This window comes from Panicum virgatum, chromosome 3K, assembly GCF_016808335.1.
Source record: "Panicum virgatum strain AP13 chromosome 3K, P.virgatum_v5, whole genome shotgun sequence".
In the NCBI taxonomy this organism is placed as follows: domain Eukaryota; kingdom Viridiplantae; phylum Streptophyta; class Magnoliopsida; order Poales; family Poaceae; genus Panicum; species Panicum virgatum.
In genome coordinates this window covers 22168767-22237603 of record NC_053138.1, presented here as the reverse complement: position 1 = coordinate 22237603, position 68837 = coordinate 22168767, and the positions used below count along the sequence as shown (strand labels likewise).

General features: G+C 54.5%; 5 protein-coding genes across 5 annotated transcripts; 4 read left to right on the top strand and 1 right to left on the bottom strand.

The window, feature by feature from the left end:
- Positions 1-1462: 1462 nt before the first annotated feature.
- LOC120701328 (zinc transporter 9-like) lies at positions 1463-3037 on the top strand. Its single transcript, XM_039985430.1, has 3 exons — positions 1463-2086; positions 2218-2367; positions 2631-3037. Exons 1-3 carry the CDS (start codon positions 1466-1468, stop codon positions 2934-2936), a joined length of 1077 nt encoding a protein of 358 aa, XP_039841364.1. The 5' UTR covers positions 1463-1465; the 3' UTR covers positions 2937-3037.
- A 1332-nt stretch (positions 3038-4369) lies between these two features.
- On the top strand, positions 4370-10555 carry LOC120698383 (zinc transporter 5-like). The gene is made up of 4 exons (XM_039981948.1): positions 4370-5405; positions 5530-5679; positions 9702-10086; positions 10434-10555. Exons 1-3 carry the CDS (start codon positions 4779-4781, stop codon positions 10005-10007), a joined length of 1083 nt encoding a protein of 360 aa, XP_039837882.1. The 5' UTR covers positions 4370-4778; the 3' UTR covers positions 10008-10086; positions 10434-10555.
- Positions 10556-31950: 21395 nt separating this feature from the next.
- Positions 31951-32598, top strand: LOC120700726 (uncharacterized PE-PGRS family protein PE_PGRS20-like). Its single transcript, XM_039984964.1, has one exon. The coding sequence runs from the start codon at positions 31951-31953 to the stop codon at positions 32596-32598; it is 648 nt and encodes a 215-aa protein (XP_039840898.1).
- Positions 32599-36564: 3966 nt separating this feature from the next.
- LOC120698381 (abscisic acid receptor PYL4-like) lies at positions 36565-38233 on the bottom strand. The gene is made up of 2 exons (XM_039981947.1): positions 37048-38233; positions 36565-36745 (listed from the first exon to the last, which is right to left on the bottom strand). The coding sequence occupies exon 1, from the start codon at positions 37871-37873 to the stop codon at positions 37265-37267; it is 609 nt and encodes a 202-aa protein (XP_039837881.1). The 5' UTR covers positions 37874-38233; the 3' UTR covers positions 36565-36745; positions 37048-37264.
- Positions 38234-62673: 24440 nt separating this feature from the next.
- LOC120701327 (dehydration-responsive element-binding protein 2D-like) lies at positions 62674-63508 on the top strand. Its single transcript, XM_039985429.1, has one exon. The coding sequence runs from the start codon at positions 62805-62807 to the stop codon at positions 63357-63359; it is 555 nt and encodes a 184-aa protein (XP_039841363.1). The 5' UTR covers positions 62674-62804; the 3' UTR covers positions 63360-63508.
- Positions 63509-68837: the final 5329 nt, after the last annotated feature.

Here is a 68837-nt window from a genome sequence, read left to right as displayed (position 1 = left end):
AAGAAAACACAAAAGTAATTTATTGATGAGATGAATTGTATATAAAAACAACAGCAGCTAGCGGCAAGCTCGCATCCAGCTGATCTCTCTCTCGTCTCGTCTTCTAGTATTTTCTCTCCCTCCTTGTCTCTCTCTCACACTCCGGCAAGCAGCCACTGACGCCAAGCTAGCTTGGGCAGGAGAGACTGGGGCGGAGCCCCTGCAGAGGCGCAAGCAGCTGCTGGGGGCAGGAGGAAGCGCTTGTCCGCCTGGGGAGCAACGACGCGGGTGCTGTTGTTGCTGGGCTCTGTGGAATATTGTCGGCAACGCAGTGGCTGCCTCGATTGGGAGGTTTTCGATCCATGGCGCGAGTAGCAGCAGTTGGTGGCGCGGCCGGATGAGAGCTCGAGTAGGAGCTCCTACATCTAGGAGTTCGGGTGGGTGAATGAGAGTTCAGATAAGAGTCGGGGTTTGGATGAGGAATTGGTTGGAGATAGTTTTTGATGTTTGGACTCTCAAAAATAGGATAGGGGTGTGAATAAGGGGTTGGTTGGAGTTGCCCTAGCTGCTGAATCCCGGCGCGTGCTGCCCAAATTGTGTCGACATCCTGACATGCATCTCGACGATCGTTCGTTTGACCCCGAAAATTTTAAACGGCGTCTCATCTCGGGGAGGCGTACATGATGGAGCTCCAATCCGTATCACGGACCGGGCGGCGGCGCATGATTGGTGGCGGCCGGCGGTGGGGCGTTGACCCCATGGATGGAGAAGCCGCATGCAGAGAGAGCGCTGGAGTGACAGTGCTGCAAGAGTTATCATACTCCTACGAGATAGTTGCAGGTTCCGTGATCTTTGAACACGCTTGTCTGCGTTGGTCTCTGATCTTCACGTGAACGGCGTGTGTCAGGTCAGTCTCAATGAGAGTTTTATGAACACAGATATTTAAATTGAAAACTAGATAACCGTGTCAGATGAGTTTCATGGTGATAAAATTCTTCTCACATTCTATGAAACTTCATCATTATCCCTTCTTACCATGTCAGCAAAATTGATAGTATTTAATGTCATGAAATCCTTCATAAAACCCCCCACTGACACTGGCCTCGTTACCAAGGCCTCGTTACCAAAGGGAGGGATCGATCAGCGATGCCAGAGAGCATGGTGAATTGAGACTGGCGCCTCGGGGATCTCGGAAAAGATGATTGACAAGGACGAAGTGTGTGAAACAGTGAAAGATTGTAGGGACCCAATGAATCCTTGACCATATATCTTTGCTAATTAAATTTTTGCCATGTTGACATGACCTAATGAATCACTGCCGTGTTCTTAGTTGTCCAGAAAATTTCCACATGATTGTGTTAACCTTCATCTCAGTTCATTTTCTTAGTATATCCACGATCAAGTTCCAACGATGACTGCTTCTTCATATACACACCTGCATATACGGCCATACTGTTCGTCACCGTTATTCCTTGCTCAACTCGACATGGCTGCCGGTATGAAGCTTGCCGCCTTCTGCCTCCTCGCCGTCGCCTCGCTCCCGCTTCTCGCGGTCGCCGACTGCGAATGCGAGGTCTCCACCGACGAAGGCAACGACAAGGGAAGGGCGCGCACGCTCAAGATCGTCGCCATCTTCTGCATCCTCGTCGCGAGCTCCGCCGGCTGCGCGATCCCCTCGCTCGGCCGGAGGTTCCCGGTGCTCCGCCCGGACACCGACCTCTTCGTCGCCGTCAAGGCCTTCGCGGCGGGGGTCATCCTCGCCACGGCGTTCGTGCACATCCTCCCGGACGCCTTCGACAAGCTCGGCTCGCCGTGCCTCGTCGACGGGCCGTGGCAAAAGTTCCCGTTCACGGGCCTCATCGCCATGCTCGCCGCCATCGCCACGCTCGTCGTCGACACGATCGCCACGGGCTACTTCCAGCGCGCGCACGGCGCCAAGCCCGCCGCAGCCGCCATCGGGGACGTCGAGACCTCAGATCACCATGCGCTGCACGGTGGCCACGGGCCGCACGGCCACGCGCACGGTGTCGCGTCCATGATGGTGTCGACGTCCAACGCCGCCGACGGCGGCGGCACGCAGCTCATCCGCCACCGCGTCATCGCGCAGGTTCTGATCGATCCGTCATCCCTGCCCATGAATGGAGAAAGAACGTATAACTCGTATACTTGATGATCATACTGCACGGGCGTTTGCTCACATGCTCTTGCCTTGCATTGCATGAATATAATGTCCTCAAGGTGCTCGAGCTGGGGATCATAGTGCACTCGGTGATCATTGGGATGTCTGTGGGCGCATCTGAGAGTCCCAGCACGATCAGACCGCTTGTGGCAGCGCTGACGTTTCATCAGTTCTTCGAAGGAATAGGGCTTGGAGGATGCATTGTGCAGGTACACGCTTTGATTTGATTTATTACTGTCTGCACTTGAACTACCAAAGTTTACATTTTACAACAGCGGTACCTAAGACGCTGTAAATACTACGGTTTAACTAGGTGCTCAATAAAACCATTGCGAAATGGAAATGGGATAATGCCTCAATTCAAAAAAAAAAGTTTCAAAAAGGGTTTATGAAGGGACCCGATTAAGGTTTATCAAATCAAAAGTATGTAATATTGATCATTGGGGTGATGTGAATTTCTTGATTTGAACAGGCCAAGTTCCGTCTAAAGTCGGTGCTGACAATGGCCCTCTTCTTCTCACTCACCATGCCTGTCGGCGTTGTGATTGGCATCGGGATCTCCTCCGCCTACGACGAGAACAGCCCCAGGGCCCTCATCATCGAAGGGGTCCTCAACGCTGCGGCGGCTGGTATCCTGAACTACATGGCCCTCGTCGGCCTTCTCGCCGAGGACTTCATGAACCCTAGGGTGCAGAACAACGGGAGGCTGCAGGTCATCGTCAACGTGTCGCTGCTGGCCGGGACGGGGCTGATGTCCATGCTTGCTATATGGGCGTGAACACTCGTGAGTACAGTACGTACTGATCCAATTTTTTTTCTTCTTCCTTTCGGATTTTTCACCTCCTCCCGTTTGAATTGATCTTGTTAGTGCGTATGCGACCATCATCGTCTGACAGTTTATTATTTGTGTCTGTAAAAAGAAGTACATACCAAATAAAACTCATGTAATGAAAGCGCCGATTATGTCGCTAAACGGCAAAATTATGAACCGGATTTTTTGTGAATGTGTACGTTAAGGATTCCAAAAGCAGAGAGGGAAAGGCGAGCAGGCAAGCCGCTGCATCAAAGCCACTTGAAGCAAAAAGCTGGCGCGCTTTCCATTCGTACCAATCGTGAAAGCGCACCTGCTGCAGTGCCGCTTCTCCCGCGATAGTACACGGATAGAAGGAGAAAGAAAATGAGCTATAGGAAACGGCCGGTGCAGGTTGACTATGGCAATAAGCCGCCACCCTAGATACGTGTGCGTAGCAGATGCCGCTACATCACATGCAAGAGCAGGTCCACCGACCTCATGGAGATGACACTGGATGTCGACATGGTGGCGACATGTTAAAAGTCTCCGATCTGTTCCACGTTCCCAAGACTTGTTCGTCACCGATATCAAGTGTCCGGGTGGTTGTACTCGCCTTGTCCAAGCTACTGTACTAGTTTTTTTTAGCAGATCTCAAGCTTTATTAAATCACAGCAGGATTACAATCGGGCTCAATCGCCTCCAAGAGATGCAGAGGTAATCTATCTAGCCACACTAGCTCAGGTTCTAGCAACGATGGCAAACTTGCACACACATGTGCTGCCCCGTTACCTTCCCTGTGTACAAAGGAAAATTCTATAGAAATAAAAGCATTGCTGAGCTCTTGGATCTCTTGCCAGAGACCATAGACTGCGCTTCGACCACCGGTGCTTTCTCGCATCATGTTGAACAAAGATAGGTTGTCACATTCCAAGATAACTCTATCCAAGCTTTGTTGTGCCGCCAGTTTAAGGCCATCCCTCGCTGCCAGGCACTCTCCAGTTAGTGGGTCCGCTATATGGAAGTATCGTTTTGCCGAATCTGCGATCAAATTCCCATCTGCATCACGGATGATAGCACCAGAAGCTCCAATCGCCGAGGAGGCCTGGAATGCTGCATCGGTATTCACCTTAGTCCGCCCATGCGGGGGTCTCTTCCACGAGCTCCGGCGAGGTTGCCCCGCTGGCCTCACCGAGTTCTCGGCCTGCAGGACTACAACCATATGCCACATGGTGTACTGCTGCCCTTGGATTCTACCTGGTCTTGCCGTGTTTTAGCTACTGTACTAGTTTAATAGTTAGGTTGACAGTTGGGGACGTCGAGTTCACATGCCACCAAACCAGCCAATGCGGCTATATATGTTGTAGTACCCCCGATTACTGCACGATTACCACTGTCTATAGCTTGGATCGTTCTATCAGCAGCGTAAAGGGATCGCTTGCCGGCCTGCTGCTGCGAGTAACTCGGCACCTGCAGAGTGCCAGGGTCAACGGAAAAAACGCCGTCCTGTGGTGGCAGCATTCAGTCTACTAACTTCGACACTTCGTTGCCCCGCTGCTTTCACCAGCCGTCCACCCATCAATTCGGCCACGCGCGGGCGGTCGAGGTGCGTAGCAAAAACGCCCGCACGATCAATGTCGCCGCGTAGGCACGGTGAGGCAGGTGAGCCCATCGCGTCTCGTAACCCCCCGGGAAGCGAGCGAGACACGGCCTCGCGGGTACAAAAATGCTGCGACGAAACAGGATCGGTAACGCATACGCAGGCGCCAGCAGTGCCAGCCGCGGCACTGTGCCGACCGACCGAGCCGATCGAGCCGGCAGCGCTAGGCGATGGCCACCCTCCCGGCCGCGCTCCGGTGCCTCCTCCTGGCGCTGGCGGTCTCCCTGCTGCCGTGCCTCGCCGCCGCGGGGTGCGACTGCTCGGAGGACGCGACGGGGCGGGACAAGGCGCGGGCGCTGCGGCTCAAGGTTGTGGCCATCTTCTGCATCCTCGCGGGAGGCGCCGCCGGGGCCGCGGCGCCCGCGCTGGGCCGCCGGGTCCCCGCGCTGCGACCGGGCACGGGCCTGTTCCGCGCCGTCAAGGCCTTCGCGGGCGGCGTCATCCTCGCCACGGGGCTCGTCCACATCCTGCCCGCGGCCTTCGACGCGCTGGGCTCGCCGTGTCTCGCGACGACCGGCCCGTGGGGGAGGTTCCCGTTCGCCGGGATGGTCGCCATGCTCGCCGCGATCGCCACGCTCGTCGTGGACACCGTCGCCACGGGGTACTTCCGCCGGACGGTCGCCAGGAAAGCCGCGGCCGTCGTCGACGAGCCCCCCGCGGAGCCCGGGCGCTGCGGGGACGGGGACCTGGAGCAAGCCGCCGACGGGCACCACGGGCACGCGCACGGGATGTCCGTGCTGGCACCCGCGCCTGCCACCGCCGGTGACGACCTCGTGCGCCACCGCGTCATCTCTCAGGTACGTACGGGCCGGGCACACCTTGCGCGCGCGCGCTCTTCTAGAAACAGAGCGGCGGCGGCGCGTCGCGGTGATGATTTCCGACGGATTTGATCGAGATCCTGTCGCGGATCCATCCATCCAGGTGCTGGAGCTGGGCGTGGTGGTGCACTCGCTGATCATCGGGATGTCGCTGGGTGCCTCGGATTTCCCCAGCACGGTGCGGCCGCTCGTCCCGGCGCTGACGTTCCACCAGCTCTTCGAGGGGATCGGCCTCGGCGGGTGCATTGTCCAGGTGAGGACGCTGCTGCTTCCCCTTCGGGCTGGTTTAGGAGCAGTCAATTGGCTAGCTTCCTTGTCCGTGAAACCGCGACGTCAATTGCGAACGTTGCGGGCGTTGGGGCATAGCACTCAGCAGAATTTACCAATCTTTTGAAACTTTAAAACTTTTTTTAGATAACGGATGAAACATCCGACCTCTATGACCGAGGACGTACACAGCTTGTTTATTACAGAGTTTAGGAAAAACAAAGATTACAACAAGTTCCACTGAAAAGAACAAAAGAACTATAATAAACGAAGATTATGGTTTCACCCTCCTTTGACTTTCTCCAAGGCTACAATTTCAATCTTCAATCTTCTTGCTCACCATGGAGAGTGTGTTCTTCACTTGGTTGTTACACTACAACTGCGCCCAGAAGCATAACCAGTATGCCCCACTGAAAATAACCTGCAGAATCGAATTAATCTTGATTTTATCAAAAACAATATTATTTCGACACCGCCAAATGGCCCAGCAAAAAACAGCCACCCCCACCCAAATCAAATTCCTAATCTCTTTTGATTGATTAGAAAGCCAATTACCAAACATATTACTAATTGATCTAGGAGGGGATAATCCGGTAGCAATGTGAATGATCCTCCAAACTATTCTAGCATAATGGCACTCCAGAAAGATGTGTATGTTGGTTTCATCCAAATTACAACCACAACACTTCTTGCTCCCTTTCCAGTTTTTTTTTGCGAGGTTATCTTTGGTCAAAACGACACCCCTTTGTAAACACCAAAGAAAAATTTTAATTTTCAGAGGAATCTTCAGTTTCCAAATCATCTTATATCGAAAAGGTGGATGTTCGGATAACGAATTAAGATAAAAAGATCGGACAGTAAAAGAGCCCGATTTAGTTAAGTTCCAAATAAACACATCCGAACCTTCCACTAATTCGACATTAGCAATTCGGGCTACCAGGTCATGCCATTCCACAAATTTGTTATCCACCAAGGCCCTTCTAAAAAAACATTAAGAGGCCTAGTAGCCAAAATTTTGGCTACTGTAGCATGCGGATCCCGCACAATGTTATAAAGTGATGGATATCTAACCTTGAAGGGCAATACACCTACCCAAGTGTCATCCCAAAAACGAGTTTGGCTCCCATCTTTAATAACAAAAGAGCTATTAGAAAAAACCTTATCTTTGATTTTCATCAGTCCTCTCCAAAAATGAGAGTCATAAGGCTTTGCAGAAACCTGAGTCAGGGATTTGGTTCTTAGATATTTATTCGTTAGTAAAGTTTGCCATAGCCCTTCGGTATTGAGCAACTTAACCAACCATTTAACCAAAAGACTCTTATTTTGCAACTGTAGATCTAGGATACCAAGCCCCCCTTGCTCCTTAGGACGACATAGTATATCCCATTTGGCAAGGCGATATTTATGTTTATCAGAAGAACCTTGCCAGAAGAATCTTGATCTAAAATGATCCAGATTCTTAAGTACCCCTTTAGGTATTTCAAAAAAGGTCATCATAAATATGGGTAGGCTACTAAGAACCGAATTTAGTAGGACAAGACGTCCTCCATAAGAAAGGTACTTAGCTTTCCAATAAGAGAGTTTTTTCCCAAAACGCTCTTCTACCTTGTGACACTCAGAGTTAAGAAGTTGCTTATGGTGCATTGGAATTCCCAAATAGCGAAAAGGGTATTCCCTCGCATTGCTGCCAAAGAGGTCAGTATAAAACTCTTCTGCCTCGTTTGCCGCCCCATAGCAAAAAATCTCACTCTTATGGAAATTGATCTTAAGCCTAGATAACTGCTCAAATGCAACAAGCAAAAGTTTTAGATTTTTTGCCTGTTCCAGGTCATGATCAAAAGAAGATAATGGTGTCGTCTGCATATTAAAGAATAGACAATCCGTCATCTAGCAAGTGAGGAATTACACCTCTTATTTGGCCATCGGCTTTCGCACGATTTATAATAAGTGCTAGCATGTCCGCCACTATGTTAAATAATATAGGGGACGTGAGATCTTCTTGATGGAGGCCTCTCTTGGTTTGGAAGTAAGGACCAATTTCATCATTAATCTTGATCCCCACACTTCCTCCTGTAACCATTCCTTCAATCCAACGACACCACTTAGGTGAAAATACTTTCATGCGTAGTGTCTGTTGAAGAAACGACCACTTAATTTTATCATATGTCTTTTCGAAGTCAATTTTTAAAATGACCCGTTCTTCTTTTTGGTATGCAATTCATGGACAGTTCGTGGAGAATTACTACTCCTTCCATGGTATTCCTGCCAGGCATAAAGGCAGTCTGAGTAGGACTTACCACAGTCTGTGCTACTTTATTTAATCTATTCCTGCCAACTTTAGTAAAAATCTTAAAGCTGACATTAAGAACCACTCTGCACTGGTCCGTAGACCACAAATAGCGCAAATTTGAAACCATCATTTTTAATTCGAAGAGTAAATTTAACAAAAAAAAAATCCCCCTCCGCGATAGCTCCAACATAAAAAAAAACTCAAATCTACCTCTAGCAAAATACCCCCAGATTTCCCGTTTGGAGCCATACTATGCCAAAAAAAGTCCTGGCCAGCACACAGATTTTTGAAAATATGATCCGGAAAGTCGTCCCTACCTGTTTCAGAAAGAGTAATAAAATTAATTTGCTCTTCTTAACAAGATTAGACAAAAATGTGTGCTTAGCAAGTCTCCAATACGGAAGACGTGGCCGCATCTTCTTTAGCACTCGTGTTTCATCGGTCCACACCAAAGTGTCTTGTCACAACATCACTATCGTCTTTTTTTCTTGCCAAATACAAAGAATCACTATTGCTAACGTCTCGTAATCTGCGCTCTTTCCTTTGCTATCTTTTGGCCCGACGAGCAAACGTTATAAAAAATTTTGTGAACAAGAACACTACTAGTAACTGGGCCGGTACTGCTTCAATGGCCACATGTCTGATACTACTGGGCCTAGGCTGAGGTACAAGTCAGCCCATGTAAAGATTCTAGTCGTGTTTCCTTTTTTATTTTAATTTTGAATGCGAAAGGGAAACTGTATTAAGCGAGCATACAGTACATCCCTGCTTTTTTGCAGGAAACACCCCGGTACAAAGAGTATTGACGCACACATCCGGCAATGTCTCCGTCGTCGTCTCCGGCAACTTCCGCACACGGAAGTCCGGCAAGATCTTCCTTCCGCCGTTGTTGAGGACCCCAAGAGCTCAGTAAGAGCTGCCAGAATCTTGGATCATCCCCGGCACCATAACGAACAGAAGAGGAAAGGAAGTCCTGCTTCCGCCATGCTTGAGGACTCCAAGAGCTTGGTAGTAGCCGACAGCACGTTGGAGCATTCCCTGCGCGAGCACGGACAGAAGAGGAAGAAAGTCCGCCCCGGCGACCAACGAGCCACCGGTCGGAAGAAGCAGTCGCCGTCGCCGGCCACGCCAGCAACCCGGCACAAACTTGCAAAGCAGGGGAAGAACGGATTCGTTCCCCTTTCGCAGCAAAAGAGAAGGTCGCTGACCTCCCAAACCGAAGCAGATCCATCCCGCACCCGCCGCCGGCACCGGAGTACGCACCGGTGAAGTGAAGAACGGGACAGGAAAACTTATTCCATAAAAGCAGCAGTAGCTTCACCACGCACATGCCGCCAGGAAAGACTGCCTCTACGCCGTCGCCGGGGACGAAGCAGAGCAGACACAACTCCAGCAGCGACATGGCCACCGGATACCCAAACCTAAACTACCCTAGCTAAACCTATACTAGGTAGTATCTACAAATCAGCCGTAGCTGACCACGGATCAGCCGCCGCCGAACCTTTTCCTCCACACCCAACGCCAGAGACGACGCCGGGGAGGAGGAATCGGCCGGGCGGCACTGAAAACTCTACTTTTCCGCCTGTTCTACTGTAGATGAGGGGAAGAGTCGAGAAAGAGGAAGTCCCCCCGCATGTAGGGAGGAGTTACCAACTCCTTGTTAACTAAGTTTATCTTACTACTAGTGTGATGACAGAGGTTTTCATCATTCATCACAGGCCAAGTTTCGCCTCAAATCGGTGGTAGCGATGGCGCTCTTCTTCTCGGTGACGACCCCGGTCGGCGTGGCCTTCGGCATCGCGATATCGTCCGTGTACGACGAGACCAGCCCGACGGCGCTGGTGGTGCAGGGGCTCCTCGAGGCCGCGGCGGCCGGGATCCTGGTGTACATGGCGCTGGTGGACATCCTCGCCGAGGAGTTCATGAGCGCCAGGGTGCAGAGCAGGGCGCGGCTGCAGCTCGCGCTGAACGCCTCGCTGCTGCTCGGGGCCGGCTTGATGTCGATGCTAGCCATCTGGGCCTGATCGACCGCCATGAAATGAGCACACGAAGCCGCAGGCGTATTTGTTGTTCCATGAAATGAGTACGAAGGGAGAGTAGTAGGGCCCCGTTTAGTTCCCAAAAATTTTCACCCAAAAATTTTCACCTCCCTTTTAAACACATATATGAAGCACTAAATGTAATTAAATAACAAAACTAATTACACAGTTTGGATGTACACGACGAGACGAATCTTTTAAGCCTAATTAGTGCATGATTAGCCATAAGTGCTACAGTAACCCACATGTGCTAATGTCGCGGTCAAAGGCCTTAAAAGATTCGTCTCGCGGTTTCCAAGTGAGTTCTGAAATTAGTTTTTTAATTAGTGTCCGAAAAACCCTCCCAACATCTGGTCAAACGTTGACGAGACATCCAAATTTTTTTTCTTTTGGGAACTAAACGCACCCTAGATAGCGTTTGTTAGGCTGATGAGGTTGCAACGATGTAAGGTTGAACTGAATTTGTGAACGGAGATGTATGAAAGGGGACGTCAGGACGTGATGCACAGGTTAAGAGTTAGGAGTCAGCCTCATGATCAAGCTGCCTGGTTTGCTTAGCACCTGCGTGGTGTTGTTGGCAAGTGCAGGACAGAACTCACTGGCCAGGCCACGTTTTACGAACCTCCATATCAAAATCACGTGACAACTTGCAAGCAACCGATGCAGATTGTCTCAAATTATTAGTTATTTTGATTTTTCTAGATACATTAATTTTACTATATCTAGATGCATAGTAAAGATTATGCATGTAAAAAAGTCAAAATGATTAATAATGGGATGGAGGTAGTGAGTACTTTTTTTATAGAAAGATAAATTGGTAGTACTGGCACTGGATACATGAAGTCACTACTTGGAGAAGGATTGGAGGGGTTCAGGGAGAGGAGAAGCGGGAGAGGCTGGGGAAGGAAGATCAGCAGAGAACAGGGGAGAGAGGAGCCCGGAGGAAGAAGAATAGAAGATGATGCCGTGCCTGTGCCTGTGCCTTGCCTATTTTGTTTGATCCCCTTTTCTGGGCTGTGTCACTTGACGGCCCAAGCAAATCATCAAGTCTCCACACCTAGTCCAGCCGCAGACAGATGCCGGCTGGTACTAGTTGCGATTGTAGGCCCCAATAATTAAGAAAATTACGCAAAAGTTCTTTTTTCTGAAAGAAATGCAAAAGTTCTTAAGAAAATACAAAAAAAGATCACGAATTAAAACCTATCCGCAGAAAGAACATCCGAAGAAATGTTAATTTTCATTTCTGTTAACGACGGGAGCCAAGTCGCCTCCTCAAGGACGCCAAGATATGGCGCCCAGTAGGTGACTATCTTAGATAACTAGATGTGGTAACCACAAACTTCAGTATCTGAAGTCCAGCCACGGAGAACGATGATCGGCTCCGAATCCAGAATCGCTCTGTTGGATTAGGGGGTTGTTTGTCAGGGCTCCGGTTTCTTTAAAAACAGCTCCGGCTCCGGTTTCTTTGGTGGAGCGGCTTCTCTAGTAGAGCTGGAGCCGTTTTGGAAAACGTTTGGCAAAACAGTTTCACCTGTTAGATTGATGTGGATAAATATCTAAATTACCCTTCCCTATATTTTCTTTTTATCTTTTTATCTTTTTTCCTTCTTATTTTCTCCTCTTATTTTTTTTTCTCACCCCCTTTTCTTTTCCCCCTCCTCTCCTCCTTATCCATCCACCTCCGCCGGGCCCCTTTCCTCCTCCCACGCCGGCCTCCCTCCTCCCCGCGAGCTCCATCCTCCCCGCCGGCATCCCTCGTCCCCGCAAGCTCCCTCCTCCCCACGGGCCGTTCCTCCGGCGCCGCCGCTCTGCATCGCCGCCTCCACGTCGCGGGCCGCTCCCCAGCACGCGCCGCCGGTCGTGCCCCTGCCAGCCGCCTCGGCTCCGCCGCCGTCGAAGCTCCCTCCAGTGCCGCGAGCTCCCTCCTTTCCGCGGGCCGTGCCTCCAGCGCCGCCGCTCTACATCGCCGCTCTGCACTGCTCCCCAGCCAGCGCGGCCAGCCCGTGTCCCCGCCGGCCGCCGTCGTCGTCGCGAGCTCCCTCCGGTGGCCGCCGACCGCCTGCCCACCCGGGGGGCAGGGCAGGCAAAAGCCTGTTGAAGCCGCATGGAACCGGGCGGAGCCATGAATTTCTAGCTCCGCGAAGGCCAAAGTGCTCCAGTGACCATGATTTGCGGGGCTCCGGAGCTGGAGACGAGGGTGAAGCGCCCGTTTGGCAGGGCTCCGGCCGGAGCTGGTGTTGGAGCCGCTCGCGGAGCCCTGCCAAACAGGGCCTAGACAGGGGCGGAGCCAGGAAGTTGATTTTTTCATTATTAGGGGGGCCAACCATATAAATTTATATAAAAATGTAATCAAAATTTAAATTTCTAATGTAAATTTGGGGACAGGGGGGCCAGGGCCCTGTCCGCCCCTGTCTCCGCCCCTGGGCCTAGATATGCCACCACCGCTATCAAATTGGCGATGCCAAAGGCAGAGGAAAGGTGGAGCTTAGTGGGTGTTGCTGCTCCGAGGAGGTTGAGCGCCTCACTTCTAGTGGCAGATCTAGAAAAAAAATATTAGGAAGGGCTTATTCACTTCATCTTCTACTTATAGCTATTTTTTTCAAGTTTCAATGGCTACAAATTTATAGAAGAGGCTTAGGAGGGGCTCCATGTATTTAGCACAGGTAAGAGGGGCTAGCCCCGGCTGACGCGCGGTGCTAGATCCGCCCCTGCTGACTTCGCTGCTCGTGCCTAGTGATGAAGTGAATTTCTTTTTTTTTGGAAAGGTGGACGTTTTCCTTTTGAAGGGGGATTTTTTTATACTGGGGAAAATGGATGTTTGTGCTGCTCGTTCGACTCGAAGGGGAGAGAGGACAGACAGACAGAAAATATAAAATGGTGTTTTTGTCCCTACACACGCTGAAGAGGAGCCGGTGCGGGAAACGACGGTGAGCGACGTCGGGAGAACAGAGCAGAGAGGAGAGAGAGAGCGCTTCGCATGCTGAGGATGTGGTAGCAAGTACTCCCTCCGTTCCATAATAAATTTAATTCTAAAATCGAACACGCAAACTAACACTATGTGTAAATTATCAAAATATTTTTTATCTTTTATGATGAGTGTATAAGGTGTTAGTTGTCTTTTGTAAGAATGTTTTGAAAATTGGCTTTTTTTTGTGATAGGTTGATCAAAATTAGTATTTTTTGTGGGACAAATTTTAAACTATATAATTGCATTTATTTTGGAAAGAGTGTAAGCAAGTAGGCGACCAGATTATTGTCTGTACAAAATCGCGGTGGAGATACGATCCGGCCGGCCCGCTGTCCTGCACAGGCGACCTTCCATGTTTGGAGCGACGTACGTTTGCACACCACCGAGGAGAGAATCGGCGCCCGCCGCCGTACGAGATTTCCTCTGCGAAACTTTTCAAAAAAAAAAAATCCTCTGCGGCCGCTCGTGGCGCGCAGGCCCGGCCGGGCAAGTGGGCACGGGAGATTCCCCTCGGATTTAGGGCTGTTCGGAAGCTCCAGCAGCTTCCAGTCCAACAGTATTTTTCTTTCACCTAGCTCTAGCACTGTGATAGAACCGTCTAAATTAAACCGGCTTAAGTGCGCTAAATATCATTTTAAGTATTAATCAAGCCACCGCGCACTTAAAACGGTGTAATCCGGCAGCCTGCTGGGTTAAGGATCGAAAACACCGGAAGTCTCGCATGAAAACGAGCACAAATGATTACAAGCAGATAAAAGTTCTCAAATTTAATTTACTATGTGGAGTTTTACAAACAAGTTTACGTAAAATATCAGAGTGCAAAAATGCAGCGGAAAAATAAACAGAAGTTTAGTTTTAAAACCACGATAACTACGATGACATGAGGACGTCACATCGAGCCCACCAATGTGCATCCTGGTTAGCTCCAACCAGCAGTAGTTACCTGAAAATAGGGTGACAACAAACCCTGAGTATACTAATACTCAGCAAGACTTATCCGACACGGGTATACTTAGCCCACTATCTAGACATGCAAAGCTTTTTGGCTCTGGAGTTTGTTTTGCTGAAAGGCTACTAATACTGGATCCTTACTTTCAATATTTTAGCTCAAATTAAGTTTATCAAGTACCAACTAGATTTGCCTGACATCTAAAGCAAGCATGGTTGATCACATTGAACCTCTATTAAAACCATTCAAACGTCTTCAACTCATTCTCATTTCATCATTTACTACGATGTGACAAAGTGACCAAGGTTCTCTTAACCGAGAGAGACGGAGAATCGATCCGATTTAACCTTGCAAGGTGGACCTAACTCACACGACACGTGCAGCCACGCCGGACCACATATGTCAACCGTTCCCATCATTACCCCGACGTCTGAATTACGCCTGCCAAAACCCGGGTGAAGGGTCCCTCACAGCGAACTCCCAGAGAACTAGGAGGCGACATACACTCCAACACCCGCCATCATTCCACTCCCAGAGTAGCAGGTCATAATTCAAAGTATCGTTGCAAATCAGGTATTTGGCTTACCGGTTTCGACTACCTCCTACTTCTGGCATGTGGTTAGTACTGTTCAAACTCGGTCAGCACTGCCAACAACGGTACGGTCCTCAATCGACACAGGCGGAGGCTTACTTTCCTTCCATTTCATATCCAAAACCAATATCATCTCCGCCTGGTCTCCATTTCTCTTTCCTCATTGATTCATTCTCAAGCCACGTTGCCATAAGTAACAGAAACCTATAGCTTGCGAGTGACAGGAATCACTCGACTTCTACCGAGTCCTAATTAAGCATGGCAGTACTAACGACCTGCACACTAGTAGAGTAACTGAGGAAACCTAGGGATCATGCATCTACGGTTTCAATCAACTCCTAGAAACGTAAATGCGCAATAATTATATAATAAACATTGAATACTAAAATTATGGGTTATGCTCCGGGGGTTGCCTGGGATCAACACTGAATTAGTTAGTGTTGGTTAGATGATATTCGCTTGGCGGACATTTTCCTTTGGGTAATGCACATCGGGTCCATCCATCCATCTTCTGGGTGCGTCCACCATTACACCACCTTCTGGCTCGGCTGCTGCTTCGGCTTGCGGTTCCCCTGCTTGCGGCTCCGAGATCGTATCAGCAACCAACTCGTAGACGGCTTCGCTCGCAGTGTCTACACGTATGAAAGATGCCATGCTAGAGTCAGAACCACAGCAATGCATGGATGCTCATGATGCGACGCATTTCAATACAAAGCAATTGAAAGAAACGACAGAACTGACATGCATCGACTGAGTAACCACTACAAGGAAAGTAACAACTAACGATTTGAGTGCTTAGGTGCGGTTCCGAAGTTCAACTCATTTTAGCCTGAAGTGTTTCCTTCAAAACAATACTATTAAACTTGCTTAGGGTAGCATGGATTTAGACAGATGCTTGCTCTGTTGAGGTTGCACATGCATGAAACAAACAACTAACAACATTTATAAAGAAAAGAGTAGCTAGGGGCAAATTATAAGTAAAAACCTAACTTGCACATAGACCATACACCTGAAACTTTTTCAGTGAACTACACATGCAAGAATTAAGCCACTGCAAATTTTTCATAATTTTTAGAGCAACAGAATAAGTGGTAATAATTAAACTAGATCAAGCACAAACAAAATATTAACAGGGGTAACAGTGACATAATTCATGCTCGAGTATTTTTCCTTTGAAGATCTCGATTTTAGAAACCTAACAAAATTGGGTTTGCATTTTTAGGATTTTCCTGTGAATTTCTATGGATTTTCAAAGTCTGCAACCCAAAATAAGTAAAGGGAAAACATTAAGGGGGCTGACAGCCGGGCCCCACCCGCCAGGACCCAGCCCGCCCCGTTCCCCTTTCCCCCTCCCCTGTTTCGCTGCCGCCCCGGCCGCGCACGCCTAATGCGTGCATGGCCGCGCGTGCGGCGGCTGTGGGCCGGCCTGCTGGCGCCACGCAGGCGGGCTCGCGCACGGGGGCCCGCGCGCAGGGCCCAAGGTGGAGCGAGCGGCGGCAGCGCGCAAGGCAGAGCGGCGGCGGCTTGCGGCGGCAGGGCTGTTCCGGCCGCGGCGGAGCGAGGCGACGGCGGGATGGGGCGGCGCGAGTTTCAGCACGGCCGGGCGGCCTTGGGGCACGCGACGGCTGCGCGCGGGCTGGAGCAGGGCTGCCCCGCGGCGGGCGCGCACGGCGCACAGCGCGTTCGCGGCGGCGCGGCGGCGCTGCGGCTGCGGTGGCCGCGGATTCGGGTGGGGGAAGGGTCGGAGAGGAAGAAGGGTTGCGGGGGAGCTCACCAAGGTCCGATTTTTGGGCGGAGGGTGGCCGGAAGAGGGAGCTCGACGGCGGTGGCGAAGCTCGGCGGGAACGGCGATGGCGAGCGGCGGTCTGAGCGCCGATTTGGCTGGGGAGTAGGGCACGGCCGCGTTCGGGAAGGTGTGGAGTGGGTTCGGGGCGAAGTTGTGCGGCTCTTGGTGCGCGGAATCGAAGCGAGGTGGTGAGGGTTGGCCGGAATCGGCCGGCATGGCGATGGCTCTGCTCGAGCTCCACTGCGTGCTCTGCACGGGCGAGGAAAGGGGAACGATAAGGCGAAAACGGGGACGGCACCGTGGGGATAAGGACACGCAGCGCGGAGGGCGAGGATCGCCGGCGCGGCGACACGTGGGCACAAACGTCGAGAATGAACGGCGGCGGGCGGTGCCGTCACGGCGTGAGACAGAGAAGGAAGAGACGAGATGGTGTGTGGCAGTTTCGTAATTATACTGAAGTTCAAAATTTTACTTTGTAAACTCAATTTTTCTCCTATTTCATGGTCTCAAATGAAAAACTTTTGAACACGAAAGTTGTTCAAAATTTTGAGATCTTCAACTTTTGTTTCAGGTACTTTTTCATTTGAACAAAGGTTTGAAAGATAAAATTTCAAAACTTGGGTGCATTTGAAAATGTCCTATTCAAAGCAAAATTAAAGATTTTCTTTAAATTTTGTGCTGAAACTTGAATTTTGGCCAAAATAAAAGTTGTAGAGAAAAAGAAGGTCTACAACTTTTGTTTTGGGCGAAAATTGATTTGAGGCTCGGATCAAGAAGAAAAACATAGACGAACACTGCTAAACAATGTTTAACGCGCGAACTCGGTTAACGCTAATGACGGTGATTAGCCTCGATTAGCGATTAAGCACAATGTTAGCGTCAAAATTAACACCGGGGTGTTACAAGCACTAATATCTAACCACTAATATTTTTCTCTCACACCACTCCAGTCACCAGCTCCAGCTCCAGTCCAGCGAACAGAGTGAAGGAAAGCCCCCGGCCGCTCGTGGAGCGCGCGGCGGGTGGGTTGCTCGTCGGCGCTGCTCGCTCGCTCGCTGGCGCCTGGCTGGCTTGGGACTGGAGGCCGCGGACCGGGGAGACAAGGAGCCCAGAGGTTGGCGCGGCAGTCGACGACGGGTGATTTTTCTACTGGTCAGGCCTGCCGACCGCAGCGAGCGCCGGTACACGCCGCACGCCGGAGATGGCCCTGTTTGATTCTCTAGCACATGTTGTGCTAGAGAATTACTGGAATTAAATGAAGACAGTTTGTAAAACTAACTCGACAACTCATGCGCTACTTCGCGAGACAAATCTAATGAGATATTTGAACGCACGATTAGAGGATAGTACTGTAGCATTATTGTAGCCAATCATGGATTAATTAACATCATTAGATTTGTCGCGAAAATTTACACCCATCAATGAAAAAATTTTACAAATAAATTTTATTTAGTGACTCATGCATGCAAGATTCCTTTCGTAGCACAAAATGTGCCAGCCAACCAAACAAGCCCGATGTCAGGGCTTACAACGATGGAGCCAAACCGGTGACTTACGCGCCGGCGAGGAGGGTGCGGGCCCCACGTGTGCCCGTACAGATAAGACATATAGTACGGCGTATCGTACCGTACCGTAAGGAGCCAAGGTTGTGTTTACATCCGTGAAAGCGGGTGAAAAAGGTCACATTGAATACTGTAGTGTACTGTATCACTTTTTGTTTGTTTGTAGTAAATATTGTCCTATCATAGGCTAATTAGGCTCAAAAGATTCGTCTCGCAACGTACATCAAAACAATGCAATTAGTTTTTTTATTTACATACATTTAGTACTCCATGCATGAATCATTTGCTATATTTAATGTTTTGATGTGATTTTGATGTGATGAAAATTTGAAAAGTTAGTGGGAAATGAACACAGCCCAAGTTGGCAAGTTGCGCCTGCGGGGGATGATAAGACGTGCGTCCGAAAGCAGGAGGACCGAGGGCACCGGGGCAGCTTGATCTGCGTTCGGCGTCGGGTCGTCACGTGAGACCAAAGTCTACAGTGAGTTAAATTCGTGACCGAGCTAGCTTACCATCTACGGAGAATACGCGCTCGAGCGATCGAGTCGATCTGGCCCCTCCCGAGACCAACGCCCAAACTGACCAGCGTCGCCGGAGCGGTCGCAACTGGCCGGAGGCCAACAACCCGGAAGCCTTGGCTGCAGCTGGTTGCGCCCCGAAGCTTTTTTTTTTGGTTGAAAGTTTGGCCCCGAAGCTTTTGGTTCCTCGGGTCGGCGCACTCCTTCCCCCCAACCACAACTTGCAGGCCGAGTTGCGGACGCGATGGCGCAAGCAAGCGGCTTGGAAACGATAAGGAAAGGAAAGGAACGGATCGAATCGGGGTTGGGGGGGGGGGGGGGGGGGGGGGGGGGAGCCGCGCGCAGCTCTCCTTGACCGATCGGGGAGCCCGAAGCAAGTGCGGCAACTTGGCCAACTAGCCGCTTACATCTATTCGCGCCATGTCCCGGCGCTCTCGGTTTGTTCACGCCAAGTGCCCCAAGTGTGCGTGCTGTCTCCTTTGTTTTGGAGGGGAAAAAAAGAAGAGAAGAGCGCGGATCAGACCCGCATGGCATTATACAATCATTGCCATTACCCCAGAATATCTTTTCTCCCTAAAAGAGGAGAATATATCTTCTTTTCAAACGTCCAATGCCAGCTGCAATTCTTACACCGGTAAAGGCTATCCACACTCATTCTTCTCTATTTCCCTCCTCTAAAAAAATATTTCTAGTCTGGTCATCGAGATTCTCTCCTCTACACTCAGTTTCTCTGCACTCATCCATCCTCTATATCTTTCCTCAATACCAACTAACTGGAACGGGCCCACTTGACGAAATTATTTTAATTTTTTTCTCCTCCTTTCTCTCCTATCCCCTCCGCCCTCCCCTATCCCCTCCGCCCTCCCCGTCGCTCTCCCTCTCTCCCTCTGCTCCTCATCACGGCCGCCCCTGGAGCTCACTACTGCCCCCTGCATCCTTGCCGCTCGCCGTAGAGCTCGCGACCGCCGCGCTCACCACCGCCCTCTGGAGCTCGGGGGCGCCGCCCCCTGGAGCTCGCGGCCTCCGCTGCTAGCGCCCCTGGAGCTCGGCTGTGGTGAGGTGCACGAGGCGAGGGGGCGGCCCGGCGAGGGGCGGGGCACGAAGCAGGGCGGGCGGCGGGCCTCGTCGCGGCGGTGGTGCGGACCGCGGGCCTCGTCGCGGTGGCCATGTGAGGGAGGAGCAGGGGCGGCGGCGGCCACGGGAGTGAGGAGCAGAGGCTCCTTGCGGCAGCCGCGGGAGGGAGGAGCAGGGGCGGCGGTGGCCGAGGACGCGGCGGCATCCTGCACTTAGGCTGCGCCGGCCGGATCCGCACTTGCTGCGGCACGCCGGCTGTGGCGGTGGGTCCCGCGCGGCCATGGCCATGGCGGGGCGGCGGAGGACACCGGCCGTGCCAGCATGTCTCGGCTCGGCTCCGGCGGCGCGCGCCTCTCGTCCCTCCCCCTCGAGCTCGGCCACGCGCGCCCCTCGTCCCCCCCTCCTCCAGATCCCGGCGACGGCGGCAAAGGCGGGCCATGGCGGGCTGCGTTGACCTCAGCCCCGTGCGCGGCGACCACCTCCCCCCTGCCTCCCTCTCTTTGCTTCGGCCGCCCCGAGGACATGTTGTTGCGGCTGCCTGGCGCCACCGCGAGAGCCATCCGCCCTGCCCCACTCGCTCGCCCAGCGGTGGTGGAGGAGAGAGGTGGGAAGTACGCTAGGTGGAATGGGGCCCGCCGATAGAGAAGCTCCTCTATTTCTCTACGAATGGAGGACTCGAGCTGGTGCTGGATGATTGAGGACCTTTTACAGGAGACCGCTGCAGGAGATTTTCCTCTATAGGCGTCCTCCAGTATCCTTTAGGGAACCCTAGTGCGAACAGCCTAAGAGATCATACAGTAAGGCCATTTCCAACCCATAGTGTATATAGGTGGTGTCTAAAGAAAAAACATGAGTAAGAAACTACTCATATATACTACCTCCCCAATGCATAGTTTCTATGATAAATAAAGAAAATAAATCACATCCAATTCTCTCTTTTCTCTCTCCTTGCCTCATCCCATTACTCTTCTCTCTTTTTTGGTTTCTGTGTAGACATGGTTGGTTTCTGCGTAGACATGGTGTTTTGCATGAAAAACCATGTCTATATTTTTTTTCTCATTAACTCACTTATCATGTCACAAAATTGATTACGTAGCATCTTCATTAATGCTATGAAAACCATCCTAGTAGGAGGGTTGGAACAGATCTAAGTACCAATCTGTGCAGTAAAAATAGGCAAATAAACTGGTCGACCGTCGGTTGGCAGTGGACCGGGGAAGCTAGGACGAAGAATTTCAATGCAATGCGAGTACGCAACCGAGTAGCTAGGTTTGTGAATGTGAGGCCCCTTTTGGTTCTCAAAAAATTTTCTCCAGTACCATCACATCGAATCTTCGGACACACGCATGGAGCATTAAATGCAGTTAAAAAAATAATTAATTACACAGTCTAACTGATAAGCACAAGATGAATCTTTTAAGCCTAATTAGTTCATGATTGGATATTATTTGTCAAATAACAACGAAATGTGCTACAGTAACTTTTCGTGAACTAAACGGGGCCTTAGCCTATTGGCCAACTACTCCCTCCGTCCCATAATGTAAGCACTTGTAGCACTCAAAAATTTTCCCACAATATAAGCATTTGTGCTGTCTTATGGGTCCCACACACATTGGATTCCCCAGCTCGCAATACCCATCGTGAGCTGAGAAAAGAAAGGGAAAAAATCCCCAATCTCTCGTAATCTCCTTCCCCACAACCGCAAGCGCCCCACCCTGCTCCCTCCGCCGGCGAGCCGCTCCGCCTCCTCGCTGCTCCCTCCACTGGCAGATCGAGCGCCCCTCCGCCCCCTCCCTGCTCCCTGCACCGGCGGATCTAGCGACAGTGGCGGCGGCGGTGTAGGGGCTCGTGTCAGACCCGGGGCAGCGGGACTGCTTATAGACATAGAATGTTCTAGAATAAGGGATAGCTCATGGATGTACCTTACCTCTTTTGTAACTACCCGTATAAGCGTAAAACTAGCTACAGTACAAGGAAACTACCCGATCGTGTTTGTCGGTGCCCTGACCCGGCGGTCCGGACCCAACCAGTGATGATGCTGCGTGTTCCTCGTCCCAGATGTTGATGCAAGAGGCAACACAGTAACGCATGGGTTTATCCTGGTTCCGGCTGTGGGGCCATACGTCCAGCAAAGGGGTGTGCGAGAGCACTGTACTGTCCTGTACCGGGGGTGCATGTAGTAGGGGGTACAAGCGAGGCGAGAGAGGGAGGGAAGCTCCCAAGTCTCTGCTAGAGGGGGAGTTGATTGAGGTGAGTGCCAATATCGGGGTTCAAGGAGCGTATGTGCTCTGCTAGTAGTGCTGAGCGTTGTGTTCTACCGAATGGGCCGACCCCCTTAAGGGAACGCCCGCCTCCTCCTTTTATAGACACAAGGAGGGACGGTGTACATGCACAGGGGATCATGGAAGTCGTCGTCTTCCCCAGAATCGCGGGGGTGCAGTGGTCGAGCACTGTGGGGTATGGCGACGGGCGTGGCAGTCGTCCTTGGTCTCGCGGGGATCGCGCCGGCGTCCTGGCGGCTCCAGTGGGCGGCGTGGTCGTTGCTGTGGTGTAACACCCTAATTTAAATTTCAGTATTTAATAAACAATTTAATTGACTTTATTTAATTTTCTAAGGTTTATATGCTTAGTCTTGCGTTTAAATTAATTTTCTTTCATAAGTAATTAAAATTTGTCTAAGTTTAAAATTTTGTTGTTGCATTCATGCTGGTGCATTGTTCTTTTGTTTGAGTGCTAGGGTTAAATTCAAATTTGAATTTGAATTCAAATAGTTTTAGTTTGAGTTAGTTTGAAAGAGGAAAGGAAAAAGAAATAGAAAAGGATGGAAACCAATCCAACCCAGGAGGCCCAGCACCCAGTCCGACCCCCTCTCTTTCCCGTGGCCCATCCCGCTCACCCGACCCAGCGCGGCCCAGCTACTTCCCCTCTCCCCGTCTCCCGCTCGGCCCGTCACCGCGCACGCCCTCTCCCCCAGCGACCCCGGGCCCGCTTGCCAGCCTCCCTCGCTCACGCTCCGCAGACCTCGCACGCCGTTAGCCACTCCGTTCCACTAACGCTGTGACCCCACCTGTCGGCCCCGTCACCTTCCTCCCATTTTCCACGCTTGCGCAACAGAATCCGGCCGGATTTCTCGCCGGCCTTCCTTCCGGGGCACGCCCGCCCAAGATGCCCGGGCCTCCTTTAATTGGCCCCGCGGACACCCCTGCGCCCTCATTATCCTACGCCCGCGCCGCCAGCCCGAGATCCAGCACCCTCCACCTTGCCCCACCGCACAGAGAGCCGTGCGCCGCCATGGCCACGCTGCACCGCCGCATCCTAGCCCAGGCCAAACCCCGCCGTAGCTCTGCCTCGGCACCAGAAAGCCTTCCCAGGCCTGCACCCGCGACCCCGGCCCGTGAAGCCATCGGATTTGCACCGGACGCCGCCGGAGGTGAGCCGGTCCGCCGCCGCAATTCCACGCCTCTGGTTCCGCTCCGTGCCTGCTGACCCCCGTGGCTCCCTCGCAGGACCTTCACAAACCGATCCGTGGAGTCCAGGAGCTGGGAGATGCCCTGCAACGCCCGGAAACAGGTCCTGCACAATAATATGTTGAACTACTTCAACAAGTCTACGTGTAAGATAGCCAGCATCTGTTGTTCGTACAACAGTATCGACAACCCCTTTTCGGGCTCCGTAGCAGGAAATTCTATATTCTGTCAAAGAAAGTCCCTCGTGTAAATTGCTTTGAATAGGTAAATCAATCATTTGTCCTTGAGGATCCGCCATTAACCCTCTCATACCTACTAATTAGTGTACCTGAGATGCATTTCCTCTGGCTCCAGAAAAAGACATTAGATAGACTGGATTAGAAGGATCCGTTATTCGAAAATTCGAATTCATTTCTTGTTTCAAATATTCACTTGTAGCATACCATATCTCAACGGATTGGAGTAATTTTTCTACCACGTGTACAGCCCCATAATAATAGTGTTTCTTCAAAAGAAAACTCTGTTGTTCCGCATCTTGGACTAACCATCCTTTAGAGGGTATTGTTAAAAGATCCTCGATTCCTTAAGAAAGCGATGTAGTAGTGGCTTGATGGAAGCCCAGAGTCTTTATTTGATCTATTAATCTGCTAATAAGTCGTTTCATAGCAGTTCCGTCTATCTCTTTATTATGAAAGACCAAGTTGGCCCGTTCTGCCATACATAAGTACCCCCTAATTTGGCTGAGTAGGATTAGACAATGGGCTTGAGTTAGTGATTCGAAAACTTAATTTACTCCCTTTCCTCAATCTCAATCTGGATTTGCGCGGCAAAAAAGATGGGACTAACAAAATCGGAATGCCCCCCGAAAGGGGCATCGCCGAATCTAACTTCCTTATTTAGATAGTGTATGAATAGGCCCGACTAAATCCTTGTATGGCTTCCTCTATTTATCTATAAAAAGAAATATGACCAAGAGTGGTTCGAATGTATATAGAACGGATTTCTTTTTTTCTATTTCCCACTACCAGATAGTCGGCATAAATCTCGTGATAAGTCCCAAAAGATTCAAATTGAACTTCAATCGGAACTTCTCTTGACCCAACGATGTGTTGATCTAGTTTCCATCGGAGCCACAAGGGACTGTTTAAACCGATTCGTTTCTGTCGATAAGCTCCCAGTGCATCATAGGAACTAGAAAAATGGGGTTCTTTATCTTTCGTATACTTATAATAATTGTTATCATTGTATTCTACTTTTTTATTTGGAGATTTTCTACAACTATTATATCTATTTGCACAAATACCTCGACGATTTCCAATCGTTAATGCATAAAGTCCGATAAGCATGTCTTGGGTTGGCACGCAAATGGGATCTCCAATAGCGGGAGACAGGAGATTCATATGAGAAAACATAAGTAAACGGGCTTCCGCCTGAGCTTCCAAGGATAAAGGTAGATGAACAGCCATTTGATCCCCATCAAAGTCCGCATTGAAACCCTTACACACTAATGGATGTAAACAAATAGTACGGCCCTCTACTAAAGTGGGTTGGAAGGCCTGTATGCCTAATCTATGCAAGGTAGGTGCTCTGTTCAACAGTACAGGATGTCCCCGCATAACTTCTTGAAGTATTTCCCATACAATGGGTTCCTTTTCCCAAATTTTCCTTTTAGCGATCCTGACATTAGAAGTAGCACGTTTCGTGATTAAATCACGAATTACAAATAGCTGAAAAAGCTTTATTGCTATCTCTAGAGGTAATCCACATTGATGTAATGAAAGCGAAGGACCCACAACAATGACAGAACGCCCCGAGTAATCGACCCGTTTCCCAAGCAGAGTCTCGCGAAACCTCCCCTCTTTACCCTCAATTACATCTGAAAGTGATGCATCTTCAGATTGAGGTAGGTGTAGTTGGGGATGGCCATGAGCTTGGTGTAGCAGGGACGGCCAAGGATGGCATGGTAGGCTGTCGAAAGCGTGGGGGGAAAAGGAGCGGTATGAATCTCCCGGCTGAACACACGGGTGCCCGGAGGCTCCGGTGACTCGCCCCTGTCGTGCTCGGGGTCGAAGCGTCCACCCAACCGAGGGGTGTACTTCTTGCTGTTGATGATGTAGCGGGCATCGCCGTCGCCGGCATGTCCGCGCATGTCGTGGAGTCGCTCCCTTGCAGGAGTCTTTCCGATGCGGTCGTGCACCGAGGGTGCCTTCGCGTCATGCACTGCGGCTGCCTTTCCCTTCCCTCTTGGTGGAGTGTGCACCAAAACCTCGTGGTCCTACCGTTCAGTTCCACTGGGATGCTTCGGGACTATCGAGCGCATGCGAGACGCAGAGCTCTCGGCCTGCTGCACAGCGGCTTGCTCGATGAGAGCCTGCACCTCGCGGCGCAGGTTGCGATTTGAAGACATCGACGGCTCGGGCATCGCTTGGAGTAGGTAGGCCGCAGCAACGTGTTTTTCGCCGGCCGTTTTTAGTTCAGGAGGTTTGTCGACGTTGTCATCGGCTAGGATCCGCTCCCGGGCAATGCGCGCCGCCGCCTGGGCATGTGCACCACGTGTGGTGCGCTGCTGCTCAAGTGCGGTGCGCAGCTCCTGTGTCTGCCGACGCTGCTCGTCGAGCTTAGCTTGAAGCTCCTTGAGCTACGCCAGCTGCGCCTGCCGCGCCGCCGAGCTTGACGAAGAAGAAGGGGTCACGACCGGCACCACTAGTTGGTTTGCCTGCGCGTCTGCCCCGCCGTTCCTGTCATTGCCCGGAGCATTGTCCTCTTGCCCGTCCGTGAGCTGGACCATGAAGCACTCCTGAGTGGGATCGTAATCCCCCTAGTTGGAGTCCTCGGAGCAGGTGAGGCAGTAAGCCGCCGCGAGCTGGAACGAACGGAAAGCGTCGGGGTCGCGAACCCCGGAGTAGTCCTCGGCCGTGAAGTTGTTCATGAAGAAGCTGATGTCATAGGTGATCGAGCTCGCCGTCTCGGGGTAGGAGTCGCCAGGATATGATGCGACGAGGTTGCGGATCGACAGGAGGTGATGACCTGACAGATCCTCATACTCGGCGAAGTTGGTGCTAGTCGAAGAGGCGTAGGTGGAAGCGTTGCGCATCCCGAAGGGAAAGGGAGACGACGCAGTCGCGCCCCCCTGGGAGGCACTGGGGCTGCTGTCGATGATGGTTCCGGCGTAGCCGACGCCGAGGCACGTGATGACAAAGTGGTGGCCTCGTCGGTCGCGACGCTGAGCTGCGACACGGCAACCTCAACCCACGTGGGGGAGCTAAGGCGTGCCGCCCGGCACCGCTCCACGTGCGCTTGTTGCGAGTGCTGGCCCGAGCGCCTGTTGCGCCGTGCTGGTGAAGTCGGAGTGTCAGGGTTGCGTCTAGGCGAGAGGAGCTCCATGAGATAAACGTTGCCGGTTGCTCTGAACTCAATACTCCCGAACCAGATCACGTATCCCGCTGGGAGCGAATCCGAGACGCCCATGGGGAATGGGTTGGATCTTCTCGCCATCCCTTGAGATCAAATGGGAACAAAAGAGAAAATGTCACGCAGTGCTTCCCCTACCTGGCGCGCCAACTGTCGGTGCCCTCACCCGGCGGTCTGGACCCAACCAGTGATGATGCTGCGTGTTCCTCGTCCCAGATGTTAATGCAAGAGGCAACACAGTAACACACGAGTTTATCCTGGTTCCGGTCGTAGGGTCGTACGTCCAGCAAAAGGGTGTGCGAGAGCACTGTACTGTCCTGCACCGGGGGTGCCTGTAGTATGGGGTACAAGCGAGGCGAGAGAGGGAGGGAAGCTCTCAAGTCTCTACTAGAGGGGAGTTGATTGAGGCGAGTGCCAATATCGGGGTTCAAGGAGCGTATGTGCTCTGCTTGTAGTGCTGAGCGTTGTGTTCTACAGAATGGGCTGACCCCCTTAAGGGAACGCCCGCCTCCTCCTTTTATAGACACAAGGAGGGACGGTGTACATGCACAGGGGATCATGGAAGTTGTCGTCTTCCCCCGAATTGCGGGGTGCAGTGGTCGAGCACTGTGGGAAGTACACTGTGGGGTATGGCGCCAGGCGTGGCAGTCGTCCTTGGTCTTACGGGGATCGCGCCGGCGTCCTGGCGGCTCCAGCGGGCGGCATGGTCGTTGATGTGGGTGGTACCGTCCTCCAGGCGTGGCGTGGCGGCGTTCCGAAGGTCCTGCAGGCCAGGGTCTTGTCCTGGTCAAGGCCGGAGCCACTTCCGAGTGCCATGCCCATGCTGTTCGAGGGCTCCGCGGAAGGGAAAGTACGAAGAAGGTACGGGGAGTTGGCAGTATAGTAGCTGGAGCAGTACCGAGCACGTTTTGCACGGCATCGCAGGTTCCCACAGTGTTGCCACAGCGCCGGGGAGCAGTGACCGGAGTTGGCGGACGGGACTCCGGGTGTTGTGGCTGTGCGGAGAGATGGCCTGACGCCGTCTGACCCGGATGCTGCAGAGGAGTGGTTGAAATTCAATGCCTCCGTACGGCGGGCGGTGGGCGGAAGAACTGTTTGTCCTTTCTGTCGAGGGGTGGCCTTGCCCAGCGGCAAGAGCATGCCTCAACCACTCGCACTTAATACGGGTGGGTGAGGGAGCTTCCAGTGGAAGGCTTGTTCCCGCGCCCACGTCCGCGTGACACGTGGCGATTCTGGGCCCTCCCGAGCAGCTAGCTGAGCCGAGAGCTCACGGGGGTCCAGATAGTCACGTGGAGGTCCCGGGCCCATCTGCGGGAGTTCGGATGGTATGTGGAGGTCCCGGACCCATCTGCGGGGGTCCGGGTCTGTGGCCATAGGTGCTGAGCATTTCCACCTCTAAGACTCGTGGTGACACCGGACCCGTCCCCGAGCGGGAAGCGGGTCCGGGACCGTTGGTCCGGTGAGATGGAGTCGGACCCCAGGGGGCCGGCTGCTCAGCTCCTTAGGGCGTAGACGATCCGCTTTCTCGTGGGCAGGCTCGCTACCCTAGAGTGAGGCAGAGGCGCAGGGCGCGGTCGAGGGCTTCGGCGGGGAGCCCTCGAGCGAGGCGGAGATCACCCCGCGGGTTCGAGGGGGTGCGGACGGGCCACACTGAGTACGTGGGCCGCGTGTTGGGCTTCTTTGAGTCCTTTCCTTTCTTCCAGCTTGGAAGGAGGCTGTAGGGCTTCGTGGGCCTGGTTACCCAGCATGTGTTTGTGTTTTTAAGGCGATTTTAATCCCCTGATTAGTGTGCCCCTAATCATGGTATCCGACAGTGTTGTAGAAGGACTCCAACTGTACTCAGTTAGGACTTTCCATGTAACCCTGTCCCCCCGGATATATAAGGGCGGGCAGGGGCCCCCTCGAAACACATCTACACCTAAGGCAATACAAACCACCACACAGGACGTAGGGTATTACGCAACTCGCGGCCCGAACCTGTCTAAATCTTTGTGTTCGTTGCACCATCGAGTTCCAGAGCCGTCGATCCCTACCTACAAACCCTACTTCTAAGGGTATCCCTGAGCAGGTTTGGCGGTAAACACCGACAGCTCGCGGTGGTCGCGTGGGTGGGTCGCGGCGGAGGCGATGCCGTGGAGCAGGGCAAGGGGAGGCAGCGAGCTGTGCTGTGAGCGGCAGGGGGAGGTTGAATCAGCGTTGGCCTCGAGCGGTGGCGGCGGGCCTCGAGCGAGTGGCGGCTGTGGCGGGCCTCGAGCGGCGGCCTGCCGTCCTTCCCACTCCCCTGCGCGTGCGGCTGGCCGTCCTTCCCCATCCCCTGCGTGCGCCGCCGCCCTCCTTCTCCCTTCCCTGCGCGCGCTTGATGAGCAGGGACGAGAGCCCTTCCCCCATCCGACGCTTCGTCATTGGCCTCCTTCCTCCCCCATGGAAGGGACGACTGAGGCAAGGTCATGAGGGGGCGATGCGTCATGCTATGGCGGCGTTGGCGTGGCTCCCTGACGAGGACGCTGGTGCTGGAGAAGAGGTGTCAGCGGGACCAGCAAATGCGGGGTGCGCAGGAGCAGCGGTAACGGCGGCGGGAGGCACAGCGGCTATGTTCGAGGCACGCGCAGTGGCGGCGTTGGCAGGCCATGCTGCGGCCACTCCGTGGCCGGCTGCCGCGGCACCTACGGGTGGCGCATCCCCGGTGTTCGCAGGGCGTGTTGGTCCCCTTCCGTCTGCGTCCTTGGATTGTGCCGGGGTCATTCCTGATGAGGACATCCTCACTATGCACGATGCCATGGAGTTCCATCTTGGAGGCCGCCATTGGCTCGACCTTGTGCCTAGGAAGAGGACTTCCACTGACTTGGTGTGCAACCGGCCGAGCTGCAATGACGGTTCTGCCTATGCGCCTGCATCAAATGGGTAATCGACTACATCTCTCCTTCATGGCCATAGCTTGCAAAGTATTGTGACATCTTTTGTGTGATGGTACATGTACAATTGATGCTTCTAGTACCAATAGAAAGGATAGTTGAATGGGTAGTCGATAGGATGATGCTTTTGTGCCTTATGTTGACATGCTTTTATGACTGTGTTCTTAAATTATGTGTATTTCAATGCAGACTTATGTGTATTTCAATGCCACATACGAGTACATTCACAACTGTCTCAGAACATGTATAACAGGTCACACATAATTCATGGTAATTGCCTTCACAGTTTAGTCATTTACAAAACATGATGCCATATATACATGCAAAAGAGTTGTGCAGCCACTTTCAAACGCCTAGGCTGCAATATGTACAGTAAAAGACATATCTTCCCCGGGTCCCCTCTATGAACCAGCAATATCTACAGCACATCTTCCCCCGGTTCCCTGTATGAACCAGAAATATTTACAGCAAAAGACATATCCTGCCCTCCTCCCTCATCCTGCAGCAGCCAGTTGTTGTAGGACAACATCATACAGCTCATGATTCACGCTAAGGCTATTGGGAAGCATTCCTACAGCCTCTAGCGCTTCCTTGTCCATATGGGGGATCTTATAACCATTTCCTCCTCTTTTTTTCATGACTTCTATCATGCACCCTTGTAGAGTCAAGAAGACATTTCTAATTTTGGATTCATCATAAGTACTTAACTCTCTTTGTACATTCTGAATTAACTCATCCATATTCTTAGAACTTGTAAGAAATGTCTTGGATTGTAAGGATGCGAAGAAACCCAGGTCTAGAATATTCAAATCCGGGGAGTTAGGTGGCTGGTTAAAGATGCGAATGTCTAGCCCTGTTTGGCGAACTGCGAGACAAAATGCTTCATCATTTGGTTCTATGTGTGTGCATGTGTTATCTTGTTGGATCCAGATTGTCTCTCCTCTAGCTTCCCGGGGCCACTTTGCAACAATAGCTGGAAGAACCTTTGTGATAAGGTAGCTTCTACTAACATCCCTTGTCACATTGATTGGTTTTGTGACTGGAGTACCCTTGTCTCTATATTTGCTGCCTCTTTGTGTTGGTTCCTGAAACATGGGACAACATAATTAAAGCGGCTACCTTGGTCAAACGCAAACAAAAAAAAACATCTGCATTAGTGATTAGAAGAACACTTGTCTCACAAAGGGCCATATGCCTAGTTTGTCATCGAAGTAGTATTTTCCTTCAGCATCATATCGTGGCTCAGTTACAGCACTTAAGATCATACATTTAGGAATAGAATTCTTTTTATGAATTGTTCTCAACGGATCCTCTTTCCTCGGGCAACATGTAGAACTTCTTTACATTTTTGTGGTGTTGAACCATTTCTCGTCTGTGTGAATAATGTTTTTCATATCAATAAACTGCAATGTACCAGCATCTAGCATAGATACACAGTATTGCAGCCGTGCCATCTTGTTGTCATGTCACAAATATGGCTTGAGAGTGTTAGAGTATCGACGTATCTTGCCTTGTTTGAACCAGCGGTGCAGCGTGGATCTTTTCACACCTAGTTCATGAGCTAGAGCCCTAAGTGTGGTCCTTTTATGCAAAGGTATTGTTGCAATTCTAGACATATCAATGGTAACCTTCTTGCGACCACAATTTTTTTCCTTTTGCATGATACATCGACTGGTACACCTGCAGCAAGGCATTCCTTTGCTGTCCTCCATATAGATTGCACATAGCACCTATTAACATTAAACAAATTGGCTACTATTGTGGTAGTCCTTCTTTTCAATTTGCCATTCACGCTCCGGAGAAGTAAAGCTTCATAAATTGCTTGTCTTTCTTTGTCTGACAAATTCTTCCTTTTCATCACCATGTTTGCATATTTAGTTTGGCTGCCTGTGAGATTATTTTCATTTCAAAGTCATTATGTGATTATTGCTGGAACCACTAAATTTTGTAATGTTGTTTTAACCTTGTTCAACATGTTCTGCATCACTGGACCTATCGAGCGCCTCTTCCTCCAAGGCGTAGTTCAGATCAAAGGTGGCTGCTTCATCAGTGGGATTGAACGCATCAGCTAGATGTAGAAATCAAAGATAAATTAGAAGTAAAATATTTATATAAAACCTTAAATCCTAAAGTTGCTGGAACTAAATAATTTCATGCATTCCATGTACCTTGATCGCCATGATCTGTGGACCCTTGGAGCTCATCTTCGGCGAAGCTAACATGAAAATCGACAGCATACACACCGGCGTCCTCATCTACATGGCGGCAGTAACAAGCATTGTAAGACTAAAAACTGTATGGCATCAATTAGTTCAAAACTTCTCTTAACCTTGCATGTACTCTACCTGCCTCCTCTTCCTCCAAATCAATGTTTGAATCAAAGTTTAAATCAAAGTTTGCTGCTGCTGCAGGTGCATTGTACCCATCCACTTCATCTACATGGAAGAGGGAGAAAACTCTAACCGTGTGTTTGGTTGGGGGTTGGAGCGAGCTGGGTTGGGTTGGACCCATCCCTATGGATGTTTGGATGCAATTGAGTAGGGTTGGGTTGGCTCCGCGAAGGAATATTCCTCCAATATGCGGGTTCGGCCGATTCCTCGAAAAACGACGGACGGAGTGAACATCCTGGAGAGAACCCACTTTTCGTGACGTCCAATAACGGAGCTGACGGAGACTACGATGACGGGCGATGGAAGATGCGAGGCAGCGGAGGCCGGGCTCCGGCGCATCGGCGGTGGGCGGTGGAGGCCGGGGTACGGCGCGCCGGTGGCGCCGGACGAGCTCGGTCGCCGGTCCAGCGAGGACAAGCGGCAGAGGAGGGCGGGGTCGGCCGCCAGAGGAGAGCGGGGCGGCGGAGGAAGGCGGCGCCGGACGAGCTCGGTCGCGCGCGGATCTGAGGCCGCGGTGGTGGAGGAGCAGAGGCCGGGCCGGCGCCGCGCGTGGATCCGGCGGCCCCGAGCTCGGCCGTGCGAGCATCGGCGGCGGCCGGCGGCGGCGGGACGAGGCGAGCCAGCGGCGGCAGGACGAGGTGAGCCGGCGGCGGCTAGTGGGAGGCCTAGCGGCTGGCGGCCAGGAGGCGGAGGGGGGTGGCCAGGAGGCGGAGAAGGGGGTGGGGGGCGCCGGCCAGGAGGTGCAGGAGGGCGGCGGGCGATTGGCGCCGGCCTGGAGGCAGAGGAGGGGACGACGGTCGGGCGGCGTCGGCCTGGAGGCGTCGGAGGAGGGGGCGGCGCCGGCCAGGAGCGGAGGCATGGGCGTTGCGGGCGAGGTGCCGGGTGAAGAAGATAAAGATGAGAGGGGTTGGTGGATGACATGTGGGTCCCGGCTGGGACTATTCTAACGGTGTTAAGTTGCCATCCGTTCCATATTTTTCAATCCCTTCAACCAAACAAAAGATTGGAACGAACCCATCCTGCTAACCAAGCATGAGAGGGGTTGGAGCCATCCCTAAAACGAGGGATGGAACCAACCCAACCCACTAGGTCCCCCCTCCAAACACACGGTAAGGTAAAATCCATAACCAAAGCAAACTAAGTGTATGCATGCATGTAAACTGTGTGCTGTGGTCCAGAAAAGTCTCTAACCTCGTATGCCGCCATGTTGAGGTCAAAAGAAGGTGCTCCATCTCCATCTCCCGGGGGGTGGGAGGTCCTGGCCATGAGGTAAACCCCCAAAAGGGTCATCTTCTTCAGCTGCTTCTGGTGGAACGTTGAGGTCTAGAGCCATGGTGGGCGTGGAGTTTGTGTGGTGATTGTTGAAAGTTGGTGGTCCACGGAGGCTATATGTAATGCTGTCACTTTGTTTTTGGGTTGTTTGAACTTGGCGCCTGCAGTTTTTGGCGCCCGTGTGAACTCTGCTGAAGTGGGTATACTTTTCTGCTGGAATGTGCTGGAACGTAATATTTTAGGACTATATACCTGTGCTGTTGCCGGGACCATATCACTTCAACCGATGGGCACATGCGTAATTTTACTACTCTTCTATTTTTTTCCGTTTAAATGCTACAAATGCTAACACTGTGGGAGTAGCTACTTGTAGTAGTAGCTGCGGGATGGGAAGCAAAGGCGATCAAGCAGGGTGGTACGCCCGCGCACGTACGCGCGTGGGGATCCCCATATCAGCCAGGGTGTTCGCCATTAGGTGTTCGCCTAGTTTAATGGCTGCGGCTCAGATCCACGGCTGGCACCAGGTCAAGCCCCACCTGCGCTGCACTGCACTGTGCTCCCGCTCGCCTCGCCCCGAGCTTGGGGCGCGCTGCGCCCATGGTGTCAGGCAATCGCGGCGAGTGCGATGTGCGAATCCTCCGGCGCAGCGCAGGGAATCCTAGAGCACGGGCACGGGCACGGGCGGCCGGGCGCGGCTCCCGAATTCCTCGTACGGGAAGGCAAATTCGAAATCACATTGAGCATGGCCTTGCTCCGGCAATTGGGTGTCTCGGTCGCTTCGCTCGCTTGCTGTCTGCGTACGTGAATCGATGAGAGCAGGTATCATGATGAGCGCCGAGCGGGTGAAATGTCAATGTGGAAGAAAGAGAAAGGCCGTCTGGCGAGACGGCGGTATTCAGCAGGCGGATGCACTGTTTGAGCCTGCTCCTCCGCTTTCAACTGTCGTTGCTTTCATGAAATAAATGAGCTACAACTGCTGAATAAAAAAAGCAGCACCCGGCTGAGCTGGAGCTCGTTTTCGCCGGCAAGTAGGCGAGGTTTGTAAGGCTTGCTCTGAAGAAACCCTCTGTTTAAGTACTGTAGGCAATGTGTTCACCGGGGAATTTGCGTTGGTTTGTTCGTGCCTTTGCTGCTTTGCTTGTGCTTTTCTTTCTTGAAATAGCTTAACTCATATGTTTTTTTTGAAATAAATAGGGGCATATATGTCGAAATGCTGCAGAAGGGCTCTGGGCCAAATGGTAAGGCTAGGGAAGGCTAGGGGCGTGTTTAGTTGCGCTTCGTAAATTTTTTGAAAAGACATCTTTTTATATTTGAAGTACTAAACATAGACTAATCACAAAAATAATTACAGAACTTGTCTGTAAATCATGAGACGAATCTAATGAGCCTAATTTATCCGTCATTAGAGGTTGTTTACTGTAGCATTACGGTAGCAATTTAGCGTCTGGTTACAGCCTAATTAGGTTCATTAGATTCGTCTCGCCATTTACAGACAGCAGTCACAATGCGTTTTTTATTTCGTCTAGATTTAAGTCTCCATGTCTGCCGGAATTTTTTTTTTTTGAAATTTTGAATTTTGTAACTAAACACGGGCTAGGGCATCTCTAGATCTGCAAACTCATGCCAGCACCGTGGAGCCAGCCAGTAGAGAGCAGGATTGCATTTGCGCATCTGCAATGCAGAGAGATGTGCATCTTTAAAGATTTGTTTGACGTGCGCGCACACGGATGGCATGGCACCTGAGCTCCCTCAGAAGTCGGAACAAATGGACAAAAAATTATGACTTGGGGAGAAGAAGTATAGAGTCAGATGATTAACATAGTAGCGGGTGGCAAGGCGAGCATTATTTGAGATGATCTGTACTATTTTTTCTTGAGAAATACTAAACAGCAGATGGGGTGGCGACCTCAATGCAAGGTCCGGATTTCAAATTGTGTTGAACTTCAAGTTAGAGAATGTATAATACTGGGACGCCATTGATGGGTTTTTTTAGGATACTCTACAACCATTCATGATTCGTTCAGTGCTTTGGAGCAGATAGGATTTACTAAATACTAGTAGGGTAATTTTGCTCCAGGACATCGTAGAAACATGATATTTGTCAATGGACATCCTTCAAAACTAAATTTGCTGATGGACACTGCTCTTTTAAATTTATTTGGCACAAGACATAGAAAGGATTAAAATATTCATTTTTTTGTTTGGGGAGAGATAAAGACGATGAAAAGTCCATTGTACCCTTATTGAAGTGAATCCCGTATCAGTAGCTTCTAGCTCCTGTATCCTTTTTTTAGTTTCTATACATCTTGCGTTGGATATGACTGCCACGGTGGCAAGAAGCGGCGTTCACTGTTGCAAGACCAGCAGCCCCAGGAAGGCACCCGCCACCGGAGCTGCTGGTACGCCGCGCGGAGCTGCTGGTAACCACCAGGAAGAGTTCGGGAGCAGCGTCAACGACGGCGCCCGGACACTGATTCTGCTGTTCCAGGCTCCGATTCAGCCGCACCCCCGGCGGCTGGGCCCCTGCATCTACGTCGGCACCATGGCTCCTCTGCGCCGGCTCGCCTCCAAGGATGACCCGAAGATGCGCACGCTGCTGGCGGAGATCGGCGCCATGCCCCTGCTCGCCGCGCAGCTCTCCACGGCCGTGGCGTGGACGTCGCTGCCGCGCTCCTCAACATCTCCATCTCTGCGCAGGAGCAGATGGTGTCCGTGCCGGGCCTCCTCGACGCAACTGTCGCGCTCCGCACCGGCGCCACCGTGCACAACCTCCTCCGTGATGAGGCCCACCGCGTCGGCATCGGCGCGAGGTGGCCGCTCTTTTCCCGGCCGTTAAACTCCGCCGCCGAGTCTTCCGTTCCGCACGGTAGGGTGAGTGCGACCGAGGCAGCGCAGAGGGTGGGGAGAAGCACCATGAGGCTGGGGTGCCGTGCACGGAGGTGGGTGGCACGAAGGCCAGCGCGGTGGCGCGCGGCCATAGCCAACGGTATGGGCGGAGGCGTGCCATAGCCGGGGCTGGGCAGGTGGATGCGCGGCGGCAGCCGCAGGGGAGTGCGCGGAGGTGCCGCAGTGGCCCGCGCGGGCACGGGCAGATGTATGGTCGCCGCGAAGGCGAGCGACTGAGCAGCCATGGAGGCAAAGTGGGGAAGGGGCAGATGCGGGGGCCGTGGAGAAGATAGGCTGATTTTAAAAAAAAAGAAAAGAAGAGGCTGACAGATTGGAAGTAATGGTGGGCTGGAGGGACATTTTTGTCCATTGACTATTTCCTCTCTCCCCTCTACTCTAAAAAATCATTACTTTATTAGTTTGGTGTCTTGAAACAAATATTTGTATTTGAATGATGTCTTCTAGTAAAGACAAATTTGAATGGTGTCCACTAGCAAATATCAACATTCAAAAGTGTCTTCTAGCAAAATTACCCATACTAGTAACAATCGTTTCATGATTACGCCTAGCTACCATGTAGTACTTTTTTTTGAGCATCCATGTAGTACTAATTAACTTCCTTCCCCCAACACTAAACCGAGATTAGAGTCCTTGATCAATCCCCATCTGGCCGATGTGCACCTGTTCTGTGCAACTGCATCTAATTCATCCCATGAATGTAACTTATGAGCCACCAACCGGATACCCCCTTCAGATTTCAATAGATTTCTCAGCAGAAACTTGGCTTCCAACCGCAGGAACTAACACATAACAGCTACTCCTATGCAACCACAAGGACAATTGCTCAAAAGTAATGATCTTTTTAGAGGTAAATTAGGAGTAGTGACTAAATTTAACTAGGCCAAGCAGTAGCTAGACGGCTAAAACTTGTACTACGGCCCGTTTGGCACGGCTCTTGGGAGGGCTTCACGAGCGGCTTCACGTGAAGTCTTCCTAAACGTTTGTTTCAGGACCGGCTTCACACGTGAAGCCGGTTCTGAAGCCGTCGGCGGCTTACACAGGCAAGGTGAAGCCATGAAATCGTAGCTTCACACGGCTTACACATCAATCTAACAAGTGAAGCTGTTTTGCCAAATATTTTCTAAACGGCTCCAACTCCACCAGAGAAGCCGCTCCATCTGAAGAGCCAGAGCCAGAGCTGTTTTTAGAAGAGCCGAAGCCCTGCCAAACGGGGCTACATGTATGTGAATATTTGGTGTCAAATATGAGGCAACAGCCACACAAATGATTGTTTTTACTATGTGTCGCCCAAAAAAGAGAATTAAATCAAATCACAAGCTAAATCAATCTACAACCATTGAACCCATGGATCGATCTCCCCCAATAGGGCCAAAGGAACGGGAAGAAGTCAAGAGCAACGTCCCGCAAAAAAGCCGGCGGACGGCGACCCGGGCACTAGGCGAGCGCGTCGGCGAGCTGCTCGGCGGTGCGCGCCAGCGACTGGAGGTTGCAGCGCACGATGGTGTCAACGAACGTGCGCGTCTCGTCCGCGGTGTTCCCGGGCGGCACGTCCACGACGTACGACTCCACCACCAGGGTGTGGCCGGCGGCGGCCTCGTGCACGGTGGTGACGGACCGGTAGTTGGCGAGGCGGTGCTCCCCGCCGACGACGCGGAAGCTGAGCACGCGGCGCTCGTCGTCGAGGATCTCGAGCCGCTCGCGGCTGCTGGTGGCGGGGAGGCCCGACACGACGCGCACCTCCCGCACGGAGCCCACGGCGCCGCCGTCGCCGTCCACGAGGCGGCAGCTCCGGATGAAGTGCTTGTACGCCTGCGGCCGGTCGAAGCGCCGCACCACCGACCAGACCGCCCCCACGGGCGCCGCGATCGCCTGCACCACCGCCGAGCAGCACTGCCCCGCGCGCGCCGCGTGCTCGTGGTGCCGCGCCACCTCCGCCGGCACCGCCGCGCACGACGGCCCGTGCGACGCCGCCTTCCCGAACCCGCCGCAGCCCGCGATCCGGCTGTGCTGCTGCGGCAACGGCCTCGGAGCTGTGTACGGCATTGCTGCTGCTTCCTGCTTGCTCGCTCTCCTCTATGCAGTACCGGAAGCACCCTACTCCGCCCCCACGGTTCTTGGTTTTTCCTCAGAGGAGCAGCGGCCGCCGGCCGGGAGGGGATAGAGAGAGAGAGAGAGGGTAGAGAGATCAGAGCTGGTAGAGGCCGGAGGAGAGAGGCGGCCGCTTATATATACCTGGGACTGGGACGAGCAAGTGGGTGGTGCCGGTCACGGTCACTCCCCGCAACTTGCCGAGGCGCGCGCGCACAGCAGCGCGGCACCAGTTGCCATTCCTTACTGTGGCGTCGCAAGTTGCAGGGACTAGTTTTTTAGGGTCAGTTGGGAGAGTTGTTGCCTTGGCCGCCGATAGTTTTCTCGGAAGAAAGATGGCGGTTTGGCTCCCCGGGCTGGACTCTGGAGGCTGGCCTTCCAATGGGTGGGCATGGGGGGAAAGCCTGGCCGGGTTGGGGTGGTTGGTTGGGGCAAGGGGGGCAACGCGGTGGCCAATTGGGAGGGTCCCATTAGAATTGGGCAGGAAAGCGACGCGCATGCCCATTGGCGAGCGAATAAAGAAGATCGCGGGGTGCGATCCATTTATTCGTTGTTAAGGTTGGTTGATCTTGTTTATGAGCCAACTTGTGGGTGTAGTAGATGTTACAATCAATCAACCCAATTGCCATTCGTAAACGAATTCGACCCCCCACTGTTAATAACATATATACCTAGTACATATATTATATATACGCACCGTGCCAAAAGGGTCGGTGAAATTGTGAAAGGATCCATTTCAAGAGGGAGGGAGGGGGAGGATAAAGTTGGCTGGCGGGTCATCTAGAATGCCGGACCTGGTCGAGCTCGTGGCGGCGGGTCGATCAGTCCGTCCGCCCCCGCGGCCACTTGTTGCGCGGCGGGAGGAGGCGACGGTAATGCTCGTCATTTTTGGCGCTGGTGGTGGCTTTCTTCGTTGGGTGTGGCCGTGTATGGTACGGGGCATATGGTGCGGCCGGCACCGAGAGCGAGTGATCCACGATTCCATCCCGCACGGTTGTGCTCGTCGCGTCCCGTGTCCCGCACCGGCACTGCTGCCCTGGCGCTCCGCTGGGCGGCCTCGCAAATATCTCCCGATCTCCGGCGCGGCGAGGGAGGAGACGACGTCCAAGCCCCGGGACACCGGACAGCAACCGACCCGCCTGTTCCATCGTGCTGTCGCCGTAGCTTCTTCCTCTTCGGTGGTGGCGACTTTGGTGGGAGGCTAGTTGCGAAGCCTGGCCCTCCCGAGAACGCCAAGACGTTCCATCTGACTGAAACGGGGCCGTGGCGTGCATTCGCGTCCGATCTCATCTGGTGAAGCCAAGCCAGATACTGCTACGATTTGTCCGTTTCGCAAACGTCAGAACGCGGATCTAGGCTCCGGGAGGCGCTGTTCCCACCCCATAAACCCATAAACACAAAAAACTGTCACATCAAATATTTCGACACATGCATAGATTACTAAATGAAGTCTATTTACAAAACTTTTCGCTTAGATGGGCTGTAAATCGTGAGATGAATCTAATGAGCATACTTAATCCATGATTTGCAACAGTGATGTTACAGTAAAATTCGCTAATTATTGATTAATCAGGGATTAATTAGCATCATTAGATTCGTCTCGCGATTTACAACCCATCTGTGCAAAAAGTTTTATAAATAGACTTCAAATTAGTAAGATTCCAACGCAAAAAAATTTACGCTTGAACTAAACAAGGCCTTTGTTTCGCGCACGGCCTGTCAGTGCCTCTGGCCCTTGGGGCCTCGATGCGGTTTCAGTTTAGTACTTGGCATCGGCACGTGAGGATCTATAACACCTGCCTCGCGGACAGTCTGCTCGGGGTCGGCGGACGGTCCGCCCAGGCAACGCCCAGATATTTATCTGGATGGATGTGGGACCCGCCTGTCATTCCTCCTCTTCCTCATCACTTCGTCCCGAGCCGAGCGGAGCTCGAGCGCTCGCGCCGTCGTCGCCCCCTTCCGTCGATCTCCCTCCTCCGGCAACAAACCTCGATTCCTCGCGCGAGAACCTTCCCCGGCACCTCCTCCACCTTCCCAAACCCCCATTCCGGCTTCTCCTCGGCCGGAATCGCCCAACCACCGCCGGTCACCATTGGAGGTGCTTGAAGCTTTTCTCCACCGTCGATCCGTCTCTCCGGTCGTCCTCCGCTCGAACCGACCGCGGGAATGGATTCGTGGTGAGTTCCTTGTGCTCCCCGGTCCTTTTCCCCTTCCGTGGTGCGTCGCCGGCGCCGGAGAACGGCCGTCGCCGCGGAACTTGCTGCTGCCTGTGGCGCGGGTCAAAAGTTATGTATCGCGGACGGTCCGCTTGGGAGGTGCGGACAGTCTGCCGGTCAGATTAGATTTCGTCCAGAGACGATGTTGTCTCTGGTGGTTTAGCAGAACTGAACTGCGGACGGTCCGCTATAGGAGAGCGGACGGTCCGCCGTTGAAACTTGAAATTTGTCCAGAGACGATGTTGTCTCTAGTGGGGTTCGCAGGATTGAGCTGCGGACGGTCCGCTATTGGAGAGCGGACAGTCCGCCGTAGAGTTTAGGCTTTTGTCCAGAGACGTTGCCGTCTCTGGTGGATTGGATAAATGAACTGCGGACGGTCCGCCAAGAGGGGCCGGACAGTCTGCCGGTAGGATTAGAAATTGGTCCAGAGACGTTGTTGTCTCTGGTGGGTTGGCGTAGGTGTATTACGGACAGTCCGCTAAGGGTGAGCGGACAGTCTGCCGTATAGATTGAAGTTTGTCCAGAGAGATAATTGGTTCTGGTGGGTCGGTAGAATGGTACGGCGGACGGTCCGCCACTTGGGTGCGGACAGTCCGCAGGGCGTTCCAGTTGAAGTAAAATAGTTACATCATTGAGCTGCACTCATTTATTTTATATGCATATGTGTAGCATCCGCAGCTGAGGGCGCCGTATTTGAAGTGATTGCGGCACCGCAGGAGCAGCCGGCGCAAGCCCAGGAGGAGAGGTGTGAGAACCCGGCCCAAGGCCCGTCTGACCCCAGCTTTGAGCAGCAGCTCGAAGGCAAGCCCCGGTGCACATCCTATTAATTTAACTTATGACACCTATATATGTGTATTTATTACTTATGCATTACGTTTAGGAGTTGTTTGAAACCCTAGTTGCATGAACCCTAGGTGTCCTTGAGTTGTACTAGTATGTATAGGACGATAGAAATGCTATGCTAGATAGGGTTCGGTAGAAGTCGAGTAATTCTTGGTTACTCGCGAGATATAGGATAGTTTTATGTTTCTAGATATGAGTTATTAATCTATGGATGAAAGTCTTGGAATGAAAGAAAGAATAGAATCTGAGACCGGGCGGGAGAAGTGTAGTTCCGCCTGTGTCGGTTAAGAACCGAGCCGTTGTTGGCCATGCTGATCATGTTTGAACTGTACTAACCGCATGTCGGGAGTAGTAGGTAGTCGAAACCGGTAAGCCTAGTATTGCCTCGCTTCGAAAGTACAGAACTGCATCACCACCCCGTAGGGCGAGTCAAGTAGTCGCGGAGAAACGAGATGCATATGTTTACTTTTGGTGGTTTCACGTTGAGCTCGGCTGACTATATGAAGGTGGGGTGGTTCTGTAGTTCGAGGCGGGGAGGGGAAGGGTTGGTGCGTGTGGTCCGACGGGGCTAATGTGTGCCGTGTTGGTTAGGTCCACCTTGCAAGGTTAAATCGAATCGATTCGCCGTCAGTCGCTCTCAGATATGAGCACCTTGGTCACTGTGTCGTAGCGTAGTGTTGTGATGGAATAATGATTATACCTATGTTGATGAACATATGATTTACTATTTATTGCTCCACTATGCTTGCTCTAGATTTGATTATGCAAATATTAGACTATGTTAATTTATATAGAACTTGGGTTAAAATAAGGAAATTGAGGAATTACTTTAGTCGCTGTTTTCTGCAAGATAACCACCAGCCAAAAGTCTTGCCTGTCTAGATATGTGGGCTAAGTTATACCCACTGGTCGGGTAAGTCTTGCTGAGTATTAGTATACTCAGGGTTTGTTACCACAATTATTTCAGGACACGGAGACGTAGATTTCTGTCCCTGCTGCGTCAAGTTCATCCATCGGGACGCAGAGGGATGGGAGGTTGCGGAGCCGGATGTTTAGTTAGGGACCTTCCGAGGTTACACTTTTGGTAGTTGTATGCCCTTTCCTCTACTCGAACTCTAATTTCGGTATTGTAAACTTTATAAACTTTGGATATATTCAAACGGGGTTTGTAAAACTTAAGGTGAAATCGTATGTATATTTGTGGTATTTTCAAATATGTGTCGTGCTTGTACCATCTGCGCCCACCTTCGCGTGGGACTATCGGTGATGTTTCGATCGGGACGTGGGTTGAGAAAGAATCGCCAAATTAAGCCGTTAAGCTAATGAGCCCGATCTGTTCAAATGACGGCCATTACGCTTAATTAAAGTTTTAATTTGGCGGTTCCGTCACAGGATCCCAACTTTTGTTTTTGATATTAGCGGCAAACTTTTGAAATACAAAATAGATAGCTGGAAATTGTTTGTGGGGAGTCCCCGGTCTCGGCACGAAAAAAAAGGTATATTGCCCGTAGCCGCCTTTTCTTCACAAGAATTTTTTTTGTGAATTTTCTTCAAAAGACTTAGGGGTTGTTTGTTTTCCAGGACTAAAGTTTACTCCATATCACATTAAAAAGATTTTGCTATTTAAGAGTATTAAATAAAATCTATTTATAAATTTTTTTTGACAATGAGTGATGCTACAGTAATGCTAATTAGGATTACCTCATTATATTTGTCTCACAATTTATCCCCAGGGTTCTGCAATTAGTTTTATAATAAAACTTTATTTAATACTTTTAAATAATAAGATTCTTTTTACATGACTAGGACTAAAGTTTAGTCTCTGGATCCAAACACCACCTTACACGTTCAAGTAAGGTAGAATCGGTCAAAAGAAACGAAAATGGAGCTGGGAGATGAGAAATCTAGGGGTCATACCGACTGTTTGCTCGGTGAATTAAGACATGAATCAGTTGACCCTCCTGCCTTTTCTGCAATTTCTTTCTAAAGAAGTTGCGTCAGATCAAAACATCCGATCGAGGCGGATACAGTGCATGCACGCTCGCAACTAAAAGCGCACATCAGCCGGACAACATTTGCTGCAGATACAATGCTCGCGGCTAAAACAATGATATCTTTGGTCGACACAACAATGCTACATCTATCCGCTCAAAAAAACAAAAACAAATAATGCTTCATTATTGCCATCAGGCGATAATAATCGTCCGGGAAAACCCTAAACAAGTCGTCGGTTTCGTTCTTTATCTTCTTTTCAGGTCGCGTCCCAATTGAATCGGTTTTTTTTCTTTCTCCCCCCCCCCCCCCCCCCCCCCCCCCAGAAAGTCAGAAAGCGTTGTGCGAACGGGTTATTATACTTGTGCTGATGGCGCAGCAGGCCAGCATTCTTTTTTATTTTTTATTGGGGATGGTGAAAGAGTTCGGACAGGATCTTGGCGGCGATATTTCCTGGAGCTCGCCGTGATGCAGCCCTGGATAAGCACGGGGAGACCGACGTGCGTGCTTCGAGCTAGTTAGCTGCCGTCACGTAGTCACAGAAAGAAAATTAGCCAGAGGGAGGGTGAGGTTTATATTGTTTAAAGCGGGGGCTGATGCCGTGACAATTTGTTTAGGGGACCTGATGGCCATCACTTGATGACCTTAATCTAGTCCTCCTAATTGCAACCATTTTGTATAGGCAATAACCGAAATGGCTGAGATGGGCCGAATCAAGAATCAACTGGGCTCTGGTTGTCAATCCAACGCTCGAGATCTCAGGCCCAAACATAAATTTTGTGAATTTTGCCTCAAGCGTTCCAAGCCTCCAGAACAAAGATTGAAGAAACTTCCGTGTTCTCCACGAGTCCAAAGGTCAAACAGGTTCTCCATGCTCAGAAGAAAAGTGTGTAAATGCCGCAAAAACTGGGCAGTAGCAGCAGTACTGCTTCCCAGAGAAGGCTCCGGTGTGAGGACACGGTCAAGGGGTCAAGCCGGCCCCGCGCTCCCCGTCACCAAAGCGGCCCAATGATGCTGGGTGTAAGAGCCTGTTTGGCAGAGTTCCGGCTCCATCAAAAACGGCTCCAGCTCTAACTCCTCTAGTGGAGCGGCTTCTCGGATGAAGTTGAAGCCGTTTTGGAAAAACGTTTGGCAAAATGGCTTCATCTAGCTGTTAAAAAACAGAAGGAGTATGAAATGACCATAATACCCTTCTGTCGGTGCCCTGACCCGGGGGTCCGGATCCCAACTAGTAAATGTTGCGTGTTTCTTCGTCCCAGATATTGATGCAAGAGGCAACACAGTAACCCATGGGTTTATCCTGGTTCCGGCCGCGGGGCCGTACGTCCAGCAAGAGGGTGTGCGAGGGCACTGTATTATCTTGCACCCGGAGTGCTTGTAGTAGGGGGTACAAGCGAGGCGAGAGAGGGGAGGGAGGCTCTCAGGTCTCTGCTAGAAGATGAGTTGAGCGTGGGGAGTAGCGATGTCGGGGCTAGAAGCGAGTGTGTGCTCTATGTGCAATGTAATGCCTAGAGAGCCGACCGACCCCCTTAAGGGAAGCCCGCCTCCTCCTTTTATAGACACAAGGAGGGACGGGTACATATACAGGGGATCGCGGAAGTCGTCGTTTCTCCCCGAGTTGCGGGGATGGAACAGTCGAGTACTGTGGGAAGTACACTGTGGGGTATGGCGTCGGGCGTGGTGGTCGTCCTGGGCATCGTCCTTGACCTCGCGGAGATTGCGCCGGTGTCCTGCCATCCCCAACAGGCGGCGTGGTAGTTGCTGTAGGGTGTACCGTCCTTTAGTTGTGGCGTGGTGGCGTTTCTTGGGCCCTGCAGGTCAGGGTCTTGCGTGCTCCAGCGATAACGGGGCGCGTGGCGATCCCGGACCTCCCTGGACAAAGTGCTGGCGTGCGCACTAAGGAGGTCCGAAGGTCGCGTGGAGGTCCCGGACCCCTCGAGGGGGGAGGTCCGGGCCTCCGGCTGCTAGCGCTGGGCGTCCCTCTCCGAGGGGCTCGTGGCGACACCGGACCCTTTCCCGAGCAGGGGGCGGGTCCGGGGCCATACGTGTGATGAGGTGGAGTCCGGACGGCCGGAGTTGGCAGAATAGTGACGGAACTGTGCCGAGTGCGCTTCGTCCCGCGTCGCAGGTCTCACAGTGTTGCCACAACATCCGGGATGGCGGAGCAGTGACCGGAGTTGGCGGATGGGACTCCGGTCACAGCCCCTGTGGGGAATGGCGGCCTGACGCCGTCTGTCCTGGGCGCTGTGGAGGAGTGGTTGGCACTTAATGCCTCCGTACGACGGGCGGGTGAGCGGCAGGGCCGTTTGTCCCTTATGCCGAGGGGTGGCCTCCAGCGAGGCGGAGATAAGTCGCCCGCTCGAGGGTACGTCCGCTACCCTCGAGCGAGGCGGAGATGATTTCCCCGCTCGAGGGTAGATTTGCTACCCTCGAGCGAGGCGGAGATGCGGGGCGCAGTCGAGGGTCCCGATGGGAGCCCTCGAGCGAGGTGGAGATCGCCCCGCGGGTCCGAGGGGGGTGCGAACGGGCCGCATGTTGGGCTTCTTTTAAGTCCTTTCCTTTCTTCTAAATTGGAAGGAGGCCGTGAGCCTTCGTGGGCCCAGTTGCCTTAACATATGTTTGCGTTTTTTTAGGGTGATCTTAGTACCCCGATTAAGGTGTCCCTAATCGTGGTACCCGACAGTAGCCCCCGAGGTTTTGGTCGAGTCAAGGGATTCGGCCAAAGGGTATTTCGGCGATTTTACCCCTTGACGTGATCGGTCGGTGCTGTGCACCCGCCAGGCACACCTTGGTTCAAGCCTAGCGGATGTGACAATTCGTCGGTCGAGGTAGTGCGCCTGCGGGGAGAGTACTTCGAGGCGAGTGCCTTTTTTGTTTTGTTCCGGGGACGAGACTCATCCGCGTGCTGAGTAGGCCAGGGCGACGATGGCGCCTGCTGCTCAGCAGCTGGTGCCTTCATCGCGTTGTCCCGCGCTCAGGGCCTCGGTTCCGCTTTCCCTGGTCGCCTTGCGACGCGCTGTTCGAGGGCGGTCGGCCTGGGCCGATGCTGTGCCGCTTAGCGTCCAGGGACTCAGCTTTATTTTGTTCTGTCACATCTCGGCGCTCTAACCGAGGGCATCTTTTGCTTGTGGAGTGTCGCGCCGTCATGGGCTACCCAAACCTTTGCCCTTCGACAGGCTTGAAGCTTGGCGCCTGACGCAGCTATAAATAGGGGTTGAGGGACTCCCTTTCTTTTCCAACTTCCCTGCTCTTACTTCTAGCATCGCCTAAGTCTCGTAATGTTTTTCTTTGCCTTTTGTGACCGGCCCCCAGATGGGGTGGCCTGGCGTTTTTAGGCTTCGATGCTAGAATAATGCTTGCAAGCGGCGGGATCAGCAGAAAAACATCGGCCCCGTGGGGTCCTGCTTCTGTGATGTCCCCTAGCCTGAAGGGGGATGGAGACGCCTGACCATGGCACTGGTGCCAGGTTTGGTGGCTGTTCTTCGCCTCGTCCCCCCGGCAACAAGGTTGCTCTCAGGGAGATGGTGCAGAGGGTGCTGTCCGCCAGCTTGCCCCCCCCCCCGCACGGTCTTTGGTGGAGGAGACGCTAGAAGAAAGCTTGCGAGGAGGCCACCCCGCGGGACCCGTGCGGTCTGGGGGCTGCTCCTCGCATCCCGAGCAGCATGGCCACCATGTCGGCCAAGAACTCGGTGCTCTTCAGCGGCGCTCGCTCCTCCCCAAGACAGGGAAAATTTCCACGCAGGTGGCAATGTGTTTGTAATTTTCGACGGCTTCGCGCCGGTAACCCTTTGTAATCTTTGTTTGCATCGAGCAATAAAGTCCCTTTCTCCTTCACGGGGAGAATGACCGAGGGTATAGGGGTGTACAGAGGGTTTCAGCCCTCGAATATGTGGGAAGTTTCCTCCGTGGGGGCGCGTCAACGCACCCGCGGGTGTAGCCCCCGAGGCCTTGGAGGAGTGTTTGCATTTGTCCAAGGGCTATAAACGTCGCCCCGCTGGGTTGCTTCACTGGGGTGGCCGTCCAACGTCTTTTTCAGCCGGCATCGGCACTCTTTCATCCGCCCTCGGCATTCTCAGAGCTTGTACAGCGACCCGGCGTTCAGCTTAACCATCAGGTGGGCGCGCATTAATAGTAGAGGTTTTGGTTAGACACGCAGAACTTCACAATCGACGGTTATCCAATTATTCGAGGGTGCGGCCTAAGCCGTGGTGTGCGAGGTGCCCCCGAGCCCAGGCCTGCGTGAAGGCGTTCAGGGGAACCCTCGACTTTGATTACGACTCTCGTCGCCCTTCCGTAGGGAGGAGGGGTGAAGCACACCATGCTACCCATGCCCGGGCCGCGAGCTATGGCTGCTTCAGTGAGCTATTAGCGGGTATTTCAAGCGGACGTCCGTGCCCCGTTCGATAAGGGTTGGCTCGTGGTCAATGGACACGTCACATAGAGCCCTTGCGAAGGTTCGCTAGGCGGGGCTCGGAACCGTTCGATAGGGTCCGAGGGCTCGATGCTCTCCCTCGATGGGATCCCCCTACTAGGCACCCTCGACTGGCCTTGAACACTGCGTAGGATGCCTCGAACTCCGCATTCGAGGGTAGCTTGTACGGCACATCCATGCAGTCCCTGACTTTGGCGATCTGGGGCGCCTATTGAACCCTCGATGGGCCAGGCTTCGAACCCCTGATCAGTAAGGCCTCGGAATGTGATTCCTTCGAGGGTAAAGAGCTCCCGGGAGGAATATTCCGTCACAATTCGCGAACGGCGCGGAGTCGCGGGTCACGCGAGCGGGTTTTTCGCCGGTCATGGGCGACATGGCCCGGTTCGTGCGGTGCGGTGCGGCTGCGCCTTTTCAGGCGTCTACCTCGGGCAAGCGAAGCGGTGTGGGCGGCGGCTGACGGATGGAACAGCGCAACAGTCGCGCCGCGCCCGTCGGTTACCGTGCTGTGATTACCCCCGACTGCGCGCGTGGGAGACTCCGCGCTCATGGGACCCGGCCATCAGCGACAGCAAGATCTACCGCATTCAATGCGGTAGATTCTGGCCGTGGCGGCGGACCCGTCTGCTGCGGTGAATAAAAGCGAGGAGAAAGGGGGTGTGTTGAGCTCACCTGGCCATTTGCCTTCGCCTCCCCTGCCTTCTTCGCCTCCCTGCATTCTGAGCACGTAGCCGAGAGCGAGAGGAAGTAGAGGAAGGAAAGCGAGAGCACACCTTAGCCATCGCAGAGCTTGCCTCCCCGCATCCCCCCTTGGTCTGAAGCAATGGCGGATGTCCAGGAGCCGTTGCCGTGAGGGAGATCCACCGCCACCGAGGCGGTTTTGGAGCGGCTAGTCGAGGACAGGCTGCTACCACTAAACCCCGACTCAGGGGCACCGGCGTGGATCTCCCCGCGGCCGGAGGAGACAGAGCCAAATCCCCCCGCGGGCTACGTGGTGAGCCTCGTGCGGCTCCACGAATGGGGATTCGGCATTCCCGTGGGGCGGTTCGTGCGGGCATTGTGTGACTATTATGGAGCAGAGCTGCACAACTTCGGCCCCAACTCCATCTCTTAGGCGGCGGTCTTCGTCGCTGTCTACGAGGGATATTTAGGGATCGAGGCGCACTGGGATCTGTGGATCCACCTCTTCCGTGGCGAGCTCTTCGTCGAGCACGTGCAGAACCAAGCAAAGAGGTACACGCGCGCAGGCGGCCTGACGCTCCACTTGCGCCCAAGCCGGTAGAACTTGTACATCTCCAACAAGATGACAACAAACAACGCTGGGTGGACTCGAGGGTGGTTCTACCTGCGCAACTTCAGCAGCAAGCTCCGGCGTTCACCAGCAGGGTGCTCCAGGAGAGGCCCGAGAAGTGGGACTGGGGGGGTATCGCCCCCAGCGCATTAAGCCAGGCTCAAGGCCCTCACCGACGCGCTGGAGCGACTAGATCGAAGAGGGTTGACGGCGGCTGCCGTCTTTGCGAATTTCCACCGGCAGAGGGTGATCCCTCTCATGGAGAGGGTCCAGCCGATCTTCAAGCTCACCCCCGGGGTCCAGGCCTCGGGTTTGAGGACGTCAGTCGAGCTGCTCCCCCGGGACATCGCTGCCCGGAGGGCGAGGAGAGCGGTGGTGGAGTTCCCCAATGACCCCGAAGATCTTTGGAGGATCAAGATGCGCCCCGAGCCGGGATATATTTCTCTGGTGAGTCTTGATTCCGGATTCGTTGTCGACTTGTGCTGTTCCTTTCCCCGCCTCCTGACTTCGACTTAGTTGTGTTTTGCAGGGGTTGAAGTGCCACCCCTTGAGGCCTCCGGTTCCGGAGGAACGCCAAATCAACCGCCTGCACGCAGAGGCGGTGAAGAAGCGGAAAGACGCGGCAGAGGTGATGGCCGAGAGGAAGAAGAAGAAGAGAAAAGAGAAGCATGACAACGTGTGCAAGATTGCATGTGCGGAGGGGAAACCGCGGCCCGCCACGCCCGAATCCACGGTTGACGAGGAGGCCTCGGATGCCGAGGCTCACCCCCCGGGCGGCGACGAGGCGGCGGCGGTGGGCGCGAGTTCCCCGCTGGTCTATCAGGGGGGTGGCAACGAGGCACCAGCGACGGCGGCATGGAGATCGCCCACGCCGGCGGCATGGAGATCGCCCTCGCCGGCAGCGGGACGAGGGTCGCCCACACCGGCGGTGGGTGGAGGATCGTCTACGCCCGTGACAGAGCGGAGGTCACCCCTGCCAATGACGGGAGAGGGGGTCCCCATGCCCATGATGTCGACGAGCGGTGATGGGTCCGCGGCGAGCGCGGAGGCGTCCGCACAGGCGGCCTCGAGGCCTCAGCCTGCTCCGAGGGTGACACCCTCGGATCAGGCGTCGAGGGCGCGTCGGTGTGCCGCGGACTCGAAGGAGCGGCACGGGCAAACGCAGCATGAGTGCCCGGTCTGGGTAAGTGTCTCTGGTTTTGTTCGTTTAGTTGATTCCCCGTCCCTGCTAACCTCAACTTTCCTTCCCCGATTTCCAGCCCCGGGACCGTCGCTAAGGATACAGTCCCGCTCGCGCCGGTCAAAGCCCTCAAGACCGGGGCACGTGCCACGCCGCACACGGCGCCGCAGCCTCTGCCCGTCGTAGATATCGTGGCGGATGCCGCGAAGCTGCGGTCGGCGATGGCTCGAGGGACTCAAGCGGCGCAATAGGCTCTAGCGCCGGGGAACGGAAGTGACGCCGGCCAGAGCGGAGCCGAAGCAACCGCTCCGGCTGACGCCATGGGGGAAACCGGCCGGGGCGGCGCAGACAACGCCGCCCGGTCGGTCATCGAAGCCGAGGTCGGTCGGAGCGGCACGGATAGCTCCGCCCGGCCAGTCGCAGAGGAAGGATCTGGTGGGGGTGCGCAGGAGCGCCCCGCCGGCCAGGCGGAGGTGGAGACCCGCGTCCCCGAGCCCCCGAGGGCTGGGGTCGGGGGAGTCATAGAGGAGGAGTTGGCGCCGAGGGCACCGGAGGTAGAGGAAGCCCGCGTCTCGGGGCCTGCAGAGGCCCAGGACGTGGGTGTCGTTACGGTGATGACGGCGCCGACGGTGACGGCGTAGGCGGCGACGAATATCGTGATCCCGGTGGTGCAGCTGCCGGACAGCAGCGAAGAATACGGGGATTCGAGAGACATCGACCCCGCTGCTACGGCGAGCGCCGCCGACAAGATCGCCGAGTTCATGTCGGCCTGCGTAGAGGCGCTCGACAAGGGGACATTCGGGGGGCCCCAGCACGGGGCAATCATCCAGTCCGTGGTCCCCCGGAGCTTCTCCGCAATGAGCGAGAGGAGGAGGCCGTCTGGCAGGCGCAGTTCGAGGTAGGTTCTCAGATTCAGAACCACCTCGAACACGCCCTAGAGCTCCATCGAACGATGGATTACCAGATCAGCCAGGTAAACAGCTCCTCCCCGAGAATCATTCATATTTTTGGCCCTGATTTTGTTTGTTTTATGCACGCCTTTCTTTTCGCAGCGGCTGAAGGATATCTCGCGCAAAAAGAGCGCCGAGATAACCCGGCTGCACTCCCAGATAGGCTGGCTCGGGCAGCACAATGCTGAGTTGGTGCTTAAGAACATCGAGGCCAACACCAGGATGACGGATCTGGGGGCTTGTCAGCAGGCGCTGGAGGAGGAGTTAGCGCGGGTTACCGGTGAGCGTGACGTCCAGAGGGCCGCAGCGGAGCAGAAGGCTCGGGAAGCCGAGGCGCAGACTGCCGAGCTGCAACACCTTAGGACGGCGCTTGAGTAGAAGGAGACTGAGCTTCTCCAGAAAAAGGTGACCGTCGTCACGCTCTCCGGGACCCTCCAGGAAAAGGGCAAAGCCCTCGAGGAGAAGGAGGTGGCTATCCAGAACGTGAAGGCCGCCCTCAAGGAGAAGGAAAACTCCTTGTCCTCACTCGAGGACAATGCCTGAGTCCAGAGGGAGGAGGCGCAGAAGAGCATCGTGGGTAAGTACTCGAAATTTTGTTGTAGTTGGATTTTACTTTTTCACAGCTGATCTTGATTCCTTTGATCAGAGCTGAGGCAGAGGGTGGCGGACGAGACTGCGGCGAAAGAGGCGGTAGGCATCGCACTCATGGCGGCTCAGACGGAGTACGCTGACCTCGAGCGGACCGCCGTGAGTGTGTGCCTGGAGCTCGAGGGGGAGGGCGCCATTTCTGGTAGCTCGGTGATCAGCCGCCTGCGAGCGCTAGGTGGCCGGATCACTGGGCATGCCAAGAGCACCTTCCGCCTCGGTGTCCTTTGCGCCCTCGCCCTGGCCTCGACGCACTACCTCATGGACCTGCAGAGAGTGTCGTCGTGGTACGTGGTTCCTGACGACGCCGATGCGGATGCCGCGTCAGCCATCATGGATGACGCCGACACAGCTGCCGAGGAGTTCGCCGCGGTGCTTGCCGAGAAGCTCGAAGCCGACATCCCCCCGATAGCTAAATTCGACGCTGTCGCAGATCCGCAGAGGGGGGATGACAACCTGTAGATAGGCTGGGCCTCGAAGCCCATGTAATATATTAGTGTTTGTTGTAATCACACTTTATATATTTGAATAAAGAGATTCGTTATCATTAAAATCGACAGTGTGGCCCGTCGAGGCCTTGTGAATTCGAGCCCGCGTTTTCTTTACTCTACTTCCGTGTCCTCGTACGTGACTTAGGTAAACTTCTGCGAGGAACTTCGCGTTCATTAGTGACGTAGGCGTGGGGTGGTGAGGGGGGTGCCGTATCCCGGAGGCGTAGGTGGCCCCACGACTCGGCCGGCCCTGTACCGTAGTTGCTTATGCCTCGCGTCCGTTTTTTTCCAAGTGTACGAGAAGCTTAGAGACGAGACGGAAATTTTTCGAAAAAATGTTGGCGATTTTTGGGGACGTTCGGGGTTCCCCCCGTAGTAGCCCCCGAGGGAGGCTTGGCTTTGCCGAGATTAAAGCCAAGCGTACCTCAGTGTTCGTGCACATCCGAGCCCTCGAGGGTCCGGAAGGTTCCCAAAAATAAACAAGTAAAGCGTACTTCTTTATTATTTCGGGAAATCGAGAATGCGAGTACAAATGATGTACAAATAGCTCGGAATTCTAAGGATAGAAGTGACGTAGCTGTTGTATGTTCCAAGCAGTGGTGAAGACTTCGCCTTTGTCGTTCGCCAACTTGTACGTGCCGGGTTTGAGCACCTCGGCGATTATGTACGGGCCCTCCCATGGCGGTGAGAGTTTGTGGCGGCCCCTGTTGTCCTATCGAAGCTTCAGCACCAAGTCCCCTTTGTTGAGGTCTCGGCGCCGGACTCTCTGCGCTTGATATATTCGCAAAGACTGCTGGTAGCGCGCAGAGTGTAGGAGTGCCATGTCTCGAGACTCGTCCACTTGATCCAGCGAGTCTTCGCAAGCTCGCTGGTTCTGGTGCTCTTGGTATGCCTTGAGCCTTGGCGACCCGTATTCCAAGTCCGTGGGGAGTATGGCCTCGGCGCCATAGACGAGGAAGAACGGGGTAAAGCCCGTGGCTCTGCTTGGGGTCGTCCTCAGGCTCCAAATGACCGAGTGTAATTCTATGAGCCACCTCCGGCCAAACTTGTTCAGTTTGTTGAAGATTCTTGGCTTCAGTCCTTGGAGGATCATGCCATTAGCACGCTCTACCTGCCCGTTCGTCTGTGGGTGCGCCAAAGCCGACCAGTCCACACATATGTGGTAGCTGTCGCAGAACGCTAAGAACTTCTTGCTTGTGAACTGGGTGCCGTTGTCGGTGATGATTCGAATTCGGGACCTTGAACCTGAAGACGATGTCGGTGAAGAATAGAACCGCTTGCTCGGATTTGATCTTGCCGATGGGTCGAGCCTCGATCCATTTGGAGAATTTGTCGACTGCCACCAGCAAGTGGGTGAAGCCCCCGGGCGCCTTCTGCAGCGGACCGACGAGGTCCAGTCCCCACACAGCGAAAGGCCATGTGACGGGGATGGTCTGCAGAACGTGCGTAGGGAGATGTGTTTTTCGAGCGTAGAACTGGCAACCCTCGCAGGTCCGCTTGACATCGGTGGCGTCAGCGACTGCGGTGGGCCAGTAAAAACCTTGCCGAAACGCGTTGCCCACGAGGGTACGTGGCGCGGCATGGTGGCCGCAGATGCCAGCGTGGATATCGTGGATCAGCTCCTTGCCCTCGGGGATGGGGATGTATCGCTGCAAGACTCCCGAGGGACTGCGCTTGTATAGCTCATTGTCGATTAGGACAAAGGACTTGGCCTTGATAGCAAGGCGCCGCGCCTGAGCGCGGTTTGAGGGTGGGACCCCTCGAATCATCCAGTCAAGGTACTGGGCTCGCCAATCTTGCGAAGTGGGGGCCTCGTCGACTTCCATTGCTTCAGCCTCGTCCGCGGTGGAGGTCCCGAAGTCAATGTCCATGGGCTCCGCCTCGTCCGCCGGGGGGTTCCCGCTGGAGGGCCCGGTGGACGAGGGGCCTGGCTCCGTCGGATCCTTGAATTCGACGGAGGGCTTAATGATGTTGCGAGCGAAGATGTTCGGGGGGACGGTGGTCTGCCCCGACACGATCTTGGCTAGTTCGTCGGCGTCCTCGTTGTACTTGCACGGGACATGGTTGAGTTCTAGGCCGTCGAATTTGTCCTCGAGGCGGCGCACTGCTTTGCAGTATGCCTCCATCTTTAGGTTGTGGTAGCTAGACTCCTTCATCACTTGGTTGATGACAAGTTGAGAGTCACCGCGCACGTCGAGGCGTTTGACGCCGAACTCGATGGTGATGCGGAGGCCACTGAGGAGGTCCTCGTACTCCGCCATATTGTTAGACGCAGGGAAGTGCAAGCGTATCACGTACCGCATGTGGTCTCCAAGGGGTGAGATGAAGAGAAGGCCGGCACCGTCGCCGTTTTTTATCATCGACCCGTCGAAGTACATGGTCCATCATTCGGTCTGGATTTGCGGTGGGGGTAGCTGAATGTCCGTCCACACAGCCACGAAGTCGGCCAAGATTTGGGACTTGATCGCTTTGCGGGGGGCGTAGGTGAGAGTTTCTCCCATTAGCTCCACAGACCATTTGGCAATTCTACCCTCGGCTTCCCTGTTGCGGACTATATCTTCCAAAGGGAAAGACGAGACCACGATGACGGGATGGGCCTCGAAGTAGTGGCGTAGCTTGCGTCGAGCCAAAACCACTACGTAGAGCAGCTTCTGAATCTGCGGATAGCGTGTCTTAGTTTCAGACAACACCTCGCTGATGTAGTACACCGGCCATTGGACGGGCAGAGCATGGCCCTCCTCTTGTCTTTCGACAATGATCACCGCGCTGACCACTTGGGTCATCGCAGCTACGTACAAATAGAGGGACTCACCGTCCGTGGGTGGTGTGAGAATGGGGGCATGAGTGAGCGATGAATTCAGCCTGTCGAGGGCTTCTTGGGCTTCGGGGGTCCATGTGAAGCGCTCGGTTTTCCTCAAGAGTCAATACAGGGGTAAGCCTTTCTCGCCAAGACGCGAAATGAACCGGCTGAGGGACGCTAGGCATCCCATGACCCTCTGTACCCCCTTTAGGTCTCGGATCGGTCCCATCCGAGTGATGGCCGAGACTTTCTCAGGGTTGGGTTCGATGCCCCGCTGGGAGATAATGAAGCCCAAGAGCATGCCTCGAGGCACCCCGAACATGCACTTCTCGGGGTTGAGTTTTACCCCTTTGGCCGTAGGCAACCAAATGCCATCCTGAGATAGGTAACCAGGTCGTCCGCCTTCCTGGATTTTACAACGATATCGTCGACATATGCCTCTACGTTCCGCCCGAGATGGTCTCCGAAAACATGGAGCATACAGCGTTGATATGTAGCTCCAGCGTTTCTGAGGCCAAAGGGCATCGTGGCATAGCAGTACATGCCGAATGGTGTGATAAAAGAAGTCGCGAGCTGGTCGGGCTCTTTCATCTTGATTTGGTGATAGACGGAATAAGCATCAAGAAATGATAAAAGTTCGCATCCCGCAGTTGAATCTACAATTTGATCAATTCGTGGCAAAGAAAAGGGAACCATCAGGCATGCTTTATTTAAGCTAGTGTAATCTACACACATCCTCCAGTTTCTGTTCTTTTTCTTCACTAATACAGGATTAGCTAGCCACTCGGGATGGAATACCTCCTTGATGAACCTGGCCGCCAGAAGTTTCTGCAACTCCTCGCCGATTGCCCAGCGCTTGAGCTCGTCTAAGCGTCGCAGGCGCTGCTTCACCAGCTTGGAGTTGGGTCGAATATTAAGGGAGTGTTCGGCGACCTCCCTCGGTATGCCAGGCATGTCCGAGGGGCTCCACGCGAAAATGTCTGCGTTGGCACGGAGAAAGTTGACGAGCACCACTTCCTATTTGCTGTCGAGGGTGGCGCTGATCTGCAACGCCTTGTCGTCGGGGTGGCTCGGGTCGAGGGGCACCTTCTTGATACCCTCGGCGGGTTCGAAGCTCCCCGCGTGTCGGTGCGTGGAGTCCAAAGCATTGCTTGCCATTTTGTCGAGGGTGGCTGCGAGGGCCTCGTCCTCCGCTTGAGCCTCCGCGTGCTCAACACACTCGACGTCGCACTGGTAGGCATGCTCGAACGAAGAGCCGACGGTGATGACGCCCTTCGGACCCGGCATCTTCAGCTTGAGGTAGGTGTAGTTGGGGATGGCCATGAACTTGGCGTAGCAGGGACGACCAAGGATATCATGATAGGATCCCTGAAACCCCACCACCTCAAAGGTGAGTACTTCCTTGCGGAAGTTGGCTGCCGTGCCGAAGCAGACAGGCAGATCGATCTGGCCGAGGGGTTGGACGCGCTTCCCCGTCTCAACGCCATGAAATGGCGACTTGCTAGGGCGAAGCTTGTTCAATCCAATCCCCATGAGCTCCAAGGTGTGGGCGTACATGATGTTTAGGCGGCTGCCTCCGTCCATGAGCACCTTGGAGAAGCGGGCGTTGCCGATGATGGGGTCGACAACGAGCGGATACCATCCCAGATGCGGGACGTAGTCGGGGTGGTCCTCGCGGCCAAAGGAAATGGTGTCCTTCGACCAGTCGAGGTAGGATGGCGTGGCCTTGGTGACGGAGAAGACTTCCCGGCGCTCACGCTTGCGCTGCCGAGAGGTCATGTTCGTCGTTGGTCCTCCAAAGATGAAGAAGGCGTTCTCCACCGGGGGGAACTCGTCATCTCCACCTTTGTCGCCAGCATCTTTTTTCTTGTCCTCGTCGTGATGCGTGACGTGGTTGTAGTACTTCCGTAGCATCTCGCACTGCTCGAGGGTATGATTGACCGAGCCCTTGTGGTATGGACACGGCTTCTTAAGCATGTTGTCGAACAGGCCGCCACCGCCTCGAGGTGGGTCTCGAGGTCCTTTGCAGTCTGGGGCGGCAGCGAAGGCCTCCTCGGAGTCCTCTGCCTGCCCCGATCCGCGCTGGTTCGGTGGGACCGGCTTCTTTCCCTTCCTCCCCAGCTTCTGTTTTTTGGCGGGGGCGTTGGGCTTGGCGTTGCTGCCCTCCGCAGGCGCATCTTCCTTGCGCTTGTTCGGCTTATCGTCAAAAATGGCACCAACAGCCTCCTCACTAGCGGCGTAGTTGGTGGTGGCGTCAAACAACTCGTTGGTGTTGGCGGGTCGGCTTCTCGCAAGCTCGTGCACTAGGTTCTTGCACGTCGTACCCTCGAGGAAGGCGTTGATGACCTCGACGTGGGTGACGCTATGGAGCTCGGTGCATTGCTTGGAGAAGCGCCGCACATAGTCGTGTAGGGACTTGTTGGGCTTCTGGCGACACCCTTTAAGGTTCCAGGAGTTCCCAGGGCCTACGTATGTGCCCTGGAAGTTGCCCACGAAGATCTTGACTAAGTCGGCCCAGTTGTGGATCTGGTCCGTGGGCAAGTGCTCGAGTCACGTTCGTGTGGCGTCAGCAAGGTGAAGAGGAAGGTTACGGATGATGACCGCGTCGTCTGTCGCACCGCCCAGCTAGCATGCTAGGCGATAGTCATTGAGCCAGACCGCAGGATCTGTCTCGCCCGAGTACTTGACGAGGGTGGTGGGCTGTCGAATGCGCGGGGAAAATGAAGCGGTACGAATCTCCCGGCTGAACACCCAGGTGCCCGGAGGCTCCGGTGACTCACCCCTATCATGCTCGGGGTCAAAACGTCCACCCCGTCGAGGGGTGTATTTCCTGCCGCCGACGATGTAGCGGGCATCGCCGTCGTCGGCGTGCCCGCGCGTGTCGTGGAGTCTCTCATTTGCGGGACTCTTTCTGCTGTGGTCATGCACCGAGGGTGCCTTTGCACCGGGCGCTGCGGCTATCCTGCCCTTCCCTGCTGGTGGTGTGTGCACAGAAACCTCGTGGTCCTGGTGCGCAGTCCCACCGGCAGGCTTCGGTACGATCGAGCATATGCGGGACGCAGAGCTCTCGGCCTGCTGCACAGTAGCTTGCTCGATGAGCACCTGAGCCTCGCGGCGCAAGTTGCGGCCCAAAGGCGTCAATGGCTCAGGCATGGCTTGGAGTAGGTAGGCCGCAGCGACAAGTTCCGGAGGTTTGTCGACATTGTCGTCGGCCAGAATGCGCTCCTGGGCAACTCGCGCCGCCGCCTGGGCATGTGCACCACGCGCGGTGCGCTGCTGCTCGAGTGCAGTGCATAGCTCCTGTGTCTGCCGGCGTTCCTCGTCGAGCCTGGCTTGAAGCTCTTTGAGCTGTGCCAGCTGTGCTTGCTGCGTCGCCGAGCTTGACGAAGAAGAAGGGGCAGCAGGCGGCACCGCCGGTTGGTTCGCCTGTGCGTTCGCCCCGCCGTCGCCGTTGTTGCCCAGGGCGTTGTCGTTTTGCTCGTCCGCAAGATCGGCCATGAAGCACTCCCGAGTGGGATTGTACTCCCCCTCATTGGAGTCCTCAGAGCAGGTGAGCCAATAAGCCGCCGCAAGCTGGAACGAGCAGAAAGCGTCGGGGTCGCGGACCCCGGAGTAGGCCTCAGCCTCCTCGGCCGTGAAGTTGTCCATGAAGAAGTTGACGTCGTCGGCGATCGAGCTCGCTGTCTCGGGGTAGGATTCATCAGGAGACGATGCGATGAGGTTGCGGATCGACAGAAGATGGTGACCTGGCAGATCCTCATACTCGGTTAAGTTAGTGCTGATTGAAGAGATGTAGGACGCAGCATTGCGCATCCCAATGGGAAAAGGCGACGGCGCGGTCGAGCCCCCCTGGGAGGCACTGGTGCTACAGCAGATGATGGTGCCGGCGCAGACGACACCGAGGCACGTGATGACGAAGCGATGGCCCCATTGGCCGCGATGCTGAGTTGCGACATGCCAGCCTCAACCCACGTGGGGGAGCTGTGGCGTGCCGCACGGCGCCGCTCCGCGCGTGCTTATCGCGAATGCTGGCGACAAAGGTGGAGATGACGAGTTCCCCCCGGTGGAGAACGCCTTCTTCATCTTTGGAGGACCAACAACGAACATGACCTCTCGGCAGCGCAAGCGTGAGCGCCGGGAAGTCTTCTCCGTCACCAAGGCCACGCCATCCTTAAGGGAAGCCCGCCTCCTCCTTTTATAGACACAAGGAGGGACGAGTACATATATAGGAGATCACGGAAGTTGTCGTTTCTCCCCGAGCCGCGGGGATGGAACAGTCGAGTACTGTGGGAAGTACACTGTGGGGTATGGCGTCGGGCGTGGTGGTCGTCCTGGGCATCGTCCTTGACCTCGCAGAGATCGCGCCGGCGTCCTGCCATCCCCAGCAGGCGGCGTGGTAGTTGTTGTAGGGTGTACCGTCCTTCAGTTGTGGCGTGGTGGCGTTTCGTGGGCCCTCCAGGTCAGGGTCTTGCGTGCTCCAGCGATAACGGGGCGCGTGGCGACCCCGCACCTCCCTGGACAAAGTGCCGGCGTGCGCACTAAGGAGGTCCGAAGGTCACGTGGAGGTCCCGGACCCCTCGAGGGGGGGAGGTACGGGCCTCCGGCTGCTAGCGCTGGGCGTCCCTCTCCGAGGGGCTCGTGGCGACACCGGACCCCTTACCGAGCAGGGGGCGAGTCCGGGGCCATACGTGTGATGAGGTGGAGTCCGGACGGCCAGAGTTGGCAGAATAGTGACGGAACTGTGCCGAGCGCGCTTCGTCCCGCGTCGCAGGTCCCACAGTGTTGCCACAGCATCCGGGATGGCGGAGCAGTGACCGAAGTTGGCGGATGGGACTCCGGACTCTGGTCACAGCCACTGTGGGGAATGGCGGCCTGACGCCGTCTGTCCTGAGCGCTGTGGAGGAGTGGTTGGCACTTAATGCCTCCATACGACGGGCGGGTGAGCGGCAGGGCCGTTTGTCCTTTACGCTGAGGGGTGGCCTCGAACGAGGCGGAGATAAGTCGCCCGCTCAAGGGTAGGTCCGCTACCCTCGAGCGAGGCGGAGATGATTTCCCCGCTCGAGGGTAGATTCGCTACCCACGAGCAAGGCGGAGATGCGGGGCGCGGTTGAGGGTCCCGATGGGAGCCCTCGAGCGAGGCGGAGATCGCTCCGCGGGTCCGAGGGGGGTGCGAACGGGCTACATGTTGGGCTTCTTTTAAGTCCTTTCCTTTCTTCTAAATTGGAAGGAGGCCGTGAGCCTTCGTGGGCCTAGTTGCCTTAACATGTGTTTGCATTTTTTAGGGTGATCTTAGTACCCCCATTAGGGTGTCCCTAATCGTTGTACCCGACACCTTCTTTTTTATTTTTCATTTCTCTTATTTATTTTTTCTTTCTTCCCTACTCTCCCCCTTATCCTTTCTCTCTCTCTCGCTTCTCCCCCGATTCACATCCTCCTCCGGCCTCCCCTCCAAGCCCGACGCCGCCCTTCCCGGTCTTTCGCCGCCGGTCGGCCGCGCTAGGGCCACAGGCTCCCACCGCCACCGGCCTCCCTCCCTGCTCGACGTCCGACGCCCTGCCCTGCCCGTTCTTCCACCTCCGGCCGGCTGCGCCAGCGCACAGACTCCCACCGCCACCGGCCTCCAGCCCCGCCTCCTCCTCCGGCTTCCCTCCCCGTCGCTTCTGCCATGGCCCACTGCCGCCGGCCTCCCGCCCTGCCGCCGCCGCCTCTGGCTTCCCTCCCCGAGCTTCCGCCACGCCGTTGCCGCCGCCCAGCCTCCCGCGCCGCCACGACGCGCAAGCCGGGGGAAAATTGGCAGGGGTCTCGCGGAGCCGGTCGGAGCCGCCCGGAGCTACGTTTCTGTGGCTCCGCCTCCCTCGAATCGCTCCAGAGAGCGTGATTCCCGGGGCTTCACCGCTGGAGCCCCCTGGAGCCGTGTCCCTTTACCCCGTTTAGGAGGGCTCCAGCGGAAGCCCTCCCAAAGAGGGCCTAAGTGACGCCTCGCGGCGGAGGGCCCACCCCTCCCCTCCCTCTTCCCCGGCATGGCACGGCGGGCCCCACGGGCACCCCTAGCTCCACGTCAACCCGCGGTACGGACGGCGCCTTTCCATCCGGAACCCAGGAGATGGAGCACGCCGCAATCGCCTCGCTCGCCTCGGCCTCGCTGCTGCCTTGCGCGCCAAGTCCAAGAAGGAGCAAGGCCCCCCCACGCCGCGTCTCATTGATTAGCGCCGTCCTCAAAAGCGTGCTGCGTGCGTGGCGCAGGAGTACTTGAACCCACCTGCGGCTGCGGTCCCTCTGGCCGGCTCACATTTTCGTCTTCCAGCGCAAGCCAGTGAGCCATAGCCCACAGCACAGGGGAGAGGCAGAAAGGAACTGGAGGGGGAGGGGGAGCGCGGCCGGTCGATCGAGGACTGGAGGGTTCTCCCGCGAGAGGGAGGGACCATGGGAGTCGGGCCCGGGAGGAAGGAAATGGGGGCGGGCGGCGGCGGCACCGACACCGAGGTAAGCCGGAAGATCCCCCCCTTCCCCGCGTTTCTCTGGTTGCCGCTCTCCCCTGTCTGTGCTGCTCGCTTACTACTGCTCCGTCGATGTTCCGGGGTCAATCGGGCGTGATCTGTGGAGGACGAAGATCGGTGCTGGCGCTGCAGTGCGCATTGTACCGTTATGTTCCCGCTCTGGGGGGCGGGGTTTAGGGTATTTGTGCTGGCGCAGTGTTCATCTCTGATGGTGGATGGATTCTAGACTTGTCTGATGCGTTGTGTTTGTAGTGTGATGCGTATCTGAATACTGAAGCACTGTGAAATGTTGGTGTTTTTACTTCAAAAAAAATGTTGGTGTGGTTCGAGGGCTTTAAGGACCGAATTGATGTGGGGGGCATTCGGTTTTGTTTTTATCGATTTGAGAGGGGTAATTTTAAGCCAAATAAAAGATGGGGGATTGGCGTTCAGTGTTCGGATGTTGAATGTGAAGTCCATGTTTTTTTTACTCCCTGTCAAATTTCTACGAATCAAGTGGGGGAAGTAATACCTGAGAACATACTAATGCAGATTGTGTGTTCTCGGAACAATGCTTGGAAGTCTGAAACGAAATTGGAACGATGTCTGAAAGACTGAAACGAAATTGGAACAATGTTTATGTTGGTAAATTTAATGGGTGTTGCACAATACACGTAGTAACTATATCATGTTTTTTCTCCTTGAATTTGAATGGTTGATTCTCTAGGCAGTATGCACTTGTGTTTCTGGAGGTTACACTTGTGGAAAATAGTTTTGAAGCTGAGCATGTAACTGCATTCTATTATGTTACAATCTGTTAGCACTATCATCAAACCAAAATTCATAATTCCATTGAAGTGAGAAGGGCGAACTAAATGCTAGGACATTTTCAAACTAAACTCAAACTTAAGAACTCTGCCTCCCTGCAATCCTTCTAATTCCTGATGGTCACACAGCAAAACAGAGCAGATGGTATATTCTGCTCCCTGTATGCATTTTACATAGTAAATCCTACAGATCTAGCTTGAAGAAGCGACAAGAAAGCACATTTGTCAGGGCCCATCTCAATTCTTATTGGTTCTTATTCATTCCATACAAACATTACTTCTGATAAGGACATGTTTAAATCTCATAAATCCTGTAAACGCAAAAAAACATCACATTAAATGTTTTTACACATGCATGGAATACTAAATGAAGTCTATTTACAAAACTTTTTACATGGATGGGCTGTAAATCGTAAGACGAATCTAATGAGCCTACTTAATTCATGATTTGCAACAGTGATGCTACAGTAATCATCTGCTAATTATGGATTAATCATGAATTAATTAGCATCATTAGATTTGTCTCGCGATTTACAACCCATCTGTGCAAAAAAATTTGTAAATAGGTTTCATTTAGTACTTCAAATTAGGAAGATTCCATCGCAAAAATTTTTTGTGTTGGAACTAAACACTGCCTAAGTTTATGTTGCTTTAACCTATCTCGAAACATTCAGAGGTAGTATGCGTTGTGTTCTGCACGTGCAGGGCGACAGGAACGCAGCAAGCCCGCGCCAACGGCAGTGCCAATGCCAAGCCAAGTTCTGGAAGCAGAAGGTCTTGGTCGGGACAGCGAGGGCCGGGTGGCCCAGACAACATGCGACACAACTACCGCGGCGTTCGGCAGCGCTCGTGGGAAGTGGGTGGCGGAGATCCGCGAGCCCAATTCCAGCAAGCGCCGCTGGCTGGGCACCTTCAGCACCCCCGTCGACGCGGCCCTCGCCTACGACCGGGCGGCCGAGGCCTTCCACGGAGATCTCGCGCATCTCAATTTCCCCGCTGACCACGCTGCCGCCGTCACCGTCGCCACAGCCGCGCCGGCGCAGTGGCAGCCCCCGTCCTGCTCTCCCGCTCCCGCCACCACCGCCGACGTCTTCGAGGAGAATGAGGTGAATCCACTGGTTGATGTTGCGCAGGGTGCGGGCGGAGGGGAGGTCGCCAACCAGCCACAGCAGCAACAGGGCGCTTCTTGGTTGTCGCCTGAGGCTGTGCGCGATGATGACCCCGATGACATTTCCATGTACATCGATTTCGATGCTGTTGACCACATGGTGCCTTTGTTATCCTGGCATCAAGGTAGATGATTGCCAGCCTGACTGGCTGGTTCGACGGCGACGGCGTCCACTCTCCGCTGTGGGCGCTGGGTGGCTGAAATGGTATATTGCTGAGACAGACAGTGCGAGATGACCGTTTCGCTGACAACTTCTGATGGTTCGTCTTTCTGGCAGGATCAGGAATGTGTCCGTGTCCCGACCCGGGGTCCGCATCCCAACTAGTAAATGCTGCGTATTTCCTCGTCCCAGATGTTGATGCAAGAGGAAACACAGTAACGCACGAGTTTATTCTGGTTCCGGCCACGGGGCCGTACGTCCAGCAAAGGGGTGTGCGAGGGCACTGTATTATCTTGCACCCGGAGTGCTTGTAGTAGGGGTACAAGCGAGGCGAGAGAGGGAGGGAGGCTCCCAAGTCTCTGCTAGAAGAGGAGTCGGTTGAGGTGAGAGCTCAGTGGTGCTGAGAGGTGACGATGATCGCGAATGTGGATGACTGTGGTTGCTGATGTCCAGAATGTCCCCCTTTCAAGGAAGCCCGCTTCCTCCTTTTATAGTCACAAGGAGGGACGGTGTACATAAGTAGGGGAATGTGAAAGTCGTCGTCTTCCCCCGAATCGCGGGGGTGCAGTGGTCGAACACTGTGGGAAGTACACTGTGGGGCATGGCGTCGGGCGTGGCGGTCGTCCTGGATGTCGTCCGTGGTCTTGCGGAGATCGCGCCGGCGTCCTGCCAACCCCAGCAGGCGGCATTGTCGTCGCTGTAGAATGTTGAGTCCTCCAGATGTGGCATTCCGTGGGCCCTGCAGGTCAGGGTCTTGCGTGCTCTAGCGGCGCCGGGGCACGCGGCGGTCCCGGACCCCTCTTAATAAAGTGCCGGTGTGCGCATTAACGAGGTCGGAGGGTTGCGTGGAGGTCCCGGACCCCTCGAGGGGGAGGTCCGGGACTCCGGCTGCGTATGTTGTGCGTCCCTCTTGGAGGGGCACATGGCGTCGCCGGACCCTTTCCAAAGCAGGAGGTGGGTCCGAGGCCATACGCGTGATGAGGTGGAGTCCGGACGGCCGGAATTGATAGGATAGTACGGGGAGCAGTGCCGAGCACGCCCCGTCCCGCGTCGCAGATTCCATAGTATCGCTGCAGCGCTCGGGATGGCGGAATAGTGACCGGAGTTGGCAGATGGGACTCCGGTCACAGCCACTGTGGGGAATGGCGGTCTGACGCCGTCTGTCCTGAGCACTGTGGAGGAGTGATTGGCACTTAAAGCCTCCGTACGACGGGCGGGTGAGCGGCAGGGCCCTTTGTCCCTTATGCCGAGGGGTGTCCTCAAGCGAGGCGGAGATGGTTTGCCCGCTCGAGGGTAGGTTCGCTGCCCTCGAGCGAGGCAGAAATAATTTGCCCGCTCGAGGGTAGGTTCGCTACCCTCGAGCGAGGCGGAGATGCAGGGCGTAGTCGAGGGGTCTCGGCGGGAGCCCTCGAGCGAGGCGGAGATCGTCCCGGGGGCCCGAGAAGGGGGCGAATGGGCTGTATGCTAGGCTTCTTTGAGTAATTTCCTTTCTTTCAGATCGGAAGGAGGCCATGGGCCTTCGTGGGCCCAATTGCCTTAATCATGTGTTTGCGTTTTAGAGTGATCTGAGTACCCCGATTAGGGTGTCCCTAATCGTGGTATCCGACAGTAGCCGCCGAGGCTTTGGTCGAGTCAAGTGATTCGGCCAAAGGGTAATTCGGCAATTTCTCCCTTGACGTGATCGGTCAATGTCGTGCACCCGCCAGGCGCGCCTGAGCGCCAGCCCGGCGGATGTGACAACTCGTCGGTCGGGGTATTGCGCCCACAGGGGGTGTACTTCGAGGCACGTGCCTCTTTGTTTGTTTGTTTCGGGGACAAGACGTGTCCGCGCGCTGAGGGGATGCCAGGGCGACGATGGCGCCTGCTGCTCGGCAGCTGGCGCTTTCGTCGCGCTGTCCCGCGCTCTGGGCCTTGGCACCGGCTTCCCTGGTTGCTTTGCGGTGCGCCGTTCGAGGGCGGTCGGCCTGAGCCGATGCTGCGCCGCTTAGCGTCCAGGGGCTCAGCTCCGCTTTATTTTGTTCGGTCGTGTCTCGGCATGGTAACCGAGGTCACCCTTTGCTCGTGGAGTACTGCGCCGTCACGGGCGGTCCAAGCCCTTGTCCTTCGACAGGCTTGAAGCTTGGCGCCCTGACGCAACCATAAATAGGGGTCGTGGGGTTCCCTTTTCCTTTCCAACTTCCCTGCTCTTTCTCCTAGCATCGCCTAAGTCTTAATGTTTTCCTTTGCCTTTCGTGACCGGCCCTCAGATAGGGTGGTCTGGCTTTTTTAGGCTTTGGTGCTCGAAGAATGTTTGCGAGCGGCGGGGGAAGACCGGAGAGGGCGTGCGCACCATCCTTCAGCTTCAGTGGGATCAGCAGAAGAGCATTGGGCCCGTGGGATCCTGCTCTTGCGATGTCCCCTAGCCTGAAGGAGGATGGAGACGCCTGACCATGGCGCTGGTGCCTGGTCTGGTGGCTGTTCTTCGCATCGTCCCCCCCGGCAATAAGGTTGCTCTCGGGGAGACGACGTGGACGGTGCTGTCCGCCAGCTCGACCCCCCGCATAGTCTTCGGTGGAGGGGATGCTAGAAGAAAGCTTGCGAGGGGAGCATCCTGCTGGAACCATCAGGTCTGGGGGCTGTTCCTCGCATCCCTAGCAGCCTGGCCGTCGTGTCAGCCAGGGGCTTGGTGCCTTTCTTCGCCGCTTGCTCCTCCCCAAGACAGGGAAAATTGCCACGCAGGTGGCAACGTGTTTGTATTTTTCGACGGCTTCGCGCCGGTAATCCTTTGTAATCTTTATTTGCATTGAGCAATAAAGTCACTTTCTCCTTTACGGGGAGGCAGACCGAGGGTATAGGGATATACAGAGGGTTACAGCCCTCGAATATGTGTGAAGTTTCCTTCGTGGGGGCGCGTCAGCGCACCCGCGGGTGTAGCCCCCGAGGCCTTGGAGGAGTGTTTGTACTCGTCCAAGGGCTATAAACGTCGCCCCGCTGGGTTGCTTCACTGGGGTGGCCGTCCAGCATCTTTTTCAGCCGGCAACGGCACTCTTTCAGCCGCCCTCGGCATTCTCCGTGCTGGTACAGCGACACGGCGTTCAGCTTAACCATCAGGCGGGCGCACGTTAATAGTGGGGGATTTTGTTGGACACGTGGAATTTCACAATCGACGGTTGTCGACTTATTCGAGGGTGCGGTCTGAACCGTGGTGTGCGAGGAGCCCTCGAGCCCAGGCCCATGTGAAGGCGTTCAAGGGAACCCTCGACTTTGATTACGACCCTCGTTGCCCTTCCGTAGGGAGGAGGGGTGAAGCGCACCATGCTACCCATGCCCGGGCCGCGAGCTATGGCTGCTTCGGTGAGCTGTTAGCGGGTAGTTCAAGTGGACTTCCGTGCCCCGTTCGATAAGGGTCGGCTCGTGGTCCATGGACAAGTCACATAAAGCGCTTGCGAAGGGTCGATAGGGTCCGAGGGCTCGATGCTCTCCCTCGATGGGATCCCCCTTCTAGGCACCCTCGACTGGCCTTGAACACTGCGTAGGATGTCTCGAACTCCGCGTTCGAGGGTAGCTTGTATGGTACATCCATGCAGTCCCTGACTCTGGCGATCTGGGGCGCCTGTCGAACCCCCGACGGGCCAGGCTTCGAACCCCTGATCAGTAAGGCCTCGGAATGCGATTCCTTCGAGGGTAAAGAGACCCCGGAAGGAATATTCCGTCATGATTCGAGAACTGCGCAGGGTCGTCGGTCACGCGCGCATGTCTTCCGCTGATTGTGGACGAAGCGGTGTGGGCGGCGGCTGACGGATGGGATAGTGCAACAGTCGCGCCGCGCCCGCCGGTTACCGTGCCGCATTTATTGCTGTGTGCGCGCGTGGGAGACTCCGCGGTCGTGGGACCCAGCCTTCTGCGACAGCGAAATCTACCGCATTCAATGCGGTAGATTCGGGCTGTGGCGGCGGACCCGCCCGTCGCGGTGAATAAAAATGAAGAGAAAGGGGTTGTTTGGGCTCACCTAGCCATTTACCTTTGTCTCGCTTCGCCTTCTCCGCCTCCCCTGCATCCTGAGCGCGCCACCAAGAGCGAAAGGAGGAAGAGGAAGGAGAGTGAGAGCGCACCTTAGCTATCCCGGAGCCTTCAGTCCCACATCCCCCCTTGAATCAAAGAGATGTCGGATGTCCAGGAGCCCTTGCCGTTGGGGAGGTCCTCCGCCACCGTGGCAGTTCTGGAGCAGCTGGTCGCCGACTGGCTGCTGCTGGTGAACACCAACTCGGGGGCGCTGGCGTGGATCTCCCCGCGGCCAGAGGAGACCGAGCCGAAGGCCCCGCAGGGCTACGTTGTGAGCTTCGTGCGCCTTCACGAGCGAGGCTTCGGCGTCCCCGTCTGCAGGTTCATGCGGGCGTTGTGCGAGTATTATGGAGCGGAGCTGCACAACTTTAGCCCCAACTCCATCTCACAGGCGGCGGTCTTCGTCGCTGTCTGGGAGGGGTACCTTGGGATAGAAGCGCACTGGGATCTCTGGATCCATCTGTTCCGCGGCGAACTCTTCGTCGAGAACGCGCGGGGCCAACCGAAACAGTTCGCGCGTGCTGGTGGCCTGACGTTCCACGTGCGTCACTCCCGGAAGAATTTGTACATCCCGAGCAAGATGACGATGAACAACTCCGGGTGGAACCGAGGGTGGTTCTACCTTCGAAACTACAGCGGCGAGCTCCCGGCATTTACCAACAGAGTTCTCCGGGAGCGACCGCCGAAGGGGACTGGGGGGTGTCGCCCCCAGCGCAACAATCCAAGCTCGAAGTCCTCACCGATGCACTGGCGCATCTGGCGAAGAAGGGGTTGACGGCGGCGGCCGTCATCGCAAACTTCTACCGGCAGAGGGTGATCCCTCTCGTGGATAGGGCCCTGCCGACCTACAAGCTCACCCCCGGGAGCCAGGCTTCAGGCTCGAGGACGGCGGTCGAGCTACTTCCCCGCAACATCGCCGCCCGGAGAGCGAGGTACGCGGTGGCGGAGTTCCCCCACTACCCCGAGGATCATTGGAGGATCAAGATACGCCCCAAGACGGGGTATATTTCTCTGGTGAGTTTCAATTCCGAATTTGTTGTGTCTTACGTAGTCCCTTTCCTCGCCCCTGACTTCAACTCGGTCGTGCTTCGCAGGGGTTGAAGTGCCACCCCTCGAGGTCTCCGGTCCCTGAAGAACGCCAGATCAACCGCCTGCACGCAGAGAAGTTGAAGAGGCGGAAGGACGCGGCGGAGGCGAAGGCCGAGAGGAAGAGAAGGAGGAAGGCAAAGCACGACAAGGCGTGCAAGATCGCTCGCGCGGAGGGGAAGCCACGGCCTGCCACGCCCGAGTCCACGGACGAGGAGGAGGAGGCAGCCTCGGACACCGAGGGCCACCTTCTGGGGACGACGGGGCGGCAGCGGGTACGAGTTCCCCGCCGACCTACCGGTGGGATGACGGCGAGGGGCCGCC

Excerpts from the sequence above, each read along its gene's own strand:
- LOC120701328 (XM_039985430.1), top strand. The coding sequence starts at position 1,466 with ATGGCTGCCGGTATGAAGCTTGCCGCCTTCTGCCTCCTCGCCGTCGCC. Across the intron at positions 2,087-2,217 it reads GCCACCGCGTCATCGCGCAG|GTGCTCGAGCTGGGGATCAT; the intron begins GTTCTGATCGAT and ends AATGTCCTCAAG. Across the intron at positions 2,368-2,630 it reads TTGGAGGATGCATTGTGCAG|GCCAAGTTCCGTCTAAAGTC; the intron begins GTACACGCTTTG and ends TGATTTGAACAG.
- LOC120698383 (XM_039981948.1), top strand. The coding sequence starts at position 4,779 with ATGGCCACCCTCCCGGCCGCGCTCCGGTGCCTCCTCCTGGCGCTGGCG. Across the intron at positions 5,406-5,529 it reads GCCACCGCGTCATCTCTCAG|GTGCTGGAGCTGGGCGTGGT; the intron begins GTACGTACGGGC and ends CCATCCATCCAG. Across the intron at positions 5,680-9,701 it reads TCGGCGGGTGCATTGTCCAG|GCCAAGTTTCGCCTCAAATC; the intron begins GTGAGGACGCTG and ends CATTCATCACAG.
- LOC120700726 (XM_039984964.1), top strand. The coding sequence starts at position 31,951 with ATGGAAGATGCGAGGCAGCGGAGGCCGGGCTCCGGCGCATCGGCGGTG.
- LOC120698381 (XM_039981947.1), bottom strand. The coding sequence starts at position 37,873 with ATGCCGTACACAGCTCCGAGGCCGTTGCCGCAGCAGCACAGCCGGATC.
- LOC120701327 (XM_039985429.1), top strand. The coding sequence starts at position 62,805 with ATGCCAAGCCAAGTTCTGGAAGCAGAAGGTCTTGGTCGGGACAGCGAG.